This window comes from Schistocerca nitens, chromosome 1 (genome assembly GCF_023898315.1).
Source record: "Schistocerca nitens isolate TAMUIC-IGC-003100 chromosome 1, iqSchNite1.1, whole genome shotgun sequence".
In the NCBI taxonomy this organism is placed as follows: Eukaryota; Metazoa; Arthropoda; class Insecta; order Orthoptera; family Acrididae; genus Schistocerca; species Schistocerca nitens.
This window is the reverse complement of record NC_064614.1, coordinates 138,577,891-138,649,979: the sequence shown is the minus strand read 5'-3', so window position 1 is coordinate 138,649,979 and position 72,089 is coordinate 138,577,891.

Sequence of the window (72,089 nt, the reverse complement as noted above, 5' to 3'; positions counted from 1 at the left end):
CTAACGCTTGACACGACGTGGCTGCCGCCGAGCGGCGGCCCGCCGAGAGGCCCCAGGGCGGCCACGCCAACTCCGAACTTCCAGGGGAGGCCGCCAATTGTGAAATTCAGATTCGATTCATACTGCGCATAATAAAAGCTCATGGCCAGAGGTATAATGTGGCAAAGCACCAAGATGCACTTCTCAGCCGTTGCGAGAAAATCGACAGTTAAAAGAAACCGTTGCGGTGAAATACTCTCTACGATTAATACACTCCTGGAAATTGAAATAAGAACACCGTGAATTCATTGTCCCAGGAAGGGGAAACTTTATTGACACATTCCTGGGGTCAGATACATCACATGATCACACTGACAGAACCACAGGCACATAGACACAGGCAACAGAGCATGCACAATGTCGGCACTAGTACAGTGTATATCCACCTTTCGCAGCAATGCAGGCTGCTATTCTCCCATGGAGACGATCGTAGAGATGCTGGATGTAGTCCTGTGGAACGGCTTGCCATGCCATTTCCACCTGGCGCCTCAGTTGGACCAGCGTTCGTGCTGGACGTTCAGACCGCGTGAGACGACGCTTCATTCAGTCCCAAACATGCTCAATGGGGGACAGATCAGGAGATCTTGCTCGCCAGGGTAGTTGACTTACACCTTCTAGAGCACGTTGGGTGGCACGGGATACATGCGGACGTGCATTGTCCTGTTGGAACAGCAAGTTCCCTTGCCGGTCTAGGAATGGTAGAACGATGGGTTCGATGACGGTTTGGATGTACCGTGCACTATTCAGTGTCCCCTCGACGATCACCAGTGGTGTACGGCCAGTGTAGGAGATCGCTCCCCACACCATGATGCCGGGTGTTGGCCCTGTGTGCCTCGGTCGTATGCAGTCCTGATTGTGGCGCTCACCTGCACGGCGCCAAACACGCATACGACCATCATTAGCACCAAGGCAGAAGCGACTCTCATCGCTGAAGACGACACGTCTCCATTCGTCCCTCCATTCACGCCTGTCGCGACACCACTGGAGGCGGGCTGCACGATGTTGGGGCGTGAGCGGAAGACGGCCTAACGGTGTGCGGGACCGTAGCCCAGCTTCATGGAGACGGTTGCGAATGGTCCTCGCCGATACCCCAGGAGCAACAGTGTCCCTAATTTGCTGGGAAGTGGCGGTGCGGTCCCCTACGGCACTGCATAGGATCCTACGGTCTTGGCGTGCATCCGTGCGTCGCTGCGGTCCGGTCCCAGGTCGACGGGCACGTGCACCTTCCGCCGACCACTGGCGACAACATCGATGTACTGTGGAGACCTCACGCCCCACGTGTTGAGCAATTCGGCGGTACGTCCACCCGGCCTCCCGCATGCCCACTATACGCCCTCGCTCAAAGTCCGTCAACTGCACATACGGTTCACGTCCACGCTGTCGCGGCATGCTACCAGTGTTAAAGACTGCGATGGAGCTCCGTATGCCACGGCAAACTGGCTGACACTGACGGCGGCGGCGCACAAATGCTGCGCAGCTAGCGCCATTCGACGGCCAACACCGCGGTTCCTGGTGTGTCCGCTGTGCCGTGCGTGTGATCATTGCTTGTACAGCCCTCTCGCAGTGTCCGGAGCAAGTATGGAGGGTCTGACACACCGGTGTCAATGTGTTCTTTTTTCCATTTCCAGGAGTGTATTTTCCACAGCGACGTGGCGCGGCGGTAAGCGCTCGGGTTTGTAATCCGAAGGTCACCGGATCGAATCTCGCACCATGCAACTTTTTTTTTTAGTATTTGTTTTTTGTAATTCAAATGTGTATACACACACACACACACACACACACACACACACACACACATATATATATATATATACATATATATATATATATATATAATTCCCGGCAATCAGTTGCAACAATTATGCATATAATAAATTGTTGAAAGTCGTTTGTCGTGGAAAAACTGGCGACTTCGAACATCATTATGTTTTCCGCAAACAAAGTTGTATTTCACAAATGTTACTAATTGTCTTCATAATGTTAACACCTATAGTTAACGGAAGGCGTAGAAACGATATTCCGAAACGAATACGTATAGCGTAAGTCAAACGTTCGAATTAGAATAGAGACCCCACGAACAGAAATTCGCAGTGGCAGGTATGAAATATAAACTCCGTTACTCGCTCGTTACACTTGAAGGACAGATGTTGAATGAGCCGAAACGAGCCGCCGCATAACAGCGTAGTTGACTGCTAACTTCGAAAGAAGGTAGATGCGGTCCCTAGCGCAACTTATAACATCGTCGAAAATCAGTGCGGACGGGAGAGCTTTGGTACACCCTGTTAAAAAAACGGAAAAATGGAGGCGGTACAATTGGAGAGCGATCCGCAAATATATATATATATATATATATTTGAATTACAAAAAACTAATAATAAAATTTGCATTGCGCGAGATTCGATCCGGTGACCTTCGGATTACGAACCCGAGCGCTTACCGCTGCGCCACGACGCTGTGGAAAATTATTAATCGTAGAGAGTATTTCACCGCAACGGTTTCTTTTAACTGTCGATTTTCTGGACAACGGCTGAGAACTACATCTTGGTGCTTTGCCACATTACACTTCTGGCCATGAGCTTTTATTATGCGCAGTATGAATCGAATCTGAATTTCACAATTGGCGGCCTCCCCTTGTTAGTATATTTTCAGGACGCCACGACTCGCCAGTTACCTTAAAGCTGAATACCCACTGTGTCCTAATTTTGGAGAGCCGTCGTTGCCCTTCCAGCGGCAACTCCTAAATAAGCGATCGACTATCACCAATACTTCACATTTGCAGAACGCCCACCAATTTAAAATAATAGTCACAATTCGAAGCGAGCTACTAAGTAATTTGGAGCCGATAAGCAAAGACTCCACACCTTGACGAAGGTAGAGTTCGCTGCCATCGTGGACTCAGGACTAATGTAGTGTTGTTGTAGTATAAAACGGCGCAAGAAAGGGTTGCAGTCTTTTGACACTACTACCTCACACCGAAGAAGGAGAGATGGAGATAAAAGAAAGGTTGAAGAGGGGGAGTAAAATTCAGAGGGAAAGGATATCGAGTATAAGATTCGGTGATGACAGTGTTATCCAAAGTTAAAGTGAGCAAGAGTTACAAGACCTGTTGACTGGACTGGTCTAATCAGTGCACACGATGGATTGAGAGTAAACGGAAGAAAAAGGAAATTAATGAACAGTAGCAAAAAAGTGACTAACGATAAAGTTAGCAAGTAAAGGCAAAGTGAGCATTCCTGGGCCAAACAAGTCTCCTAATATCAAAAGCACGACTTAATTCGGGGGAGAGATTTATGAGACTGTACGTTTGGAGCTCAGCGTCGTGTGGTAGTGAATGTTGCACTGTCGAAAATCTGCGACAGAAGAGAATCGGAGTATTTAAATTGTAGTGGTATAGGAGGATGTTGAAAATTGCGTGGATTGAAAAGATAAGGAATGTGGAGTTAAACAATGAGAATGGAGACTTACTATGCCAATTCGCAGCAAGGAATAATATGATTATTAAAAGCACCTGCTTTCCACATAAAAGGATCCATCTGGGTACTTGGAAGTCTGCAGCTAATGGAGTAGTCAATCAGATTGATCATATTTTAGTGATTGCACGCCACTCCACGTCAGTTACGGATGTACGGAGCTGCAGAGGACCAAACTGTGATTCAGACCACTTTCTGATAAAATCAGTCTTGAGAGAGAAACTGTCACTAACAAATGGCAACAGAATGGGAAAGATGATGAAATGGAATACAGACAAACTGAACATCCCTGATGAAGTAAAAAAATACCAAGTAACACTAAGCAGAAAGTTGAGCAATGAAGAGACCACAGTAGGAGTAGATGAAAGGTGGAACAGGTTTGAAAGAGCCATTAAGGATGCTGCAGAGGAAATAATAGGCATAAGAAGGAACAGAAGAACCCAGGAGTGGTTTGATGAAGATTGCAGGCCAGCAATAGCGGAAAAGAACAGGGCAAGAACAAAAATGCTACAGAGAGAAACCAGAAATAATGTGGAACAATATAGAGAATTAAGGAGAAGAGCTAACAGACTGTGCAAGAGAAAGAAAAGAGAGTGGAATAAGAAGAAATTTCAAGAACTAGAAGAACTAAAGGAACAGAGTGAAATAAGAAAGTTCTATCATGCCATAGGCAAAATGAAGAATAGATTCCAACCAAAAACAATGGCCTGTTCCAGTAAAGATGGGAAAATGATAAGGGAGGAAGAACAGATAGTGGGAAGATGGGCAGAATATTTCAAAGATACACTAAGCACCAGCCTAGAAGATGAAGAGACAGCTGCACATGAGGGAAGAGTGGAGCTGGAAGTAGACAATGAAACCAATGAGGCAAGAAAACCAACACTACAATAGGTCTCCCAGGCTGTGCACAAGTCAAAAAACAATCGAGCCCCTGGGGAAGACAGCATAATTGCTGAATTAAAAAAAAAAACTGTCGGTGAGGCTGTAATAAAGGAACTGCACACATTAATATCAGATATATGGGAAACAGAAACTATGCCAGATAATTGGAAAATTGTAATAATAGTCCCCATTTATAAGAAAGGGGACAGAACAGCATGTGAAAACTATAGAGGTGTAACACTCCTAAGTACATCTCATAAGATCTTCACAAGTATATTAAACGAAAGGATACGGAAGTGTGCAGAAGGCATACTAGGGGAATATCATTGTGGCTTTCGACCGGGCAGAGGAACTACTGATCAAATATTTGTGATAAGGCAAATGATGGAAAAGTTCTGTGAATATGATATAGATCTGCATTTCTTATTCATCGATTTCAAACAAGCCTTTGACAGCATAAATCGGCAAGAACTATACAGAGTACTGAAAGAAGTTGGGATATGTGCTAAATTAATAAGACTAATCAGAATGACAATGACAGAGACAAGAGCAAAAGTAAAGGTCCTTAGCAGAACAAGTGAAAGCTTTGACTTTAATAAAGGTGTGAAGCAAGGGGATAGTCTCTCCACTGTCCTATTCAACATTGCCCTGCATAGTGCAGTAAATAAAATCAACAAAAGAGGCACCATATTTATGAAAACTAGCCAGATATGTGCATACGCTGATGACATTGCTATAGTAGGAAGAAATACCAATACACTCCTAGAAACATACCGGGCAATGGAAACAGAAGCCTTAAAAATTGGCCTCATAGTAAATGTAAACAAAACAAAATATATGGTAATGTCACAATCTGAGGCCAGAAGAACCCCTAAAAACCTAAACATCAATGGGAAATGCTTCAATGGAGTGTCCTCTTTTAACTACTTGGGAGCCCTAATAACAAATGATAACAGTATTGGAAAGGCTATAAGGGAAAGAATACAAGCAGGAAACAGAGCTTACTTTGCAAATACGCAACTTTTCAAAAGTAGCCTTGTTACAAGAAAAACTAAATTGCTAATATATAATTCCCTAGTCCGCCTAGTTATCACATACGGCTCAGAGGTATGGACGTTGACAGAACACGATAAAAATGCTCTAAGAAGCATTGAGCGGAAAATACTACGCAAAATCTATGGGCCAATAAGGGAGGAAGAAGGCTGGAGAATACGCTACAATGCTGAATTACAGGAGTTAATACAAGGCAGGGACATAGTAAAATTTGTTAAATCACAGCGAATACGATGGCTAGGACACTTGGAGAGAATGGCAGAGGATAGAATTCCAAAGAAAATGATGAAAGGTATGATCCATTCAGTTAGGCGAAAAGGGAGACCTAGAAGAAGATGGATCGATGAGGTAATAATGGATATCAGCAATATGGGAGTCCGGGGGTGGAAAAAAGCAGCAAATAACCGAGAAGTGTGGAGGAAGATTGTTGAAGAAGCCAAGGCTCACGAAGGGCTGTAGAGCTACTGAAGAAGAATGTGGAGTTTCTCCGCAGAACCGGCGAAGAAAGGAATATACTGTGAAGAAGGGACAGGATGATAAGACATCTGTTAAGACGTCACGTAAAAACCTCTACGGTACTAGAGGGAGCTGCAAAGGGCAAAAACTGTAGAGGAGGACAGAGACTGAAATACATCCATCAAATAATCCATAACGCAGGGTGCAAGTGTTACGCTGAGACGATGAGGTTACCGCAGGTGAGGGACTTCTCGCGAGCCTCACCAGAGCAGTAAGGGTTTAACGTCGCTTGAACATCTTGGCGGTGTGAGACGGAACACAAGATCAGATTGTGTCAGGAATGGGGAAGGAAATCGGCCGTGCGCTTTCAAAGGAACACTCTAAGAATTTGCCTCTAGAGATTTAGGGAAAACATGGAAAACTTAAACCTGGGTCGCCAGACGCGGACTTGAACCGTCGTTTTCCTGAATGAGAGTGTATTGTGCTAAACACTCCGCCGGATTTGTTGGTTATAAAAGGAGGGACAGTTTTTAAAATTAATTTTTAGGTTGTCATATGGCAGCGAGACAAATACATATCAGAATGAGATTTTCACTCTGCAGCGGAGTGTGCGCTGATATGAAACTTCCTGGCAGATTAAAACTGTGTGCCCGACCGAGACTCGAACTCGGGACCTTTGCCTTTCGCGGGCAAATGCTCTACCAACTGAGCTACCGAAGCACGACTCACGCCTGGTACTCACTGCTTTACTTCTGCCAGTATCTCGTCTCCTACCTTCCAAACTTTACAGAAGCGCTCCTGCGAACCTTGCAGAACTAGCACTCCTGAAAGAAAGGATATAGCGGAGACATGGCTTAGCCACAGCCTGGGGTATGTTTCCAGAATGAGATTTTCACTCTGCAGCGGAGTGTGCGCTGATATGAAACTTCCTGGCAGATTAAAACTGTGTGCCCGACCGAGACTCGAACTCGGGACCTTTGCCTTTCGCGGGCAAATGCTCTACCAACTGAGCTACCGAAGCACGACTCACGCCTGGTACTCACAGCTTTACTTCTGCCAGTATCTCGTCTCCTACCTTCCAAACTTTACAGAAGCTCTCCTGCGAACCTTGCAGAACTAGCACTCCTGAAAGAAAGGATATAGCGGAGACATGGCTTAGCCACAGCCTGGGGTATGTTTCCAGAATGAGATTTTCACTCTGCAGCGGAGTGTGCGCTGATATGAAACTTCCTGGCAGATTAAAACTGTGTGCCCGACCGAGACTCGAACTCGGGACCTTTGCCTTTCGCGGGCAAATGCTCTACCAACTGAGCTACCGAAGCACGACTCACGCCTGGTACTCACAGCTTTACTTCTGCCAGTATCTCGTCTCCTACCTTCCAAACTTTACAGAAGCTCTCCTGCGAACCTTGCAGAACTAGCACTCCTGAAAGAAGGGATATAGCGGAGACATGGCTTAGCCACAGCCTGGGGGATGTTTCCAGAATGAGATTTTCACTCTGCAGCGGAGTGTGCGCAAAGGTCCCGAGTTCGAGTCTCGGTCGGGCACACAGTTTTAATCTGCCAGGAAGTTTCAAATACATATCAGTTTAAACTTTTGGCTCTAAGCAAGCTGAAGCTTCGTTATTCTCTCGATAGTCACGCTGACGTTTTTAAAACCCGCTTAAAATGCATTCACTGCCCACGACTTGGCGTTAGTGGAGTACGGGAGGCAGTGAGAACGTAAATAAGCTGACTGGACAAGATTTTAGTCACTGATACATTGCGGCTCGGTGGACGTGCTATAAGCTTCCTGCCCAGTCAAACATTGTACACGTTTATTAAATATTGAAGAACACAAGTCTCCTTCGTGGATTTGTAAGTAACATACAAATGAAAGTTCGTTTGGTAGCCTGAGTGCAAACAAGGAAGATAAATAATGATTAAGTGACCGAATGCCAAAGTGAGCAGCAAGAAGATCTAAGTTCAAATCAACTAGGAATGGTCTGGAGTTAATGACACAAGTAGTCATGGAGAGCACTTCAACTTTGTTTCAAGGTGTGCCACCCGTTTCGTGCTGTTACTTCTTAACACAGCATTACTAAATTTACACACGAATTACACTAGTTAACAAATTTAATTTTTTTTCTGCGTCTGGTTTGTATATGGATGGATTTACCTAGGCTTGGGGTGCTGAATACACTGGTAAAATAAATTTTCCTCCGTGACGTCACGTTTCCTAGTTACACAGTAGAATAAAAAACGGTAATAGCGAAAATTGAAACAATTAAGTCAAACAAAATTACACATTCACAACGTTTGAAATCAATACTATTGTTTATGTATAAATGGGGATGATGCCAATAAAAGGTCAAAATTAGTTAAGAAGATATTTTCACCTTCAATCGTCTTTGCTTTTAGAAAAATGCGACGACGGAGTTCTTCTTTTGTTTGCCGTTTCCTCACTCTCCCTAACAAGACCCCAGCATTAGTCAGCCAACATCGAAAGGTTCCAATGGCCTTGGTAACGGTGTTATATGTTAAGAATTTCTTGGTGAAAGCGTTCACCATGCTCACCGCTTACGGCTTCCAAATTTTCCCGGAAGAAATCAAGGTGAGAATGTAAAAAGGGAATTTTGAGCGACTTCTGCACCCCCATGTTCTTACAATTGTCCAACAGATCATTCAAAATGGTAACATAGTTTTTATCTTTTCTGTTACCCAAAAAGCCCTTCACAATTGCTTTAAAAGAAGACCAAGCAGCTAATTGGATATCTGTGAGTTTCGTATCAAAGGTTGGGTCTTTCAGCACTTTTCTTATTTGTTGTCCAGAAACATATCCTCTTTCAGATTTGCCTCACTTAATTTGGGAAAGTTTTCTTCTAAGTTATTGAAGGCCTCACCTTCTTTATCCAGAACATTTACAAAGCTCTTGATAAGGCCCAACTTGATATGAAGGTGAGGCAAAAGAATTTTATGGGGCTCAACCAATGGTGATTGTTCACATTTATGTTTCCAGGAACATATGACTTCCTTAGAGGCCATTCCTTGACTGTATAGTGGTTCTTGGTGTCACGGCTGTCCCAAAGGCACAAAAAGCAGCAGTATTTCGTAAATCCAGCCTGTAAGCTTCTAAGGAGTGCAACGACTTTTAAATCACAGCAAAGCTGCCATTCAAGATCCTTATATTTGATTGCCTCTAGCAGCAAAACCATGGTTTCATAAGTTTCTTTCATGTCTACTGCATAAGCAAAAGGTACCGATGGAAATGCATTGCCATTATGTAGTAGTACTACTTTCAAGCTGGTTTTACTGCAGTCAGTAAACAGTTGCCACTCCTGTGGATTATGTTGTTCACCTAGCTGCATCATCAGATCATTGACACCTCTACATATACACATTGAATTTTGCGTATCGAAATACTGAGCGAGGAAATGTTTGTCTCTGGAGCTAGAAGGTTCCGTAGTTGCAGTTTCGACCCAAGAGTTCAGATTGCTGTTTCGAAAGTTTTAGATCGCGAACCAAATCGTTCAGTTCCTTTTGATTTAAGGGCTGAGGCGAAGTGTCATGATGTTGAGGGCAGTACTCTTCTATATGTTCAATACTTTCTGATTCACTTGACATGGTGTCTGGTCCAGTGGCTTTCAAGTTACAGACAGGAACGGGCAGCCCCTCATCATGTGGCATAGGCAAATGCACTGAATATCCATTTTGATACTTTATTTTATGTCTAGTTTTGTTTGAATGTCCCGAAATATTTGGAAGACGTAAGTAACAGTCTGAATAGCCGGTCGCGGTGGTCTAGCGGTTCTAGGCGCTCAGTCCGGAACCGTGCGGCTGCTACGGTCGCAGGTTCGAATCCTGCCTCGGGCATGGATGTGTGTGATGTCCTTAGGTTAGTTAGGTTTAAGTAGTTCTAAGTTCTAGGGGACTGATGGCCACAGATGTCAAGCCCCATAGTGCTCAGAGCCATTTGAACCATTTTGAACAGTCTGAATAATGGTCATTAGGCTCACACCACACCATCGAAACAACGAATGGCATGTCTCGACGTTTTCCTTTCAACCTCTCGGTTAAGGTTGTAGTACAGGTTATGCAGGCAATATGAGGTGCAAAATTTTTATCTTGATCACCAACAGGACAATCAAAATAAAATTTATTTGCCTTCTTAACCAAATCAGTGATTGGTTTTCGTTGGGCTTTTGGAGTGAATTTCCCACGTACGTAACAAGAGTTGTCGGGGTGGTTTAGACAGCAACGAGAATTATTAGTTGCCATTTTTCTTAGTGTAAGTTTTAAACACAAAAGGTTTGCACTATCTTTCACAGGAAACACTCGCTGAGGATCTCTTCCAGACCACTGGATTATCGCACCAACCATTTACTGACGATTTTTAGATCTTTTAGCTCTACTCTACAAATCAGAAACAAACAATTAAACATCAAAACAAAAGAACAGTAAAAAGCGAGATACTGAATACGAAAAATAAAAAACCTTTAAAAACTCAAAAATGGTACGTTGTAGAACGTCTTGAAAGGTACATTCTTACTCTACACACCAAAATACATACTAGTTGATGTATCACATCCCAGATGCAAAATGGCTGTTGACTAGTGTTATTATACAACACGCAGTACGTGACATTTGTGTATTATATGTGTTTGTGTGTCAGAAAAAGAGAGGGATTAGAGATAACGTTTTTTCAGTAACGTGTATTTGAAAATTTACGAGACGCATCGAGCTGTAAATTGTTTTAGACATGTGTATTAGTCTTGTGTATAAGACACTTTACATCTGATAACGGGTATTGCATGTACGTGCTATTTAAGTTGCGACTAACTAGCTAAGTAGATGATCTGTTATGCAGGTGCATACAAATGTGATGCTCGTCTTATTGCGTAAATTACTATGTACCATATCTGAAAAAAGTTTTACACTTCCTGAAATCCTTGAAAGCGGTAGAGAAATGAGGGAACACGTATTACTAAAGTAAGGCACGCCCCCGTCAAGATCGTAGCGTGCAGTACTGTACCCAGAGGGACAATGGGGGACACTTACGGTGTAGGCTGACTCAGGATACAGAGTGCACTGTACGTAAGGACGTCGTGCGTTTACATAACTAACCATGTGGACCCCATCTGAAGAAGTTGCACGTTAGTCAGTAGAGCGTATCGATACCACAACTTTATAGGACAATCGAACGCGAGCTTTTAAATATATTGTATAACTTGAGAAGCGGGACAATTTTACGTGCGCTCAAAACTGAGTACCCTCTCCGGGATGTATTACTGTGAAATTGGGAGGAAGCAAGACATATTATATAACGGAAGAGCCAATATGTTTCATGCAGGAAGTTTTGTATTACCGTATAGGATGTATGACTCTCAGTGTTTCTGATCATCCTAGTTTGAGGAGTTACGTCGATCTTACGTCATCCCAGCTAGCTCTTCGACGTTTACGTAAAAGTGGACGAAAGAGAAATTATCAAAGGATTCGGGGAAGGCAGAAATCAAAGTAAGAGAAAGTATTATCGAAAGAAATTAAGTTAAAAGCATCATCAAATAAAAGCTATTGGCAACTAACAGCAGCTTCCAATTTCAAGACTCGGAATATTGCTAAGACACTAAAGGAAACTCAGTTCATTTGCAAATATCACGTATTCCGTGGTAGAAAACTTCCTTCCGTTTCAAGGTACAAGATGGTGAACGACTGACGCAGTATGGCGTAGCCGCCGTTACGTTGTGACGAAGCTGTGTAAGTCGATGTTTCCTTAGCCGCGTGGCACGGATCCTCGCCTGTTGCCCCTCACTCAGCGAATGCGTGCCCTTGCACGATGTGTAATTAATATTAAAAATATAGCAGTATTTTACTCACCATAAAACACTATAGCTGAAGAATTAGTAACGTCCTATAAATAGCTCTAATGTATTATACAGCACTTAAATATGCGGAACTCGTAATATCTACAAACTGTGCACGGAGCACAACCTCATGTCTCACAACAACAAAAGTAGTAGAAAAAGTCCAGAAACTGCTTATGGCAGTTTCTAGTGCGCATTCCTCCATGTGATTCTAAAATCAGTCATTATATTGAATGAAACACCGTCCAAAAGAGATCGGGTGTTCGTAGGTGCACTATCCTCCAGGTAAAGACTTTCCCTCACTGAGCAAAATGGTTTCTGGATGTGAGTGTATGTACTGAACCCTCCTGATTATCTCGATCCATCGCTCTCAGGGTGTCACGTGAGAAAGGGAAGAGATGGACTCCCTGTATCCTACAATACAGAGTGAAAGCTTGAAAATTACACGTTACCTCCAGCTTAGGCAAATGGAGCAAATTGGTTGCTTCTTTTTGCGTTTGATGTGTAGTACGGTGCGCCCTAAGGGGCTTATGGGCGTTCCAGAGAAAAACCGAAAAAGCGATTTCCGCCGTCAGCAGCGGATGTCTAAATATATAACGGCAGCAAACTGGTCAAATTTTAACGGTGTATTCTTTAGGCCTTTGTCCAGATGTTCCATCTCGCCGTTTTCAAAAATCTTTATGCATTGTCGAGAAACACACCAAACACATGGTTTTTAGGTACCAAAACCGAACCGTGGATTCCAAGAGAGCTCAGCAAATGGCTTAAATATTTATGACATATTAATAACATCCCGATCGCAAACAACAATGAAAGTTTTCTAGATATCTTCGTACGTTTCCGAGATACAGAGGTTCAAATGGTTCAAATGGCTCTAAGCACTATGGGACTTAACATCTGAGGTCATCAGTCCCCTATACTTAGAACTACTTAAATCTTACTAACCTAAGGACATCACACACATCCATGCCCGAGGCAGGATTCAAACCTGCGACCAAAGAAGCAGCACGGTTCCGGATCGAGGCGCCTAGAACCGCTCGGCGACAGCGGCCGGCTACAGAGGTTCAAAGTTACCACACTTCTATACTTAAAATACGCACTTAAAAGCCGGTATGAAGCGAAAACAGTTTATAAAGTGACGTAGCACTGAGAAATACGCTGTGAAGTGTCTCCGTTATGATCTGGAGGGTTCTGGGAACCCCTTGTAGTACTGAAATACATGCAAAATTTTTGTGCACGTAAAATACGATCTGAGGTGTAAAATTACTTTTGCCTTATCTCAGTTTCACGGAAATAAATTATCAAAATTTTACTGACTCAAAAGGTGCTTTTCATAAGAGTAACATGCCCTTATGTGGCAGGGAAAAGAAGGGAACTAGCGGAAAAATGCTTGGATCGGAGGACGAAAAGGACTGATATGCTAATGTTTAAAAGACTCTGATGAAAATTGGGCTATTAGCTGCCTCTTCCTACCATCCTCAGCATCTTTAAAAAAAGATTCCAAAATATTTGGTGTGATAAAATATTCACGCTTTAATATGCTAAGAGAGAAGGGGGCGGTAGCTTTGGGAAAGGAAGAGGAAAGTAATAAATACTGGAAGATAGTAGACAGTGGTTGTGATATAGAAAGAGAGAAGGAGACAATGGCAGTGTGAGAAAATGAGAGGGACGCAATTGCAGTGGAACGTACTTGATAGTGACAGAGCAGAGACAGAAAAAAAGTGGAGAGTAATGAAGAGAAGGAGAAAGTGGAAGTGGGCGATAATGAGAGACAGAATCTATGGCGAAGAGAACGAGTAAGATAGAGATGGTAACAGTGAGAAGAGATAGCAGCAGTAGAAAGGGATGAATGAGGCAGTAACAGTAAGACAGAGCAAGAGGAAATGACAGCAAGAGGAGGCAATAGTACTAGGAGAGTAAAAAGGAGACTGTGTTTGTGAGACTGAAGACAGTGACAGTTAGAGAGACACAAAGCGACAATGGCGACGAGTTGTTCTGAATGATTGACTAGGAATGGGCGGATGGTATTGGATGGGTTTGAGCGACTTATAGCGATGGACTAGTGGGTGTGACCGAGTTACAGCTGAGGGAGCTTGTAAGATTGAGAGACCAGCTGCGTGTTAAAAAGAGCACGAAATGTTCACATGCCGAAATTTTTGGGAAGATTTTTAAAGGTTCTGAGGAAAATATTATGAGGGAGCTAGTATCGCACTTAATAGTCAGGGAGTTTTGTTAAGACGAGTATGTACATCCTATACCTGCAGTGTTAAATTTGCAGTGTTGATGACCCATTATCTCAGAACCTTTGGCAGATAGAGGTCTGAAATTTTTTAGAAGTATAGTTTTACTCCTTTTCTGATCATTAAACCAGAATCATGATACACACACAAGTAATTAGTTGGTTATGATTTAAAATAATTATGGTCAACTTTTTTAAAAATCCACTTTTGTTTCTGTAAGTAAAAAAGCCTTAGGCCTATAGGTATACATGTTTTGGTGGTTCAGCAGCTGCAGTATACTAAGAGGTAACATTGTGTAAAATTAGATATACGTATCTGTAATAGTTCCTGAGATAATGGGTCAAATATTAAACAAAAGTCATTTTGAGGAACTACAGTTTAAATGTTTCATTTGATATTAACTCACATATGGAGGTATGCCACCTCTTAGAAACAGCCAGGCCCATAATCAGCATTATCTGGATCCTGTTCCTCATCATCCCGCAAGCCTAAAAGCTTCTTTCTTTTCCTGCCTCTTGCTAATTTAGTCGTTTTCTCTATTGCACGCTGGGCTTTCACGATCCTAAGTCGATCCATTCACTGCAGTGCACTTGCAGAGTGATACCAAGTTGCTCTTGAACCCTAATTTTTCCCTTATTACCACCATTAAACGTTATCACAGCATCACAAACACCCAAGCATGGAGTTTTCATTCCTACAAAGACATTTTTGGTATGTGGGTCCAAATGACATTATTGAAAGACTCATTCGGATTTTGCGTTCGATCATGGAGAGATTTGGAAAGGTCAGGATGAGCTAACTCTCTACACATTGGTTTAATAGCTTCCATCACTGCGGATGGTTTGCTATTTTTACGCCTAAATTCTTCATCTGTACCCCGTGCCTGAGATTTACGGTACTTGCACTATGATCCAGCACCAGGTGGGCAAAGACCTTGTATAGTTGTATCATCAGTGAACAATTTGTGGATGAATGTAGCCCGCTCTGCTCTTTTCATCCCTTGTAGGTAATGTGTATTGTTTCTTATTGCCATTCCATAATACTGCTGGAGTTCATCAATGTTTTTGTCTGTAAGTCTTCCTTTACCATTTAGAGTCTCCACAAAATTCATGTGCAATACCGCCGATTTCCGTTTTCACACTGCATCCAACCTCTTAACATGAACATTGACATGATTTCAAGAAATAAATAACAGCCTTCTAGACTGAATAGTTCCAGAGATAGAGATACTTACGGAAGTCAGTGCAGAATGACTTGATTTTTTTACTCTTGCACCATTAAGATTGAAAAAATAAAAACTACATGCCAGGATTGGAAATCGAACAGAAGGGTATGAAAAGGTTATGGGTAAATTTGGAGAGGATATGGAGGCCAACAGGAACGGGAAACAACTCTTGGATTTCTTTGCCAGTATGGGCTTAGTAATCACAAACTCCTTTTTTAAACATATGAACATTCACCGGTATACTTGGGAAGGCAGGGGAACCAGATTTGTCATTGACTATATAATAACAGATCAGGAATTCAGGAAGGCTGTGAGGGACACACGTGTATTCAGGGGATTCTTTGATTACACTGATCACTATTTAATCTGCAGTGAGATCGGTATTGTGAGGCCGAAAATGCAGGAGGTCAGGTCCATGTATAGGAGGATAAGAGTCGAGAAACTTCAGGATAAGGAAATCAGACACAGGTACATAACAGTGATCTCAGAAAGGTACCAGTTAGTTGAATGTAGTCAATTGCAGTCACTGGAAAAGGAATGGACAAGGTACAGGGACACAGTACTAGAAGTGGCCAAAGAATGTCTTGGAACAGTAGTGTGTAAAGGTAGGATGAAGCAAACAGCTTGGTGGAATGACACAGTCAAGGCAGCCTGTAAAAGGAAAAAGAAGGCATATCAAAAAAGGCCACAGACTAGAACTCAGGTAGACAGAGAAACTTATGTTGAAGAAAGAAACAAAGCAAACAGATAATTACAGCATCCAAGAAGAAAACTTGGGAAGACTTAGGAAACAGGTTGGAGACCTTGGGTCAAGCTGCTGGAAAACCATTCTGTAGTGTTATTAGCAGTCTTCGAAAGGGAGGTAAGAAGGAAATGACAAGTATTTTGGACAGGTCAGGAAAACTGCTGGTGAATCCTGTGGATTCCTTGGGCAGATGGAGGGAATATTTTGAAGAGTTGCTCAATGTAGGTGAAAATACGATCAGTAATGTTTCAGATTTCGATGTACAATGGGACAGGAATGATGATGGAAATAGGATCACATTGGAGGAAGTGTAGAAAATGGTCAATAGATTGCAGTGCAATAAAGCGGCTGGGGTGAATGAAATTAAGTCGGAACTCATCAAATACAGTGGAATGTCAGGTCTTAAATGGCTACAAGGATAATTGAAATGGCGTGGGAGTCGGGACAGGTTCCATCAGACTGGACTAAAGCAGTAATCACACCAATATTTAAACATGGAAACAGAAAAGATTGTAACAACTACAGAGGTATCTCTCTGATCAGCGTTGTGGGTAAAATCTTCTCAGGTATTGTTGAAAGGAAAGTGCGAGTATTAGTTGAGGACAAATTGGATGAAAATCAGTGTGGGTTTAGGCCTCTTAGAGGTTGTCAGGACCAGATCTCTAGCCTACGGCAAATAATGGAGAAGTGTTACGAGTGGAATAGGGAATTGTGTCTATGTTTTATAGATCTAGAAAAGGCATATGACCGGGTTCCTAGGAGGAAGTTATTATCTGTTCTACGTGATTATGGAATAGGAGGCAAACTTTTGCAAGCAATTAAAGGTCTTTACATGGATAGTCAGGCAGCAGTTAGAGTTGACGGTAAATTGAGTCCATGGTTCAGAGTAGTTTCAGGGGTAAGACAAGGCTGCAACCTGTCTCCACTATTGTTCATATTATTTATGGATCATATGTTGAAAACAATAGACTGGCTGGGTGAGATTAAGATAGGTGAACACAAAATAAGCAGTCTCGCATATGCGGATGACTTAGTTGTAATGGCAGATTCGATTGAAAGTTTGCAAAGTAATATTTCAGAGCTAGATCAGAAATGTAAGGACTATGGTATGAAGATTAGCATCTCCAAAACAAAAGTAATGTCAGTTGGAAAGAGATATAAACGGATTGAGTGCCAAATAGGAGGAACAAAGTTAGAACAGGTGGACAGTTTCAAGTACTTAGGATGCATGTTCTCACAGGATGGCAACATAGTGAAAGAACTGGAAGCGAGGTGTAGCAAAGCTAATGCAGTGAGCGCTCAGCTACGATCTACTCTCTTCTGCAAGAAGGAAGTCAGTACCAATACTAAGTTATCTGTGCACCGTTCAATCTTTCGACCAACTTTGTTGTATGGGAGCGAAAGCTGGGTGGATTCAGGTTACCTTATGAATAAGGTTGAGGTTACGGATATGAAAGTAGCTAGGATGATTGCAGGTACTAGTAGATGGGAACAATGGCAGGAGGGTGTGCACAATGAGGAAATCAAAGAAAAACTGGGAATGAACTCTATAGATGTAGCATGGGGTCATGTTACACGCATGGGAGAAACAATGTTACCCAAGAGACTCATGGGTTCAACAGTAGAGGGTAGGAGGAGTCGGGGTAGACTAAGGAGAAGGTACCTGGATTCGGTTAAGAATGATGTGGAAGTAATAGGCTTAACATCAGAAGAAGCACCAATGTTAGCACTGAATAGGGGATCATGGAGGAATTTTATAAGGGGGACTATGCTCCAAACTGAACGCTGAAAGGCATAATCAGTCTTAAATGATGATGATGAGTAATCGTTATATATATATATATATATATATATATATATATATATATATATATATATATGCTCACCGGCCATTTGACCATCTTCTTCTGTGCGGATGCACAAACAGTGCCCGAACTCTTACGGGAATCGGCGGTAAAGCCGCGAGTAATGAATATCATGGGCAGGGGCACTATGAATATAGTGCGGGACAATAAGTTGCCAATGTGAGTCTCACGGGAGACGTGCCAGAGATAAGTCCCTGCAGTCGAATTATCCTCTGTGTCCTCGGTGACTCAGATGGGTTGGCTTATACGAGTATCAACGCCTGTGCCGGCACGGTAGCTCAGTGTGTTCGGTCAAAGGCTTATCTACTCTTTGTAACAAAGAAACTGAGAGAATCGATCAACGAAGAACCTTAACGGGTGTCATCGGACGTCCGCCCCGAATAAATTCAACGAACAATATATAGAACAAAATGAGACAAAGAAAAGATGGATAGAGCGTCTGCCATGTAAACAGGAGCTCTCGGGTTCGAGTCCCGGTCGGGGTACACATTTTCAACTGTCCCCGTTGACTTATAACAACGTTTGTATGCAGCTAAGGGTATTCATTTCATTGTAATGTCACTTTTTGACCAATTTCACCATACGTACTTCCCTTAAACAGGAGCACATTCGTTTTTTTTTGTACTCCGATAGGAGCATTTTCCCGCCAGCTGCGTTGTAAGCTGTTTTCAGAGTGATGTTTAAGCGAGTAGAGAACCATTTCGCGTCATCACTGCAACAGCGTTGCTGTACAAGGCTGCCTGTATCGGCCGCTATTACGCAGGGCGGCTCGCTGCCCTACCTATCCCCGTAGGGCCTCAGGGGACTATTTGGAGCGGGCGCTGTTAAGGTCGTACCGCAGGGAGGCCGCTATTTGCTGGCTGGCCGCTTGTATAAGCAATAAACTACCACCCCGCAGCTCTGGCTGCCACAAGGGCGACGAGTGTCGGAGGACTTCGTGTTCACCTCGCCAAAATGAAGTGCGACGTCATTTTGACGTGTACACGCTCTACCGAAGACGACGGGGTCCGCGTACCGACTTTCGCGGTCATCCGAGACGGTAGACTGCTGTAGCCATTTTAGCAGACGAATTAAAGGAACAGCTCGAATCTTCAGTGTGCATACTCCCTGCAGTTTTAGAAGGTATTGCAGTCCTTTCTTTCTTTGAAAAAGAGAATCTGCTAACTTTACGGAAAGGACCTAAGAATATGCTGGTAATTTAGCAAGTTCGACTGTTATGTCATCGTGGATCAGTCGGTAAAATGCTGTTGCGTGATGGTAGACGTTCTTTGTTCGAATGCAGTGCGAGTCTGACTTTTCATTCTTTATTCATAAAATTTCACCACCTTGCTCTGCGGTGTGGACTCCACATTAAATTCGACGAGGACGAACTATAGATACTATGGAGCGGGTTTTTGTACTAGCGTATTTTTACTTGTTGGACATCTGAAAACAACACAGTTGTGCGGTATGTCTGCTTTTCGTGCAAAGTAGAACTAAAAGGAGCTGCATATTAATGCTTGGTTCAAATGGCTCTGAGCACTATGGGACTTAACTGCTGTGGTCATCAGTCCCCCAGAACTTAGAACTACTTAAACCTAACTAACCTAAGGACATCACACACATCCATGCCCGAGGCAGGATTCGAACCTGCGACCGCAGCGGTCGCGCGGTTCCAGACTGTAGCGCCCAGAACCGCTCGGCATATTAATGCTAATATTCGTTCCACTGCCCATGTAAACAGCACTGCACTGCTTAAAATGTCAGAAATTTTGACTTCCTTTTGACTGTAAGGTGAAGAAAAATATTGATACAGGGTGAGAGTTATTGAACTACTTGAAAAAGAACGTAAATTAGTTACAAGCTACGGCATGCACACACTGTATTCAACATGTAAACGTCACTACAGATGTTCCGGTTGAGGTTATGACGTTTTCGATATGCCTGCCATCGTTTCAGATGGTGTGGCACAGACGAGTAGCGAAATTCTGCATGGTCCGATCAAGTGTCGGAACATCGATGCTGTCGAAGACCTCGTGAATGGCTGTTTTCAGCTCAGAAATGGATTTTGGGTAACTGCTCTATGCGTTGTCTTTCATTCAGACCCTGGAAAAGTAGTCGCATGTGTTCACATCCGGAGAATATGGCGGCCAATCGAGGCCCATGCCAGCGGCCTTGGATGCCTCAGAGCCAGAATGCGGTCCCCAAACTGCTCCTCCAGGACATCAAAAACTTTCCTGCTTCGACGGGGTCAAGCTTCATCTTGCATGAACCACATCTTGGCGAAATCAGAGTGACTTTGGATAATGGGGATGAAATCATCTTCCAAAACCTTCACGTACCGTTCTATAGTCACCATGACTGGACATTGCACACCACACAGCTACCCGTTGAGGGTGGAGAGACTTCTCGACCGCGAAATACGGATTCTCAGTTCCAAATGCGCAATTGCTGCTTATTGACGAGCCCATCCAAGTGAAAGTTGACTTCGTCCCCAAACCAAACCATCCTGTTCGTCAATTCTGCGGGCAATAGTGTTGGTGAAACACATCCACTGTTCCACGGCCCTAGGGCTGGTGGGTTTGAAGTCTGTATGGGAAGAGATGCAATTCTTCAACAACAATTTGTAGCAGTGTCTCCCGGTTGATTACCATCCGTTGTGCAGCCTCGCCTGATCGATTTCCTGGGACTGGTTTGAAACACAGCGAGTTTCTTGTCGACGTTTTCAGGCGTTAAACAGTTTTTGGACGACCGACATTGCCAACACTGTCACCACGAACACTACCCGTTCTCTCAAACTTCCGAATCAAATTCTTGATTGTTGGCATACTTGGACCTGTCGCAGTTGGACTGTTATTGCTTGCATAGTAGGCCTTCACAAGCGCTATACTCTTAGGCACTTTGTACCGTGATATTTTCACGTGCAGATAGCCATACTGATGCGCATAATAATTCCCTTGATGCCCCGCGGCCAACCGTCTCATCGTAAACCGTTCAGGAGTTATGACTATTTTAATTCATATAGTTCAATAGTTGTCACCGTGTAGGGTTGGGTTGGATTCTTGGGGAAGAAGACCAGACATTGAGGTCATCGGTCTCAATGGATGAGGGAAGGAGGGGGAAGGAAATCGGCCGTGCCCTTTCAAAGGAAACATCCCGGCATTTGCCTAGAGCGATTTAGGGAAATCACGGAAAACCTAAATCAGGATGGCCGGACGCGGGATTGAACCGTCGTCCTACCGAATGCGAGTCCAGTGTCTAACCACTGCGCCACCTCGCTCGGTGTCACCGTGTACCTATTTTAAAAATAACACAGTACATAAATCGGGACAAACAACACATTTTCAGTGAAAAGAACTTGGTTACTACACTAACCTAATCCCGTTGGCAAATAAGTCACAGTTTTACGAGAAGTGTGTTCCGTGGTGATTACAAATGGGAACGTCAGAACTAGTACTTACCATTCCGAATGCTGGCCGAACTGACCGTTATCTGACACTTCCTCCGTTTTTTTCCATTGTTCTGTATATTATTCTTGTCAGCAACATGGATGATTAGGTGTCTTCGGGATTCTACGGACCTACCTACTCCGCTAATCCGACTTGCCGAGGGTCATAGAATCTTAAGCAATACTAAAGAATCGACAGAACAATTGATTTCAGAGCCACTTCTTTTCTGTAAGAGTTGCATTTGCTTAAGTATCTCTCCGTTCTAAATCTGTTTTTCCTAATTTTTTTCTGATGTTGTCGTTCCATACAGTTGGAAGCTGGCAGGCGCGATTATGTGAGATGATTCTGGGACACGTGGATTCGATTTTCCATTGCAGCCTCAACCGAGCCACGCCACCCTCTGCCCAAAAAGTCTAGCTTGTGGTCACCACCACTTTTAACATGTCACAGATGGCTAAGAGTGTATCACTAAAAACAATAAAAAATGTAAACTATGTTAATACAAGATAAATTTGTTTACATCAGCAAGTACACCGCTTTACCATAACTTCCAAGAAACTCCAGCTCAGAGAAGTCCAGCATTTGCAAAAAAAGTCCAAAAATTTGAGGAGTGCATGTTTCCCACAATTGATAGAAAAACTGTAATAGCTTCTAACTCTCACAATTACGACGAGATCAAAATTTACACAATATAAAATCGACGTGTCCAGCCACCATTATCAGTACTACAGAGTTTTCGGAAATTCCCGTTACAAACTTCTAGCCGCGTGGGGTAGCCGCGCGGTCTAGGCGTCTTGTCACGGTCCGGTCGGCTCCCTCCGTCGGGGGTTCGAATCCTGCCTGTGGCATGGGTGTGTGTGTCGTCCTTAGCGTAAGTTAGTTTAATTTAGATTAAGTAGTGTGTAAGCTTAGGGACCGATGACCTCAGCCGTTTGGTCCCATAAGATCCTACCACAAATTTCCTATTTTACAAACTTCTAGGACTTGTAGAGTGGAGTGAGTACATAATATTTTGATTAGGGACTCATATCCGGAAACGTACGGTTCCCGTGCTTCCACAATTTCAATTGAGGTGTTTAACTCATCCACGCTGCATGAGGAATTGAATTAGGCGTGATGCAGTACGATTATTAGGTACAATTCGAAATAAACAAAACGGAACATCCATTCATCACTTAAGCGCATTTGTTTGTATTAACATTGAAAGGTTACGTGTTTACATTATTCCAAAACAAAAAAGAACCCAGTATGCTGTACGTATAGAACAGTACTGAAGCATTACAACAGTTTACTTCCAATCACAGAGAATGAAGTCAACAAAACTGTTCAAAAACTAAAAAATAAAAAGTCAGTAGGCTTAAATGAAGTACCAATGTGTGTACTGAAACAGTTCACAGAGATTATACAAGGCCCCTTAACAAATATAATATACGAATCCTTCACATCAGAGACATTTCCAGAGCAGTTAAAACAGGGAAGAGTTGTACCTTTACTTAAGAAGGGTAATGCAGAAGACATAGAAAATTACCGGCCCACTTCCCTGCTGTCAGCATTCTCAAAAATAATAGAAGCAATTATGAAAGTCAGGTTAATGAATTACGTGAATAAATACAATCTTTTAAGCGAATCACAGTTTGGTTTCCGAAGTGACAAAAATTCGAAGTCAGCCGTAGTAGAATTCACAAAAGTTGTACTTGATGCTCTTGATGAAGATGAGTGTGTCACAGGCATATTTTTGGATCTTTCTAAGACGTTTGATACAGTCGACCACAGTATCCTATTAAATAAATTAGAAGCATTAGGAATAAGAGGGGTAGCTGATGACTGGTTTCGATCACACCTTGCTGATAGGGTACAAAGTGCAGAGTTGACACACACTTAAAATAGATCTAAATATTTAGTAAAACACTTATCAGAATCAAAATACATTAATAAAGGGTTTCCGCAAGGTAGCGTACTAGGACCAAGACTATTCCTGATATACATCAATGACTTTCCCACTAGTGTTACTCATGGCGAAAAAATTCTGTTCGCTGATGACAGCAATATTATAGTCACTGAGAAAACAAGAGAACCCCTTGCTGAGAAAGCAAATGTAACTCTCAAGGAGGTTTACGATTGGTCAATAAGCAATAAAGTGACATTGAACATAAAGAAAGCTAATGCCACGAACTTCAATTTGAAGAAGAAAAATGACAATGTTAAATTAAATGTAGATGGCACCTCTATAGACTGTGTAACAAATGCAAGATTCCTAGGAATGAATATTGATTCTCAGTTGAAGTGCTGTGAACACACAAAGGTACTTGCAAACAGAATGTCATCAGCACGTTATGCCCTTAGCATCCTATCATCAGTGTGTAACATGCAGTGTCTTTTAGTTACATACTATTAATATGTGCACTCAATTCTTTTTTGGGGTACAAACGCACAAAATATGAACACAGTTTTCAAACTCCAGAAAAGAGCCATAAGAATAATAACCAAAAATACTAGACGACCTCATAGTAAAGATCTGTTCAAAATACTGGGGATTTTAACTGCTCCATGTGAATACATTTACCAATCAGTCATACACATCAAAAATAACATTGCTAATTACTGCACAAAAAGCTCTGCCCATGACCAACAACGAGAGATAGAGTCAACTTACCTTTACCAAGAAAAACTAAACATAAGACTCAAAACAGCATTTTCTACCGAGGAATAAAACCGTACAATAAATTACCAAAAGAGATTAAAGAAATTGCAAAAATACACTTATTTAAAAAGGCAGCTAAAAAAGTACCTGTTATGCTATACATTTTATACATTGAAGGATTAATTATACAAAACAGAGTAGGGATTTGATTAAAAAATGTTATACAAATTAATAATAATAATAATAATGATTGTAAAACATCCAACATTCCACATAACACCTTCACTTTGTGTTTTTTCCTTCTTTTTTCCTTTCTAGAAATACTTACCCCAAGCTACGCATAGCAAATACTAACACCTCTTCTTCTTTTTGAGCTCAACATCTCACTCATTATTGAGGGATGCTGACTCAGTTTTTCAGGATATCAAATGGGAAGTTGCGGTGCAGAAAACGGCTCAGAGATCATGACTGTGTGTGTGTGTGTGTGTGTGTGAGAGAGAGAGAGAGAGAGAGAGAGAGTATGTGTGTGTGTGTGTGTGTGTGTGTGTGTGTGTAGTGAGTGAAGTGTTATGAAACAATGTGTGAATAGTGTGTGCAGTGACTGATAGTGAGATATGGCATTTTGTTATTTAATATGTTGAAAAAAGTATTGTGTACAAGGAGTAACTCTAATGATTGTGTCTAACTAGAAGTTTGTAAATATATATGTATACGAATTAACTTATTTTAAATTGGTCTAAACTTGTAAATACTGTGACATGTCCTATATCCTTGTAAAAAGAGATGTACGTATGAATAAAGCTGCTACTACTACTACTACAGCGGCTCGATGTGGCGACCACCACGTTGTTAAAAAGGATGTTCATACGAAGTGCCGGCCGCTGTGGCAGGTTCGATTCCTGCCTCGGGCATGGATGTGTGTGATGTCCTTAGGTTACTTAGGGTTAAGTAGTTCTAACTCTAGGGGACTGATGACCTCAGATGTTAAGTCGCATAGTGGCTCTGAGCACTATGGGAACATCTGTGGTCATCAGTCCCCTAGAACTTAGAACTACTTAAACCTAACTAACCTAAGGACAGCACACAACACCCAGCCATCACGAGGCAGAGAAAATCCCTGACCCCGCCGGGAGTCGAACCCGGGAACCCGAACGTGGGAAGCGAGAACGCTACCGCACAACCACGAGATGCGGGCTAAGTCCCATAGTGCTTACAAGGGGAGGCCGCCAATTGTGAAATTCAGATTCGATTCATACTGCGCATAATAAAAGGTCATGGCCAGAGGTGTAATGTGGCAAAGCACCAAGATGCACTTCCCAGCCGTTGTCGAGAAAATCGACAGTTAAAAGAAACCGTTGGGGTGAAATACTCTCTACGATTAATAATTTTCTACAGCGTCGTGGCGCAGCGGTAAGCGCTCGGGTTCGTAATCCGAAGGTGGCCGGATCGAATCTCGCGCCATGCAACTTTTTTTTTAGTATTTGTTTTTTTGTAATTCAAATATATATATATATATATATATATATATATATATATATATATATATATATATATAATTCCCTGCAATCAGTTGCAACAATTATGCATATAATAAGTTGTTGAAAGTCGTTTGTCGTGGAAAAACTGGCGACTTCGAACATCATTATGTTTTCCGCAAACAAAGTTGTATTTCACAAATGTTATTAATTGTCTTCATAATGTTAACCACGTATAGTTAACGGAAGAAGTAGAAACGATATTCCGAAACGAATACGTATAGCGTAAGTCAAACGTTCGAATTAGAATAGACCCCACGAACACAAATTTGCTGTGGCAGGTATGAAATATAAACTCCGTTACTCGCTCGATACACTTGAAGGGCAGATGTTGAATGGGTCGAAACGAGCCGCCGCATAACAGCGTAGTTGCCTGCTAACTTCGAAAGAAGGTAGATGCGGACGGGAGAGCTTTGGTACACCCTGTTAAAAAACGGAAAAATGGAGGCGGTACAATTGGAGAGCGATCCGCCTTCACCAACATGCATAAGCAATTCATTAATAGTTTATATATATATTTGAATTACAAAAAACTAATAATAAAAAATATTGCATGGCGCGACATTCGATCCGGCGACCTTCGGCTTACGAACCCGAGCGCTTACCGCTGCGCCACGACGCTGTAGGAAATCAAAAATCGTAGAGAGTATTTCACCGCAACGGTTTCTTTTAACTGTCGATTTTCTCGAGAACGGCTGAGAAGTGCATCTTGGTGCTTTGCCACATTACACCTCTGGCCATGAGCTTTTATTATGCGCAGTATGAATCGAATCTGAATTTCACAATTGGCGGCCTCCCCTTGTTAGAGCCATTTGAAACATTTTTGCTCCTGCGGAGCGTGTTCTGGTACACGCTCGTCATCTCACCTGGTGTTTTTAATTTCTAGTGCATTGGCTAGAACTCGAACGAGCAGATCTTCCTCTGTCTCTACAGGGGTCTCGTAAATTAAACTTTGCATACGATCCCACAAGACGTAGTCCACAGGAGTTAAATCCGGCGATCACAGCGGCCCAGCTGTTGAACCTCCTCCTCCGATCCACCGGTCACCGTATCGTCTGTTGGAACGTCTCCGAACCGCACATGAGTAATGAGGTGGTGCACCATTATGCTGAAACCACGTCTCCCGGCGAACAGCTTCTAAGAACGGGTGCAATATGTTTTGTAGGAAGATCAAGCATTCAGGACCAGTTAGCTTCAGTAGAAGGAGGTACGGTCCAATCAACATGACATTGTGGAATAACTGCCCTCACATTAATACCAAACTGGTGCTGAAGTCCCTGAAATATGCATAGCACAAGGATTTTCTTCTGCCCAGACATAGCTGTTTAAGTGAACTATTTTATGATTCTGAAGAAGGTTAGATTGCTCTAGCTGAAACCTAGGTAAAGACCAGTAACGTTTTGCAACTGAGGCGGATTTTTGACATAAGTCATCACAGTTGCTGACAGGGCTGCAACGTGTTAAAAATTCCAAAAACACGAGCCCTGGTGAACTTACATTCCTCTGTGAACAGATCTCGACGTGGAAACAGCGGGTGTCGGTGCAGCGGAACAGGAACCACGTGCAGAAGGCAACGTGTTATGTGGGTGGTACGCATTTGCTGTCGACTCAGAACGTCCCGAACGATGCTGTGACTAACACCCACTGCGCGTGGAATTGTTAGAGTACTCGTTGAAGGGTTCTTTTCAACGTGATGCGGTACAACTTCTTCAAATTCGGGCGTGCGGTGTTGCTGTGGACACCACAGTCCTGTCTCCTCACGGTGTAGGTAGCTACGTCTCGGAGTCCGCTGCGTAACTAGGGCAAGAACTTTGTGTGATGGCGTTCTACGTTGCAGAAAAAGTTCTTGATACGGCCGCCTAGCAGCTCTTCCGTTACCTCGAGCTTCGCCATACACAAGGAGCATGTCTGTGCATTCCGAAAACGTGTACTCAACCATGTTCACTGTACCGGAGACGCACAGGCATTGAATAGGTTTCGAAGCAGGGCAGACGTTAAATTGAAATCGGGTAACCGTCTGACCTAGTACACGTCATCCTTTCCGCCCTGTCAAATACCAGGAAAAGCAACTCTGACACTTTTCTCTTTCCTTCAGCAGACGCGGATGCGTTACACATTTGAATCGAAACGGTCCTAGGACGGAAACAGTACGTTTCTGGGCATGGGTTTCTATTTAAAATCCTATGTACTCACTTCCCCCCCCCCCCCCCCCCTTCCCACTCTGAGTCCTTAGAGTCTGTAATTTACGAACACACTGTAGTATCGACGGCAATGACAGAAATATACAAAATAAATTAACAAGTGATGGTACTGTTACACCAGGTACACAAAAAAGGTCAGAACATCGTTGTGGAAGCAACGAAGATAGCGCGCCAAGCTTAAAAGAGAGCAAAATCTCCAAGTTTGGTGATGTTTTACTGAAGTCCGAAATTTAGCGCGAATCCAGTGCAAGATGCTTTTAGTAGTTTCTGTCTCGAAATCCGGCCTTAAAACTGAAAGAGAATCTGGCCGTGTGTATAGTACAACAGTGGAGAGACACAATCAATATTTTCACTGCACGATACCAAAGGTAATCCTAACAATGGTAGTGCCACTAAAGCAAAGTTGCTAAACATCGTTTTTCGAAATTCCTTCACCAATGAAGTCGAAGTAAATATTCCAGAATTCGTGTGAAGAATATTTACTAACGCAAGTAACTTAGAAGTACATATCCTCAGTGCACCGAAGCAATTTCAGTGAAGCTAAGTCTTTCGGTTCAAATGGCTCTGAGCACTATGGGACTCAACTGCAGAGGTCATTAGTCCCCTAGAACTTAGAACTAGTTAAACCTAACTAACCTAATGACATCACAAACATCCACGCCCGAGGCAGGATTCGAACCTGCGACCGTAGCGGTCTTGCGGTTCCAGACTGCAGCGCCTTTAACCGCACGGCCACTTCGGCCGGCTAAGTCTTTTGGTGCAAACCGTATGAAACTAGATTTCTTTCGGTTTATGCTGATACAATAGCATCATACTTAGCAGTCATATGCAACCGCTCACTTGCCGAAGACTTACAGACTGGAAAGTTGCACAGGTCACACTAAGCAGGAGTAATCTGATGAATCACAGACTCTTATCACTAATTCCAACGTGCAGAAGAATTTGGGAACATATAATTGTATGTCTACGAACATTACGATTTACGTAGAAGATAACGAGCTATTGGCCCATAGCACGGATGCAATAAATGTGATTCTTGTGGAACACTAATGGCTCATAATTCGCAATAAGTAATGAGTTCTATAGGTAGGGGATCTATAGGTAGAGGATCTCAAACTGGTTCCATGTTTTTAGATTTCCAGAGGCTTTTGACACCGTTTCTCACAAGGGACGTTTATCAGACTGCATACCTAGCCGCTCGGGGTAGCCGCGAGGTCTTGGGCACCTTGCCATGGTTCGAGCGGCTCCCTCCGACGCAGGTTCGAGTCGTCCCTCGCGCATGGGTGTGTGTGTTGTGCTTAGCGTAAGTTAGTTTAAGTTAGATTAAGCAGTGTGTAAGCCTAGGGACCGATGACCTCAGCAGTTTGGTCCCATAGGAACTTACCGCCCCAAACTTCATGCCTATGGAGTATTGTAATTTTGTGCGACTAGATTCGTGATTTCCTGTCATAAAGGTCACACTACGCAGTAATAGATGGGAAATCATCGAGTAAAACGGAAGGGATCTCTGGTGTTCCTCAAGGAAATGTTACAGGACCTCTGCTCTTCCTAACCTACATAAACGAATTAGGAGACAATCTGAGCAACCGTCGTAGGTTGTTTGCAGACGGTGTTGTCATTTACTGTGTCCTATAAACATCAGCTAATTAAATCCAATTGAAAAATGATTTAGACACCGTATCTGTATGGGGTGAAAACTGGCAATTGACTCTAAATAATGAAAAATGTGACGTAATTCGCATGAGTTTTTAAAGGAATTTCCGTTACACGATAGCTCACACAAACGCTGTCAATTCAAGTAAATACCTATGAATTACAATTACGAACAAATTAAATTGGAACGGCCACACAGATAATGTCGCGGAGAAGGCAAACCGGAGACTGCGTCTTATTGGCAGAACACTTAGAAAATTCAACAGGTCTGCTAAACAGTCTGGCTACACTACGCTTGTCCGCCCTCTTCTGGAGTGTTGTTATGGAATTCTTATTAGGTTGGGCTGACCGAGGCCATTGAAAAGACCAGAGACCGGTAGCTCGTTTTGTATTATCGCAAAATAGGGTAGAGAATGCCACGGATTTGATTGGCACGTTAGGCTGGGAATCATTAAAACAAAGGCGTATTTCGTTGTGATGAGATCTTTTCACGAAATTTCGATCAATAACTTTTTTCTCTGAATATGAAAATATTTTATTGTCACCAACCTAATTACGGGGAGATCATGGGAGATGATCATCGTAGTAAAATAAAGGAAATCAGAGCTCGTACGGAAATACTTAAGCGTCTTTTTGCCATGCGCTGTTCGAGAGTGGAACGGCAGAGAAATAGTCTGAAAGTGTTTCGAAGAACCCTCTGCCAGGCATTTAAGTGTGAACTCCAGGGTATTCGTGTAGTTGTCGATGTACATGTAGATGTAAATTCCATTCTTCCCTTGTTAAAGCCGTCCCATAACATTAAATTGATAAAGACTTGATCGTGGCCGGCCGCGGTGGCCATGCGGTTCTAGGCGCTTCAGTCCGGAACCACGCGACTGCTACGGTCGCAGGTTCGAATCCTGCCTCGGGCATGGATGTGTGTGATGTCATTGGGTTAGTTAGATTTAAGTAGTTCTAAGTTCTAGGGGACTGATGACCTCAGATGTTAAGTCCCATAGTGCTCAGAGCCATTTGAACCATTTTGAACTTGATCGTGTGTTTTAAGGTGAACCTTGGTTTACGCTACACAATCAACATTCAGGGTGGGGAGGGGGGGGGGTCCAGTACCACACTCTAGGTAAACATATCAGTGCTGTTACCAGATAAAACACAGAGTGTTAATTTCTTCTAGGGTAGTTAGGTTATACGAGGGTTGGAACTTTAATAATGGCAACTATTTTATTTACAGCTCTTACAAAGTAGATACATGTTTCAAAGTTTTACTGACATTCAAACTAGTCACCAGCGTTGTGTATAACCCGTTGCCAGCGATGTGAAAGTCGTAGGATGCTTTTAGCAGTGCCAATTGTCTTGACAGTTCGAGGGGCGCGGTCTATTGACCGACGAATTTGTAGCAGTTCTGAAGCGAATGCCGTGAAGTGTTCCCTTCAGTTTAGAAATCGAGTTGAACTCACGAGGATTTAAGTCAGGGGAGTACAGTAAGTGATACAGCACTTAGCACCCCCATCAGTCAAACAAATCAATAACAGCTTGCACAGTACGTGCTTGAGCATTGTCCTGCAAAATGATGGCCAGGTTCTGCAGAACGTGTGATCACTTCTGTCTCTAAGCTGGTCGTAGGTTGTGTTCCAAAAATGAACAGCATAGGGACAGAAGTGATGACACTTTCTGCAGGACCTGACCATCATTTTACAGGACAATGCTCAAGCACGTACTGTGCAAGCTGTTACTGATTTGTTTGACTGATGGGGCTGCTAAGTGCTATACCACCTACTGCACTCCCCTCAATTAAGTCTTCGTGAGTTCAACTCGATCTCTAAACTGAAGGAAACACTTCATGGCATTCGCTTCACAACTGCTATAAATTCGTCGGGTAATAGACCGCGCTGCTCGAACTCTCAACACAACTGGCACTGCCAAGAGTATCCTACGACTTCCACATCGCAGGCAACGGGTTATACACAATGCTGGTGACTACTTTGAAGGTCAGTAAAACTTGGAAACACGTATTTATTTTTACGAGCTGTAAATAAATAGTTGCCACTATTAAAGTTCCAACCCTCGTACATTTGTAGAGTGCGATGAGGTTTTTAGAACGAATTACGATTTTTAGTCTACTGATGGCACACGGTATTGAATGTTAATTGCTATTTTTAGTTTCCAGTTATAACTTCCAATTGTGATTTGGTCTCTGAAATCGCATGCAGATTCGATAGCACGACGAAGTTTTCTTAGAACGAAGTACGAACTTCTGCAGACAGATGGCACACGGCACTGAATGTTAAATGCAGCTTTTAGTTGACACTTGCAAGTTATTGGTGTGACTGACATCGCAGGTAGTCATTGTGAAGCTGTCATTCTCAGAACTGCGACACCACAATCACTGCGATGTGTGACAGGTCGTGATTTCTTGTCCACCTCTATAGCCTAGTGCGAGCATCCGAAGGTGAAGATTCCCCTGGGGAGTTGTAAATTGACTGCTGGAGGCGGCTGGTGCGCGCTAAACGGAGAGCAGTTGTAGTGCATGCAAAGTGGACGGCGCGGTGGTGCGAGTTTTTTTGACTGTACCTGGTGAACGGCGTTTGTTTTCCTCTGCTCTGGAGGCCGCTGTAGCGCGTTGCGCTCAGCACGTTTGAAACATTCTCATCTTTGACCTTGGCGCGTCTGTTTGACTGTAGCCGAATTTGGAGGATGTAGTACGTGATGAGTAGCTTGAAAGGTGTCTGTTGGATTCCTTTCATGTTAATTTCTTAAATATGTTGTCATTTTCGGCATAAATTCCTCTTCTAAATTTACTGTGGTATTTCTGACTATCTGGGAGGAGACTGAGCAGTGAAACGTGTTACTTTTACACATAAACAAGATCGATCTGTCACACTACTACACTTTAAAACACAGTTTATATGTAATTCATGTCACACAGTCTCATACGGAACCTACATCCGCTTTCTTTTATAGACTGTATATGATAAGATACTGTCATCCCCCTTCCCTTCTGTGTGAGAGGATGAATGAGCAAATGTGTTTCTAGTTGCATGCTTGAGGGTAGCAGACAAGCCTGTCTGCTAGAGAACAGTAGTACCAACGTCGGAACAGGTAGCTACGCTTTCTAAAAGCACAGAGGTTTCCATTCTTAGCATGTTTCTGTCCGTCCTTTGTCATGTTGGCATAGGAAGCTGTCTCTCTGGTCACTTCCGTTTGTATCTGGGAAGCACGCTCGGTAGGAGCGCAGGTCAGTCTGTCTGTGGCGAGCGTCTGAAGTGGTAAGATCTCCGGCTAAGCGCGTGTCTGCTAAGTCCGTAGGACAATGGATTTCTTAAGTTCAGCCTAGTTGAAAATTTAATCACCTTTATTTCAGGTTTAGCTCTAAAATATCTAATGTTATCTTAAATTGCAACGCAGTGTATTTCGAGTGTGAAGTTCAGAATATCTTCCAGTAGTTGCTTTGTCACTACTTTGTGAGTAAAGTGGAACCACGTGTTGATCAGTAACTCTAACTAGCATCATCAATCTTCAATGCGAATGTGCGTGAGATTATAAAGTCTCGTCTTGACAATATTTTTCAATCTAGCAACTTTTCTTTATGTTCAACGCACGTGGGGTGTACTTTGTGAGACCAGTACCACGTGCTTATACAATTGTTTGACCCATCAGGTTAATAGTAAGACGATAGTAACCAGTTCGAGGTTTTTCTTTTGTAAATTGCTTTTCGATCTAATTTATTTTAATTATCAAAATTATTGTGGAGTTACACGCTTTGTGTAAACCAAGTTGACCACGTGTAGCATGTGGTGTAATCATCAAAGTAGCCCTCAGCTATTCTTTTCGGGAAGATTTCACAGAGAGTTAGTATGAATTTAGTATACCAGTGTGTGTTAATTACATGACGGACAGGATTGCGCTACAAACGTAACTTCTTTGGGTGAAAATTGAATCGGTTGGTTGTGGTTAATTTCCTCTTGCATATGTTTCAACGTTCTTTGTGTGTTATTTTATGAATGCAGTGTTGTATGCAGTCTCCCAATCTTGGCTCCCTATTTGATGTGTTCTGTAAGATTACAAACTCACATGTCCACAATCCTAAATAAGGCACAGCTTAGTTATGATTCAAGTTTAATGTGCTGAAATTTCAATGATCAATGTTAAAATAAATTTCCAAATGTAAACTGATTTATTTCTTTTTTTTTTTAAATTCTCTTTTATGTATATATATATATATATATATATATATATATATATATATATATATATATATATATCACCGGTTGTCATATGACTATTAAAAGATTATAATTAATATTAGTCTGGTTGGGAATTTGGTAAGCTAGACTGGATACCTGGTGAAATAGTTGCTCAGTAATGCAACGTTAACTTCCCCAGACAGCTCACAGCTTTTAAACCGCTTTTATTGTCTATCAGCACCGCTTTCATAGCAAATTAAAGTAACAACGTTACACATGGCGACCCTGTTCTGTGTTTCCGCTAGACTCTGGAATTTCTGAAACGTTAGATTGCGAGCGTTGTATAATCTTAATTTTTTTTCCCTGCAGCGCTCAAACATCTGCGTTGTTTTTGAGCAGACTTTCAAAAGTTTCACGGCGTTGTTGAGCGGCGTTGTTGTTTGTCTTGTTTTGTTTTCTATATTTGTGTGTTTTATATGTATGTGTTTTTCTTCTCGCTTGTAAATTGCACTGACTTCGATCAAAGATATAAATTTGGTTTGCGTGTGAAAAAGTGCGTACTAGGTTGGGTACCTTTCGTGTGACTGTCGTAATTTTTGGGGGATACATTTATTCTGATTAGTGTGTTGCGTACCGGTTATAAATTGAACTAATGCAGACACGTAACCAAGCTAGAAGTAGGCGGTCCAATAACTTAAGCATCATGGACCAAGGGGATAATTTGATTTCGAATATTAACGCATCGGACGGTTCCGAAAATGCATTGGGGAATACTTCAGAGGAAATGCAAAACAGGACGAACGGGCTCACATCAGAGCGAGAAATTAATTTGCCTCCAACTAACCAAATTGATTTGGCAGAACTCATGATAGCCTTATTGCAACAAAATAAAGAAAACGCAGAGAAATATGAAAAATCGATCCGCGAGCTAGGGGAACAAATGACGCAGAAATCAGAAAAATCGTTCCGAGAACAAAAAGAATCATCCGAAAAATCGATCCGCGAGCTAGGCTAACAAATAGACGATAAACTAATCCAGCAGACAAATAAAGTCGACAAGTCGATGCAGAGAGTGTCCGATGATATCTCACAAAGAATAAAAAACCTGGCAAGTGAAATAAAAAGTGATATTATGAAAGAATTAGGCCGTACATTTGAACAAATCGATGACCGTCTGCAAGCCTTAGAACAGGGCAAGCGGAGTCCCGATGCGGAATCGAAAGAGAGCGAAGAACAGCTACTTAGGAATTTCCAAGTGCTGAGAGAAGAATGCCAAAGAGAACACCAGCAGGTACTCTCGAGGGTCCAGGAGGCGGAAACGCATTGTCCAGCGTCCATTAGCAACACAGTAGCGGACAACAGTCAAGCGATTCACGCTCTCGAACAGCAAGTAGAACAATTGAAGCAGACTGGGGCGGAGGACAACAGACAAATACATGATAAGATTGCAGCATTAGCGGACATCATAGGCACGATGAAGATGACGGAAAGCGAGAACAATACTACACCGGTAGCGGTCACAGAGACCGAAGAAGTGCGTTCGATTCTTAGATTTCAGAAGGGACAGTTCGAAGTGAACAGGCGGCACAAAGCTGTAACATGCGAATTACAAGAACGCGTGGCGCATCTGGAAAACCGCATGGCGTGTGATTCCGAACTCGCCAATAGCACTAAAAATAGCCGTACGAACAGTACAGAGAGGGACTCCGGCCACGAGGGAGATTTTGACGACAGGGAAGAATGTATTTTGAGGGGCAGACATGAGAAAAATAGAAACATTCAAGTGCCTCACCGGGAGGAAATGCGGGGATTTGATTTCAAACATTTCCTTAGGGTGAGAAAGTTTGAGATATTTCGAAATTCGCAAAAAGGAATACACCCAAGAGCATTGCTCGAGCAATTTGAGTTCTGTCTTCCCCCCCGACTGGGCAAGTTCACATAAGATAGAATATATGTGTGGCTATTTGGAAGGCGAACCGGCGATTCGCATGAGGTCGGCAGCGCGTCACTGCAACTCCACTCGGGAGTTTCGACAAGCCTTTCTGTCCGCCTATTGGTCGGAAGCGGCACAAGATAGGGTCAAACATGGCATAATTATGCTGCCAAATTTGAACCAGTCTGGTTTCGGCAGCCCAGCACTCCTATTCGACCACATGCTGCAGGCAAATCAATTTTTATACGACCCATACGGGCCTGCGGAACTAATTAGGATATGCATCACCAAATTGCCGATGCACTTGTGCCACGTCATTCTTGCGGGACGATGCAAAGAGGATGTGGAAACGTTTAAGACACTTCTCCAAGAGTTGGAATACAATACAGGAGAATGCCCGCCTAATCAGGCACAAAGTTATTACGGGGCACAGCGGCGCGATCGCAGTCGTGGCCGTAGTACTAATCAACGGCGTGACTGGTCGTCGCGACGCGAACGGAACAATAATCGGGACCGGCCGTATAGAAACTGGGGTAACAGTCGCGAACACAGGTGGAACAACGGAAATGATCGAGGATGGGGACAAGATCGTGAACGCAACAGGTACAGCAACCAGAATCGATACTACGATGAACACGGTGGAAATAGGATTGTAGGCGGAGCACCACATGATGTTGAAATTCGGCCGGCCAACCCTAGACATAATCCAGCATGAACGAAACCGGCAATGACAAATGATCAGCCCAGAAGACGCCCAATCGGAACAAATGAGCGACATGGCAAATGAGTAGAAAGGACAGTGAGGAGTAGAGAGGACGGTGAAGAGAAACAATTGATTAGTTTACATTTGTGATAAATGCATTTTGAATAATATGTTGGTAAAAATAATGATAAAGATGTTTCTATGTGATTGATTGAAGTGATGTTGTTTATTTTTTTCTTTCCTTGTGCAATTAGGATTTAGGTTGGTTAAAATGTGAAGATAAAGGGTTTCTTTGTGAACGAGTGAAATGCTGTTTATGGTTTTTTTGTGTAAATTGAAAAGAGTCGCTCCTGAGGGAAGCAAGATCTGTGTTGAATTAATGCAAAACTCAGGGGAATATCCGATCTGTGGGTATTATGGGTCTGGCAAACCCAGGTCCCCAGCTGTTAGTAGCCTTGTTTCCGATTTTCTGCTTTCAGTGCTACTATCTATTACTATTCTATATCTGTCAGTATAAATGAGGATCTCTTACTGTAATATGCGTGCTGTATGAATATTTTAAGATAGGAGAACTCTGAAAAAGGAATGAGTAAGTTTGGAATCTTGAAAACAGGATGCGATAATACGATTGTTTAACCAATGGCCTCCCAATATGAGCTAATATGTTAATATTGATGATATATGTCCTTTTTGTTCTTTATAGCTGAGTATGTGCTGTCTGTGGATTTCGTCAGTATATTGATTCCCTTCAAGGTGAAAGAAGAATTGTGGTTTGTGTAATTTACGTGGCCCTGAAATATTATTGTGGTAGTCAAATACGAGCAGTTTTTCAGCAAATGGAGAATGGAACAGAAATATGGATCCTTTCTGTAGTCTTGATTGATGTTGAGCCAAAGCCTGAAAAATTATTCTGCGTTAATACTTGTCCTAGAAAAGCGACGTTTATGTGTTTTGCTGATGCTGTAAGCATTACAGCTTACTGTTTTCGCTGGTGCGGGATGCACTGCAGCCTATATGATTTGTACTGAGGAAATTTCCCTCTTGAAGGTAGAGGAAGATTAAATAATTTTGATTATGGGACCGAAGGAGAGCTTGGTTTAAGGTAATAAGGATGAAGCAAAACATTTGTCATTTAAACTACAGGAGGATTTGAATATTTTGTGTCTGTTATAAGTTCAATATGTTAAGATGAAACTGTTTTACAGAATAGAAGAGACCACAATTTTGCCATTCATGCGAAATGAATCCAGAATAACCACCACAGGCGAAATAACTGATTTAGAAGCAAGAGGTAACTTAAAGAAGGAACGAAATTGGAGCAAAATGGGTAAGAAAATGTAATATAACCTGTAGGATAAAAAAAAAATTACCCTTCTCAGAGTCATCTATGTGATTAATTCTTGTGATAACGTAGTTTTAGATAAAATTTTCCTACTGTTTTGTGTGTAAACATATGAGTATGGTAAATGTATAATTGCGAGTCTCTTTTCAGGTGTGTGAACTGGTATAAATGTTTTGACATGCAAATGACCATTGTTCTTTCTACTGTGTATGTTTAAGGAAAGTTCTCCATATTTATCATGTGTCAAGACATATGCGGCAAGCGTCAGGAAGAGGACGAATTAGAACAATGTTGTAGTGGTATAAACACTGTGTTGACGTAGCATTGAAGTAGCTTGTTGGATTAACTAGTAGTGGATTGAAGTAGAATTTTGAGTAATACATGTTTACAGGTAATTAGTTTGTAGTATAGACAACAGGTGTGCATGTGTGTGTGTGTGTAAATAACATGTGAATCCTATGCTGCCCTGACCTATTGACCTATACTTGCACAAGGCATAATGCTATTCATTTTAGTGAATTAATAAGTAGCATTTGTTTTATTAAAACGCAAGTGAACCACATTAGTGATGTGGATTTAGGTATTATATTGTCAGTTCATTTAATTTTTATTTTTATACTGTCAATTCATTTCACTTTTATTTTTTATATTGTCAAGTCATTTAACTTTTATTTTTATATTGTCGATTCATCTAACTTTTTAATTAAAAAAAACGTAAGTCTCACTTCTGTTCTTAAAAATTGTGAAAGACAGTACTAAGTGGTATTATGTATGACATTTTGTAATCACATAACTATGATGAACAATTTCTGTGAATGCAGTTGAGAACATGAAAGCGAACCGGTTAAACTCTTACGAGACAGCGGGAGCAGCGAGGAGGAGGGCTAGTTGTAAACTGGCGGGTTTCCCAGCAGGACACACAGTCAACCGGGCCACTTCGGGAGCGCGGTCGACAACAAAAGAAGGGTCGCCACAAACACTTTCCCTTGCGCCCGGAGATAATAGCCGGCCGCACCAGTGCGACCCTCCGTGGAGGCGATGACCTCAGATGGCCGAGCAGTCCACCGCGCGGAAATCCATCTGCTGGCAACGCACCACACGCACGCGACCGTGACGAGACGGCAGCGGTGAAACGACAAAAGACAGGGGATAAAGGGGCGTGGAGCCTTTTGACAGGTACTGTCCAGAGAAACTTGCAGACATCAACGACGCCTATCGACATTTCCTGACGAATGCCTACTGTCAAGCGACAGTAAATCATGGTTCGATGTTCTCTGGTCGCTAAGGGTGGCACAAAGAAGAGCCATTAAGTGTCATCCTTGCCCAGGAATATCAAACCGGCGAGCCAGTTGAGGATAACTCAAGAATGTAACAGCACAAGGGGCGTGGAGCCTTTTGACACATACTGTCCAGAGAAACTGGCAGACTTCAACGACGCCTATCAACATTTCCCGGCGGATGACCACTGTCAAGCGACAGTAAATCATAGTTCGATGTTCTCTGGTAGCTAAGGGTGGCACAAAGAAGAGCCATTAAGTGTCATCCTTGCCCAGGAATATCATCAACCTGGCGTGTCAAACGAGGATACCGCACGAGTTTGACAACACAAACATAGAACCAAATCGAGATGTACGTGACACAGGCCACCAAGAGAAACGTCATGAGAGGGCAGAGACGGCGGGATTGCACGCAACAGATGGACAAAAATCCCTACTGACAGCTGCAGCGACGAACCCCCCCCCTCCCCGTACATTGTGCCTCGGAACAGTGGAACTACTGAGTGTGTCAGTGAACAGTGATTATACGGTTTTTAGTTCAATGCATATACGTGTGTTTCTGACTCGTGTGTTTTGCAGAGGTTCGATTTATTGGTGTTTTTTTTATTAGACTGACTCTTGTATTTTGCAGGTGTTTTATTTATAGGTGTTTTTTTTGACGCGACTATTGAACTTTCAGAGCTGTTTTATTTATAATGTTTGTTTTTGTGTGATGCATTAGATTTGTGATATTTTGTTTCATAAATTCATTCCTGTGGCATTGCCTCGTTTATCAGTCAGATAGCTATTCATTCTCATTGGACTGTGATCGATTAGCCTTTGCATGGGGCATATTTATAGTGAGGAACCCCATAAGGGTAACAATCACATAATTAATTGTATTTTCAGTATAATGACACAGTGCTCATTGTTTGCTAACTAACTGAAATATAGTAGAGTGATTAAATTAGTGCCATAAAGTTATTTTAATTCTACAAATTATTAGTTTTATAAGATATACAATTTTTTTGCGATAACCACTTTGTAAAACATGTTTTTTTTCTCTTGTCATTTTTTGCTTTTGCGTATTGTGCATTGTAATGTTCTGCTTTATAATACTCATGTTATTTTCATGCTTTTTTTAATTGCTGTGGCACCTTTGCTATTTTCATAAATTTTACTTATCAATAAACAGTCATAAATTTTCCTGTGATCTGTTGGCTCTTGCAATGAGCAAATACTGGTGAACTCCATAAGGGTAACAACCAGAAATTTTTTTCATATTAATGACACAGGAACCATTGTTTTTACTTGCTGACCGAATTAGGTCTACACTATCTTTTAAATAGGTGTCACAGATTGTTTTTTCTCTTTGAAATTGGTAGATTCTAAAGATGTGTTCAAATTATTGTGTTTTAGCAAGTAGCTGGTGACATTTTGCCTTTTCTTTACATTTTTGATTTAAGTAGGGTGTGAGAAGCCTGCTTGGGAATGCCATAGCATGGCCAGAAAATTCCCTGCACAGTCTTTTCCCGGAGCGTTGGGGTTATGAAAGGTCTCTGTTGGATTCCTTTCATGTTAATTTCTTAAATATGTTGTCATTTTCGGCATAAATTCCTCTTCTAAATTTACTGTGGTATTTCTGACTATCTGGGAGGAGACTGAGCAGTGAAACGTGTTACTTTTACACATAAACAAGATCGATCTGTCACACTACTACACTTTAAAACACAGTTTATATGTAATTCATGTCACACAGTCTCATACGGAACCTACATCCGCTTTCTTTTATAGACTGTATATGATAAGATACTGTCATCCCCCTTCCCTTCTGTGTGAGAGGATGAATGAGCAAATGTGTTTCTAGTTGCATGCTTGAGGGTAGCAGACAAGCCTGTCTGCTAGAGAACAGTAGTACCAACGTCGGAACAGGTAGCTACGCTTTCTAAAAGCAGAGAGGTTTCCATTCTTAGCATGTTTCTGTCCGTCCTTTGTCATGTTGGCATAGGAAGCTGTCTCTCTGGTCACTTCCGTTTGTATCTGGGAAGCACGCTCGGTAGGAGCGCAGGTCAGTCTGTCTGTGGCGAGCGTCTGAAGTGGTAAGATCTCCGGCTAAGCGCGTGTCTGCTAAGTCCGTAGGACTATGGATTTCTTAAGTTCAGCCTAACTGAAAATTTAATCACATTTATTTCGGGTTTAGCTCTAAAATATCTAATGTTATCTTAAATTGCAATGCAGTGTATTTCGAGTGTGAAGTTCAGAATATCTTCCAGTAGTTGCTTTGTCACTACTTTGCGAGTAAAGTGGAACCACGTGTTGATCAGTAACTCTAACTAGCATCATCAATCTTCAATGCGAATGTGCGTGAGATTATAAAGTCTCGTCTTGACAATATTTTTCAATCTAGCAACTTTTCTTTATGTTCAACGCACGTGGGGTGTACTTTGTGAGACCAGTACCACGTGCTTATACAATTGTTTGACCCATCAGGTTAATAGTAAGACGATAGTAACCAGTTCGAGGTTTTTCTTTTGTAAATTGCTTTTCGATCTAATTTATTTTAATTATCAAAATTATTGTGGAGTTACACGCTTTGTGTAAACCAAGTTGACCACGTGTAGCATGTGGTGTAATCATCAAAGTAGCCCTCAGCTATTCTTTTCGGGAAGATTTCACAGAGAGTTAGTATGAATTTAGTATACCAGTGTGTGTTAACTACATGACGGACAGGATTGCGCTACAAACGTAACTTCTTTGGGTGAAAATTGAATCGGTTGGTTGTGGTTAATTTCCTCTTGCATATGTTTCAACGTTCTTTGTGTGTTATTTTATGAATGCAGTGTTGTATGCAGTCTCCCAATCTTGGCTCCCTATTTGATGTGTTCTGTAAGATTACAAACTCACATTTCCACAATCCTAAATAAGGCGCAGCTTAGTTATGATTCAAGTTTAATATGCTGAAATTTCAATGATCAAAAGCTAGACTGGATACCTGGTGAAACAGTTGCTCAGTAATGCAAGGTTAACTTCCCCAGACAGCTCACAGCTTTTAACGGCCTTGATACGCCTGGGCATTGATTCAAACAGAACTTGGTTGGCGTGTTCAGGTACAGTTGCACATGCAGCTTCAACATGAAACCACAGTTCATCAAGAGTAATGACTGGCGTATTGTGTCGAGTCAGTTGCTCGGCCACCATTGACCAGACGTCCTCAATTGGTGAGAGATCTGAGAATGTGCTGGCCAGGGCAGCAGTCGAACATTTTCTGTATCCAGAAAGGCCCGTACAGGACCTGCAACATGTGGTTGTGCATTATCCTGTAGGGTTTCGCAGGGATCGAATGAAGGGTAGAGCCACGAGTCGTAACACATCTGAAATGTAACGTCCACTGTTCAAATCGCCGTCAATACGAACAAGAGGTGACCGAGACGTGTAACCAATGGCACCCCATACCATCAAGCCGGGTGATACGCCAGTATGGCGAAGACGAATAAACGGTTCCAATGCTCGTTCACCGCGATATCGCCAAACACGGATGCGACCCTCATGATGCTGGAATCATCCGAAAAAATGGCGTTTGCCTTTCGTGCACCCAGGTTCGTCGTCAAGTACACCATCGCAGACGCTCCTGTCTATGATGCAGCGTCAAGGGTAACCGCAGCCATGGTCTCCGACCTGATAGTCCATGCTGCTGCAAACATCGTCGAATTGTTCGTGCAGATGGTTGTTGTCTTGAAAACGTCCCAATCTGTTGACTCAGGGATCGAGACGTGGCTGCACGATCCGTTACAGCCATGCGGATAAGATGCCTGTCATCTCGACTGCTAGTGATACGAGGCCGTTGGGATCCAGCACGGCGTTCCGTATTAGACCTCCTGAATCCACCGATTTCTTATTCTGGATCTCGACAACGCGAGCAGTAATGTCGCGATACGATGAACCACAATTGCGATAGATTACAATCCGACCTTTATCAAAGTCGGAAACGTGATGGTACGCATTTCTCCTCCTTACACGAGGCATCACAACAACGTTTCACCAGGCAACACCGGTCAACTGCTGTTTGTGTATGAGAACTCGGTTGGAAACTTTCCTCATGTCAGCACGTTGTAGGTGCCGCCACCGGCGCCAACCTTGTGTGAATGCTTTGAAAAGCTAATCATTTGTATATCATAGCTTGTTTTTCCTGTCGTTTAAATTTCGCGTCTGTAGCACGTCATCTTCGTGGTGTAGCAATTTTAATGGCCAGTAGTGTAGATCAGTACTAGCAGGTGGCACGACTCGGGACTGATTACTGTGATTACGAACAGCACCAACGCCAGCCATGTAAGTAAACAATTCTCCTCGTGAAAATGATGGTGTGAACCATCGAAACGCTTGGTGGTAAAATAAACAAGTGACTGACGCGGAAGCTGTTTTATTTGTGTTGATCAACAGTTACAGCCCTCATAATAACCGTCCCTTATGGACGAAATATTCGATGATGATTTACAAAGAAAATTAAACTACTTGAAGGAAACAGACTATATGAAAGGATAAATGTTACTAAATTACGAGAAACAAAGTAGAAACATAATAAAGGAAATATCTGCAGCTTTTCTTTTACTGCCGAAAAGAAAGTGTAACGTATGAAGTATGGTCTGTGTTGCTGCTTTTCTAGGTGGGGGGCCCTCGGCAGAACACTGGTCTGTGTCATTTGAAGTAGCATACAAAATTATACCGTCTTACATTACTAAATGTAAATCATCATGAATGATTCTCTGTGTAGTACTGATTGTTACGTGTTTTAAGTGCTTATGTAGGGCATACCCGTTATACTGTTGGTGTTTCTATACCCAGACTTAGCTCCACATATATACAGGAAAGAAAAATCTATCTGGAATGAATTTTATCGTCATACCGACAACGTTATTTGTGTCTCGCCAGTGCACCGTTTTACTTGTTTTTAACTGCTGCGGAGTAAAGTAATTACAGCAGCAGTGTCAGTTTAAACTTCGCAGTGCGCGACGTTTTGCCAGGCAAGCTCCCCACTGAGGACTGTCACCTCCTCCGGAGATGAAATTCCAGCTCTAATTGGAATCCGGCACTAAGTCTGAATATGTTAGCACCTGCGGCTGTGGTAAGGAATCCCAGAAACTGTCTTTGGCACTGGCTGCGGCCTAGTGTTACCATACAGGTTGTAATATTCCATCCTAGTTAGTATGCAACAAAGTCAAATATGAAAGAAGGCAAGTACGTTTTAGGTATAAAGATCCACTATTGTAGCACTACTAAACTATCATTGGGAAGAAATAATTACAAACAAAATACGTCGTACTTATCTTTCTATATTTTCTTCTCGTTATCTACGCTCGGGTTTGTTACGTGATGATGGAAACACATTGCTTTCCTTTAACATCAGATTAGCTGTTCAGGACACAATTTCTGCAGAGAAGAGAGACAAAATTTTTGCCAATAAAGCCGTCTAGATTGTTTTATTTGTAACGTCGTTTCGCCCAACGCCATCATCAGATAAAAACGTTTTTTTCTGAGTCATCAGTCTCCTGCGCCAACCTCTTCATCCCAGATTAGCACTTGCAACCTACGTCCCCAATTATTTGCTGAATGTATTCCAATCTCCGTCTTCGCCTACAGTTTTTGCTCTCTAAAGCTTCCTATAGTAAGATGGAAGTCATTCTCTGATGTCTTAGCAGATGTCCTATCATCCTGTCCCTTCTCCTTGTCAGTGTTTTCGACATATTCCTTCCCTCTCTGATTGTGTGCTGAACCTCCTCATTCCGTACCCTGTCAGTTCACTTAATTTTCAGCATTCGTATGTAGAAGCACATCTAAAATGCTTAGATTCTCTTCTGCCCCGGTTTTCCCACAATCCACGTTTCACTAGCATACAGTGCTGAAAAACAGAATTTGGTAAATAACATTCAAAGTTAGTATCAATAAAAACTATGGCCACATGGGGCAAAGTATTCACAATGATCGTGGCCTCAAGAAGAAAATTTATTTTCTTTATTAATTAGTGATACAAAAGACAGACATCTTCAGAAGAGGAGCATAGTGTCCTTTAAATAGGAAGTTAGTCACAGACACGGTCAGATTTCGCAACGGAACGTGTTCTCTCTGTTCAATATTCCTCATCCAAGTCTGGCAGGCTAAATCCCATATGCAGTAATCAAAAAGATGCTTATGCACTTTGTTCTGTACTGAACTTTTCTGACTGCGAGAATGTAAATTTTTTTTATCTGCGAGAAAGTAAACTGTCAAGAACTTTAAAGCAAACCAAAACTGCATGAATTGACGTAACACAAAAACTGAATCGGGTACAACACTGTTGATTTGAAATTGGCCTTGGTGGTAAAATAAAACTTGATCAATTTGATACTAATGAACCCTGTGCTTAATGAACGCTATCATTGAAATAATAAAATTTCTTACCTTCATCTGCGCAATGGTAATGCTCTTCGCACTGTTCTCTTTAGTACTTAAAATTGTATAGTTAGAAAACTATAGTGCACGGTTGTTGCTTAGCATATATTTTAATTAAATCGAGTATGACAGAAACAACAACTTCTTAAGAAAAATAGTTAATCAAAAACGACATGTATCTGGCAACTGGTATTGACTTGAGGTAAGTAACAATATGGCACTAACTTTAAAACTTGTATTTTGACTCTTCGAAAAGTAATAATGCTCACAATTAAAACACCCAATAAACTGATTATACATTAACAATTAGCTTTAAAAATCATTGGATATGATTACTGTACATAGTCTCAATCATCACTTATGAATATGTGCATTGCATTAGGAACAAAACAACTTCCTTTACCTTAATTGTTTCCAACTTTTGTTGAGAGTCCTTTTACAGTTAGCAAACATCATAGTATCTTGCAAAATAAAAAAAAAAGACATTACTGCCCGTAGCGAGTAAGTAAATATCCAGCACACATCAGATACAACACGTCTTTACACTCGAGAACCCTCCATACGACTCTCCATCTAAAGTTACTCTAACACATCATCCATAAAGCTCTTGAGCAGCGATGCTACTACACTATCGATACTCTGGTTGTTGTTAAGTTGGCCATACACCGCTTTGATTACTCCAGGGGGCTGTTTCTGCACATGGGCTATCGGCTGTATTTGTCACCCTTACAGCACGGATAGTTTGAAAATGGACACAGGTGACGGAAACTAGTCAAATAAAAAACAGATACTTCTCAGTGCACTTAAGACGAAGTTAAAACCATTAATTTCAATTACAAGACGAGTTGCAGACCTGTTCTCCACCTGTAGCATGCTGCAAGTTCGCAAACAAAACTTTTGAAACGTAGCATGAGCGCCTTACTCTTTCTGGAAAAGGTATGTCCATCTAAGCCCATATGGTAGAACTTTCCCAGTGTCCTGACCAGAGATTCCACGAGGAAGATCGCACTTCTTACGTTATTGCACGACACAACTCTGAATGATGTTCTCTGTTAAGGGCGAAGAAAATTCTTTCCCGCACGTTCCTCTCTCTTGGCGCTTTTGGGTTATTGTCTTTAATTAATTTTCATACTACTTCTCTCACTTATTATAAAACCAATCAAATGTTTTGTTTAACAAAAATAACTCCTTCATCTAGCCTTCAAAACTCGTCCCTTGTTTTCCAGTTAGGATAAAAGTTGAAGATGTTCTGTGGAGTACGGAATGCTGCAGGACCACGAAGATTCCTCGTAAGCACAACTCATAACCACCAATGACTTATAGTCATTAAAATGTTTTTGCCTATTATGATGTGAGCGAGTGAATTTCTTAGAGAAACCCGAACTTTCGTCCCTATCTGAGTACCATATGCGGTATACTTTGATGACACCGCCACCAGCCATACAGCTGTGTATTGCGGGTTGCCGCAGATAGTGACACTTCCTCTGGAGCTCATAAGGGGAGGGTATGGAAAGTGGGTCAGCGATTTTGATCAATTTTTGCAGAGACCCTCTATACTGAAAATAAAGAGACACGTGTTTCGGCTTTTTGCTTGACACTCCCTAGTTTTTAAAAAGTAGAGGACAGTGATATACATCGAAAGATCGTCTAAAATAAACAGGTCTGAAGTTAATAATTTTCGAGCTTTAACGTTTTTGTTTTTTCATGTTGTAGCTCAGGTTCCTATCTTTCAACGTGTCTAGCAGAGCGAAGTCGGCTGTCGAGCATTAGAATACCGAACTGCTGGTCTGTATTCGATTCTTGGTCGCGGCTTTTTTTCCATTCGATATTTTTTCGACGTATCTCATAATATTCTGATAATCTAAATACCTTACTTTCCTTTTTGGTAATAAAACATCATTGGGTGTGAATAATAAGCAAGTAAGTAAATTTTGGAAAGTAAGTACATCTAATGCACTGACAGTCATTTTCATCATGACACATCGTACAAATACACACCTAGAGTATATTATTGCGTAATCCTAACTGATCGTCTGTTCGTGATCGTTTTCCTGATCTCTGGGGTAAAACTTACCAACACAAGAAGGAAATCTCGTCGCGTTGACATCTATTCCAGTACAGTGTTCGTGGAAAGCAATCTGATTCGCGTTGCTAAAAGCAGATCTATCAGATAGCAATTTGGATGCTTACCTAGCGTATAAACATCTTGAAAGACAGGCATGGACAACTGGTTACGGACCAACGCTCTGTCTTGTAAGTCTCTGTTCTGCTGTAATGTCGCATAATTTTGAAGTAATGTGATGAAATTCTTTACCTGTCCGAAAAAGTGAACGTCACACGATTGACAGAGACAGGTACATTTTGGTGGTGTAACTTCCATGGGGCAGGTCGGCGGAGCATTACCATCTACGACAGTCCTAACGTAGCACGTCATGTATCACGATGAAAATATCGAATGAAAAAAGACCACGACCAAGGAACAACGAAAGGCCAGCAGTTTGGCAGTCTAATGTGTTGACTGCCGACCTCACTCTAGTAGACATGTAGAATGACGGGAAACCAAGCTACAAAATAAACACACAAACTGTTGTGACTTGGCAAGACAGCCAAGCCACTATGAGGTGAAGCCGAAAGGCACGCGTTAAAGCTCACGCAGGCTGGCGTGAGGTCTGGAAAATGACAAGGTCTTTTCGTAGCTTCTGGAATACTTAAATTCAATCCATAATTGGTGAACATCTGTCTGACGTTACATGCATCACAAGATAAATAGCAAATGATAATGGCGCCTTGCTAGGTCGTAGCAAATGACGTAGCTGAAGGCTATGCTAACTATCGTCTCGGCAAATGAGAGCGTAATTTGTCAGTGAACCATCGCTAGCAAAGTCGGCTGTACAACTGGGGCGAGTGCTAGGAAGTCTCTCTAGACCTGCCGTGTGGCGGCGCTCGGTCTGCAATCACTGATAGTGGCGACACGCGGGTCCGACGTATACTAGCGGACCGCGGGCGATTTAAAGGCTACCACCTAGCAAGTGTGGTGTCTGGCGGTGACACCACACAAACAAAGTTAATAAATCGAATAGTTATTAACTATGGATTCCATGTTATATTAATAAAAATATTCTGTTTTAGACGATCTTTCGATGTATAGGATTGAAAATACGATTTCATATCATCAACTCTGACCTCGATTTTTTTTAAAAGCTAGTGAGTGTCAAGAAAAAAAAAACACGTGTGTCTTTATTTGTGTATAACATCCTTGCAAAACTTGCTCAAAATTGGTTACCCACTTGTCAGATTCTCCCCTTGACAGACGAAAACTATCATCAGCAACACAAAAATATGCCGGGTTGTTTACATCAGAACCTCCAGAAGCTGCCACGGTACTGTGCGACGCCAGCCGGCATCACCACAAACAGTGCTGCCACCACCACACTACCTCGCTTTCGCACGTGCATCTGCCGGTATCCTTCCGCCAGATGAGTATCTGAGTCTCCACTCGACCGTTCTGCAGTCAGTTCACACTCCAGGCTTCATGCCGACCGTGCCTCGATCCTTCTTCTACTTAGCACACTCTACTCCCTGTAGTCTACACTGGCTGCGCTTAGCGTTCCACCCACTGTCTGACACCCCACTCCTTTTCACGTTTGTCACACATCAGCAAAAACACCCTGTGAGTGCGTTAGTGTCGCTGGAATCAGTGACTGGTGTTAGGAGTGGACCCTTATTCTAGGACAGAGTACATTGGTGTTTAGCTGTAAAATTGGTGTATTCCTATTTTGTTGTTGAAGAAGCACACGAGTTTACGTAGATTGTGACATGACAATTTCAGGACAGTTGTCAATATAGTGCATTACGTCCTGTTCAGCAAAAATAACACTGAACACAACAATATCAAATTTAAATAGAAGGTTCTCTAAAAGATTTTTCTTACATCTACACAGTGAAGTTGGCAAATATTACGACAAATCATCCGATTCCGGTTCTAAGCTCGGTACTACGTAGGATGCCTATCAAGTCTATGGAGAATGGTTAGTTTTTGAGACAAGGCGAGCAAAAGATTAGTCAAGGTTGCTCGAGTTCGCAGTGGACGCAAACTGGTGAACCAACAAATTAACGCCTCTGCCAGCGGCATTTACCTATAGCTGTGATGTGATGTCGGCTGCATGGCTGCTCTCGCCCCATAAAAAGCTAATGAAAATCTTTACTGATTTTATCAACTGAAACTGTCCTATGTTTCTCATTAGGTGAGAAAAAATGCACTCATCCCAAGTCTGGAAAATATGGCGATATACGCGTGCATAGATGGAGCAGCGTGTATGCTTCAATGCCCTCATAGTTCTGACAAGAACAGTAAACTACGTGGCTGTTTCGTTTCTCCACTATCGGAGCTCAATCACTCTTCAGCTCATTTGTAGCTGAATGTCAGCCAAAGTGAACGCAGTAATCACACAAAATCCCTCTTTTGTCGTCGTACCGAGCTGGTTGAGAGGAGAGTCCCCGAAGTTTTCGGACTTGTGTCTTTCGTAGCAAACTGTCCCCCACCTGTTTCCTTTCGTGCTTCACGTCACGGCTTTTTGAGACCAATGGGAGCGTTCCTTTCATCTTGTGGAAACTAACCCTGCCGATAGCAAAGGGCCTACCTTTAAAGTGAGTCGAAATATCTCCTCTTTTTAGTCCTTCCAAGTTTATTTCAGACAATCGGACATTTTTTGTCCGTTCCTGACGCCTGAAAGTTACACGCATACATCACAAGTGCACCACGGGCATTTCACGTGATCAACTGAATCGCTTGTCTGTTTGTAGCCATCTGGAAATTCCCCAACGCAGTTTTCTAAGGAATTTCTCTGTCGCAAGCAGCACTGCGCCGCTACCTGCTCCCCTCAATGTATCGCCCGGTGCGTTCGTTGTCCCTCTTGCCGCGAGTCACCACCCCCTGTTAGAAGCCTTCCGTTGTACGCGGGACAAGACGGCGCAAGTCGCGTCTGCCCCGAACTAAAACGTTTGTTCCAGCAGTTTTCTTCACCTTTTGCTCATTGACATGCAGGATTTTGGTTCGGTGTGTTAATACCATCGAATCGAGTGTCATCCCTTTGCATTACAGACTGTACATTGTGATACTCAAATCTGTTCATTATCGCCGAAGTATGTCAGGTGACATATCCTTCTACTTGTTACGCTATATAAAATCTCATGTAAGGTGCGAAATTGACATTCATTTAAGCTCCTACTTTACAACTGGAACCCACCTCCCACACACCGTTCCACAGTAATTCACCTCTTGAGTTTCCTCCGAACTCACTGCACTCCAGGACACTATCACGATGAGTTTCGTCCAGCCACTAACATTTTCATGCAATGTCAGTGATTACCTGCTAGGCCATTCCAGTGCAACGACAGTGCTTACCTGCTAGGACATTCCAAGGGTTCAGTGACTGATTATACTTACCAGTGTTGTGCCGACTCCCTTTCCAGGAAACTGTTTTTGTATTACCGTTATTATTGGCTGCCTGGCCACATAAATAGGGATGGCGATTATCGCTGAAACAATCCGTTTTCGGTTGTATCGTTCTTTTCCACGCCAGTCTAACTTGACTCTTTAAACCGCTCTGAATAACCGGTTTTGGAAATAACCAATTTTCGGTTTTTTTCTTATTATTTCCTGTAATAAAGATAGAAATCGAAGAAAGATTTAAAGATTTTGAATCTTGTACTTTCAAGATACAGGGAATCAAACTATCGAATTAAATGAGCAAGTAAAAGAAAAAATTCCGTTCACCGTTCGCTACTTTTCTCGAACGCGATTAATGGTTAAATGCAACAAAAAATGAACTGTATTCTCCTATTGATTCTGATCTTTTAAAAACGCTGCCCAAAAATCATGTTATAATACGGGCCGATACCACTATTTGAGCATTACGAATGGTCAGTGTTAAAGGGTGAAATCTGATGTTGACGAACTTTGTTTTTCGTGTTTATTTATCCGTTGCCAAGGGATGCAAGCAGATAAAGGCATATTATGTAGACACAAGCAGGAGATCAGCTACTTTCTATTTTTATTGTGTACTATGAATGAATTGTTGTTAAGTTTTTAATTCTTTACTGTTACCATAATCTCCTTCCTCTTTTGTTATTTCACAGAAGTGGCAGACAGATCTTTAATCTTTAAAGCAAATAAACCATTGTACTTCATTGCTACGTTGCTTCGTAAAAATATTTCCAGGCTTGGTTTGGTGCCATTCTGTAATCCAACGGGTGTCAGACACCGGAAACTACCGTATAGACCAGGCAGGGGCGATTCCTGCGCACTGTACGTACACGCGTACCTTAAGCCAAGACACACGGGAACAGGGACGCTATTGTCTCAGTAATGCTGTACCAATTCTTATGCAATTTGTTTGTTGCTTGTTTCTGTTACCTTTGTTATCAAAATACCACTGATTGATTTTCCCATTTCCTATAATAACGCAATATTTCAAACCAATGCAAATTTTACAAATAAAAGTAAATCCCTTCTTTTTTAAAAGTAACACTGCTGCTATGGCTACTTTATCCTTCGATTTTGTGCTCTGTTGTTAGCAAAAAGGAAAACATACCGGTCATTCAGAATTGAAATACCGGTATCGGTGTTAATGGATAAGTCCTTCCCATCCCTAGGTACAAGTTGCAGCTTGTTGTTCCCCTCACTTATGAAGACTACGCTACATACACGTCACTACTGCAAAAACAACGATAGGAAAACGACTGGAAGAACATAAGGGGAACTGTGGAAGGTGAGAATCGCATACGACCGTTAGATTCGATTTGTTTGCGTGCCTATCTGCCACGAGCGTGTAAGGGGAATACATAGACGGGTAGTGGAGATTACTAAACGCGCCAAAATCTCCGAAGTATGGAAAACCGGCGTGAAAGGAAATGGTATCTGGATTCAGGTCCTGAAGAAGATGTATACCGGTTTTCCAACGGGGGGCGACAGCGGTAGAGGATGACAGCAACCAGCAACGGCCAGTTGACCTCAATTTCTGAAAACTTGTCACGTCACTCCTCTGCGCGAGAACACGCGGAAACGAACTTTTACTGCAGTCAGATGAAAGCCAGCATCGGAAACGGACATCCATAGAAGCTACAACACCCTCGAAGATGTCTTCCGCAGATGGGGACGAAATGTCTTAAGTAATAGAACCCAGTATGTTGTCCTCGATGGTGAGTGTTCATCGGAGGTGAGGGTATCATCTGGATTGCCCCAGGGAAGTGTGGTAGGTCCGCTGTTGTTTTCTATCTACATAAACGACCTTGTGGATAGGGTGGATAGCAATGTGCGGCTATTTGCTGATGATGCTATGGTGTACGGGAAGGTGGCGTCGTTGAGTGACTGTAGGAGGATACAAGATGACTTGGACAGGATTTGTGATTGGTGTAAAGAATGGCAGCTAACTCTAAATATAGATAAATTTCATTTAATGCAGGTGAATAGGAAAAAGAATCCCGTAAAGTTTGAATACTCCATTAGTAGTGTAGCGCTTGACACAGTCACGTCGATTAAATATTTGGGCGTAACACTGCAGAGCGACATGAAGTGGGACAAGCATGTAATGACAGTTGTGGGGAAGGCGATTAGTCGTCTTCGGTTCATTGGCAGAATTTTGGGAAGATGTGGTTCATCTGTAAAGGAGACCGCTTATAAAACACTAATACGACCTATTCTTGGGTACTGCTCGAGCGTTTGCGTTCCCTATCACGTCGGATTGAGGGAGGACATAGAAGCAATTCAGAGGCGGGCTGCTAGATTTGTTACTGGTAGGTTTGATCATCACGCGAGTGTTACGGAAATGCTTCAGGAACTCGGGTGGGAGTCTCTAGAGGAAAGGAGGCGCTCTTTTCGTGAATCGCTACTGAGGAAATTTAGAGAACCAGCATTTGAGGCTGACTGCAGTACAGTTTGCTGCCGCCAACTTATACTTCGCGGAAAGAGCACAAAGCTAAGAAAAGAGAGATTAGGGCTCGTACAGAGGCATATAGGCAGTCATTTTTCCCTCGTTCTGTTTGGGAGTGGAACAGGGAGAGAAGATGCTAGTTGTGGTACGAGGTACCCTCCACCACGCACCGTATGGTGGATTGCGGAGTACGTGTATAGATGTAGATGTAGACCAGGGAGTAATAGCTCAAAATATTTTAACAAGTGTGAGTCTTCCGGCTGTTGATGTTAACGTTTTACACAATCGAGCTGCCCCGCTTCATGCACTGGCCTTCGTTATCGGATCCCAGAACGGAAGATCTGACATGCCGCGGTCTCCTCCGGAACTATGTGGGACACAGCTCCAATTACTGAGCCGTGTTAACATGCGACGTATTTGTCGTCGTGGGACACGTCAGACGGGGTTTTCGTGTTAGTTGGTGCACGCTCAGACCGAGCTGGCACACCACACGACATGTGCTCGTCACCGTGATTTGCGACCGCGGCATGTGTCTGCTGCATCTGTTGCGCAAGCCAGACAGTCTGTTTGTGAAAATGGATGCGCATTAAATTACTATGTTAGCTGTAACGAAATGCAGATTTTTCTCCCTCTGCAAATGCCAGCCATGTTATTCTGCGTTTAGTACACTTAAATAAAAAAGTTAAATATTCATGAACATGACACAAGGACAAGAGATAAGTTCCGTGTCTAGTCATTAAGGACATCAACTTTTAAAAAGGCCTTTACAAGTAGTGAGGTACATATTTACAATAACCTTCCGTATAAGATAAAAAATTATTTGGTCATTCTCACTTTCTGGTAAAACACTAACGATATGGTTATTAGATCGCTGCTTCTTTCAGTAGTAGAAGTTTCAAAGTATGTGAAATACGAGAAGTGTGCGATAAGTGATGCAACACTTTTTTTTCTCTCGGTCAATTTAGGTCGAAAAACATGTTGTGGGATATCTTGAATTACTCCCGCTTCAGTCCCTATAGTTTCATAAAATTCCGATTGGTGGCGGCTTTGTACGTAGCCTTCAAAATAGTGTCTGTAACGGAGTTGCGGTCTAAGCAGAAAGCTGTCATTGAGTTTATTTTGGCGGACAACCAGAGCATCACAGATATTCATAGGCGCTTGCAGGATGCCCACGGAGACCTGGCAGAGAACAAAGGGACGGTGAATCGTTGGGCGAGGCGTCTGCTATCATCGCAACATGGTCGCGGAAATCTGTCCGATCTCCCGCTTGCCGGCCGGCCGCATAAAGCTGTGAATCCTGCAATGTTGGAACGTGCGGACACTCTCATTCGAGGTGATCAATGGATCACAATAAACACCTGACTGCTCAACTGGACGTCCCTTTTGGTAGTACTGACACACTCCGTCCATAAAACTTCATTGGACTGTTCTTCCTCATCCAACCTACAGCCCAGTTCTCTAGCCTTGCGTCTTCCATCTGTTCGGCACAACGAAGGATGCACTACACGAGAAGCAGTAAGTGGATGATGGGGAGGTTTTTGATGCAGCAAGACGGTGGCTCCGATGTCGACCAGTAGAGTGATAACTTGCGGGCGTAGTGAATTACCAGTAAGATGGCATATAGCCCGCCCGGTTAGTCATGTAGTCTAACACACTGCTTTCCGGGTGGGAAGGCGTGCGATTCCGCGGCACGAATCCGCGCGGCGGATTAGTGTAAGGCGCTTTTCCATCTGCCTCGGCGAATGCGGACTCCTTCCCCTTATTCCGTCTCAGTCACACTATGTCGGCGATTGCTGCGGAAACATTTTCTGCACATATGTGTACACCGTAATTATTCTACCACGCAAACATTGGGGTTATACTCGTCCATTGGCTACGGCGGGGATGAAGCCTCTCCTTTTTTTCTAGGTCGCCAGTTCCATACAATACAATACAAGGAGGCATAAGGCCGTCGCACTGAACGGAGATTTTGTTGAAAAATAGGGTGTTGTAGCCAAAAGAGTAGGGAACAATATGGCGTATTGGAATCCTGAATGCTTTTAGAAAAAAAAATTGCTGAATCATTTATTGAACGCCGTTCTACAAGAGGCTTGAAAACAGAAAGTGAAAAATGCTGTACTGGAAGTATTGTAACCTCTGTTGCAGATTAAAAAAATATTTACAGCAAGATTACTGCTAAATTTTCTCTACCTCACGCAAGACTAACTGTGTGTGTGTGTGTTTGTACTTACATTCCTGTTAATGTGAGTACGATCGCACACAATAATCGTAAAGGAAAGAAGTATCCCCCAGTCTGGGAACATTTTTGGAAGAATAAATAGATAGATAAATATTGAACTGCGATTGAAACAGACAGTGATTTAAACAGCAGTCTTGCAGTTAAATGGTCCATGTTCCAAGACACCTCCTTAAATCCGAACAATCTGACTCATGAACAGTGAGTGCTTTTATTAATTTATAAAGTGGAACATCAGAGAAAACACTTTTATGAGATACACACCATCTCATCATAAGTAGTCAGATCCCTATTACTCAACACCCGTCACCTTTATGACCACTTGAAGTCTGGTGGGACTCTTTCAGTGAGGTATCTCAATGAGTATCGTGACATGGCAGCGCGCATTCTTCGTCAAGAGCCGACACCAGGAGGAAGTCGTGATGTCGGACGCTGGGGTCTGGGGACACGTCGACGTTCTAACTCACTCCACTGGGCTGAGATGTGGACTCTCGGCAGGCCAGTCCATTTCAGGTATAACATAGTCCACAAACCGTTCGTTCAAAGATCCCCAGCTTCATGGCAGGGTTCACTCTAATGCTGATACAACCGCGGTCTCCCAACTGTTTGTCTATCGCACACAGTACATAATGTCGTAAGATGGGTCCATGTCTCTCCACATTTAGCATTTTTCTTAAATATAGGAAAAGGATCACCGCCATACCATAAGACCACGTCCTCCGTACTTCAGCGTTGCCACTATACCCGCCAAACGCAGACCATTCCATAGGATCGTCACAGGTTATAATGTGTCATTCGTCACTTTTTTTCCATACCATTTTTAGGGCCTATATCTTACTTGGTTCAGTAACTCCTCCAAAACAAATCCGGCTGTAAAGTAGCATTTCCTGTTGACAATAGTTTGAAACATAATGTTATTCATAATTTGAAATTAGTGCATTCTCCCTTACAAAACTCACGTGTCCAAAAGATTAGCTGTGACACATGCCCAGCCTATTACATACGACAGACAGGAGGAGAAATTTCTGTTTCATTTAAAGAACATCCCTTAGGAAATAAAGGTACAAATATACACTCCTGGAAATTGAAATAAGAACACCGTGAATTCATTGTCCCAGGAAGGGGAAACTTTATTGACACATTCCTGGGGTCAGATACATCACATGATCACACTGACAGAACCACAGGCACATAGACACAGGCAACAGAGCATGCACAATGTCGGCACTAGTACAGTGTATATCCACCTTTCGCAGCAATGCAGGCTGCTATTCTCCCATGGAGACGATCGTAGAGATGCTGGATGTAGTCCTGTGGAACGGCTTGCCATGCCATTTCCACCTGGCGCCTCAGTTGGACCAGCGTTCGTGCTGGACGTGCAGACCGTGTGAGACGACGCTTCATCCAGTCCCAAACATGCTCAATGGGGGACAGATCCGGAGATCTTGCTGGCCAGGGTAGTTGACTTACACCTTCTAGAGCACGTTGGGTGGCACGGGATACATGCGGACGTGCATTGTCCTGTTGGAACAGCAAGTTCCCTTGCCAGTCTAGGAATGGTAGAACGATGGGTTCGATGACGGTTTGGATGTACCGTGCACTATTCAGTGTCCCCTCGACGATCACCAGTGGTGTACGGCCAGTGTAGGAGATCGCTCCCCACACCATGATGCCGGGTGTTGGCCCTGTGTGCCTCGGTCGTATGCAGTCCTGATTGTGGCACTCACCTGCACGGCGCCAAACACGCATACGACCATCATTGGCACCAAGGCAGAAGCGACTCTCATCGCTGAAGACGACACGTCTCCATTCGTCCCTCCATTCACGCCTGTCGCGACACCACTGGAGGCGGGCTGCACGATGTTGGGGCGTGAGCGGAAGACGGCCTAACGGTGTGCGGGACCGTAGCCCAGCTTCATGGAGACGGTTGCGAATGGTCCTCGCCGATACCCCAGGAGCAACAGTGTCCCTAGTTTGCTGGGAAGAGGCGGTGCGGTCCCCTACGGCACTGAGTAGGATCCTACGGTCTTGGCGTGAATCCGTGCGTCGCTGCGGTCCGGTCCCAGGTCGACGGGCACGTGCACCTTCCGCCGACCACTGGCGACAACATCGATGTACTGTGGAGACCTCACGCCCCACGTGTTGAGCAATTCGGCGGTACGTCCACCCGGCCTCCCGCATGCCCACCATACGCCCTCGCTCAAAGTCCGTCAACTGCACATACGGTTCACGTCCACGCTGTCGCGGCATGCTACCAGTGTTAAAGACTGCGATGGAGCTCCGTATGCCACGGCAAACTGGCTGACACTGACGGCGGCGGTGCACAAATGCTGCGCAGCTAGCGCCATTCGACGGCCAACACCGCGGTTCCTGGTGTGTCCGCTGTGCCGTGCGTGTGATCATTGCTTGTACAGCCCTCTCGCAGTGTCCGGAGCAAGTATGGTGGGTCTGACACACCGGTGTCAATGTGTTCTTTTTTCCATTTCCAGAAGTGTATATAACTCGTTCTTTGCTGACCATTTATTAATTACATGCCATAAATCTAAAGAAGTTCATGACATCAGTATCCTGTACACAGAAAGGAAAGGCTTCAAGAGAAATAAAGATTTTCAAACTATCTTAATGTCGGTTTCATTTTGAATGAACAGTTGCAGCCACGTAATAAAAAATTTCTTTAATGGCATAAAAAGCCGCTGCCTAGAAACGCCTAAAACTGACTCCTCATTTTCCCCAGAGTAGTCGCTAAAATATCATCTTCCTCTCTCCTTTTCATGTATTATATTTTAATTCGTTTTCTCATAAAAGCTAGAGAATATTTGCTGTTGCATGTCCTGTATACATTTTTATTTTGTATAATACTGACTGTTACCTTGCGAAATGAACACTTATATGCTATTTACAAAGATTTTATTAATGTAAGCAACTGATTTCTTCGATTCTTAATAGATGGCACGGCGTGTTTCGTGTTTCGTGTTTCCATTGTGGCAACTCCACCCTGTGGGCCTCATGGTCTGAAGCCACATCCAGTGCCTCTTTCCTCTTACAGCTCTTATCCGTGTACAGTGTGGCACTACAATTGTTTGCTGACAAGTACTATTGTTATATGAGGTCCAATACCTATGATTTTTATATAGTTTTAAATATGATTGCAAGAAGTTATTTTATATGACGAGAGCATTTCGCTTGTAAATCTGTTTTCATCTGTCACTACATGTGAATGTAGTCACCTCATAATTTGTTCGGTATAGTAACCGTATATTCTTGGTTTTCCTCTATATTAATACTTTTGCGATCTTTCATAAGCAACTGTTTTGATGAATACACCTATAGTCGGTCTTGAAACCGACAAATAATTAATAAACTTGCAGACCATTCTCAGATATTATTAAACTTAACAGAAATAAGTATCGTCCACTTGCGATCAACATTTAACTTTTATTCATTTTGTGCAACAACGGCATCACAATCAATTACTGATCCAATTCGTCCAGCTGAAGACAATAAATTATACAATTAAATTTTTCGTAATAATCACTCAACAGAGATTACAAGCACAATATGTGAGCGCTTTTCTAACGAATTATGACCTCCGACGAACTGCAGCTGTCGGGAAGACCGTCTGCTCGGATTGGTCTTTTGAGGTATCACACATTCTGCCGGTGACTGGCTGTTACTTGAAACAAAAAAAAAAAAAAAAAACAAAGAAAGGTTCTTAACAGACGGGTAGACAGACAGACGAACAAAAATGGCAAAGAAACATTTTTTCTGCGATTTAAACTATGTGATCAAAAGTATCCGGACACCTGGCTGAAAATGGCTTACAAGTTCGTGGAGCCCTCCGTCGGTAATGCTGGAATTCAATATGATCGTGCCCCACCCTTAGCCTTGATGACAGCTTCCACTCTCGCAGGCATACGTTCAGTCAGGTGCTGGAAGGTTTCTTGGGGAATTGCAGCCCATTCTTCACGGAGTGCTGCACTGAGGAGAGGCATCGATGTCGGTCGGTCAGGCCTGGCACGAAGTCGGCGTTCCAAAACATCCCAAAAGTGTTCTGTAGGATTCAGGTCAGGACCCTGTGCAGGCCAATCCATTACAGGGATGTTATTGTCATGTGACCATTCCGCCACAGGTCGTGCTTTATCAACATGTGCTCGATCGTGTTGAAAGATGCACTCGCCGTCCCCAAGTTGCTCTTCAACAGCGGGAAGCAAGATGGTGCTTAAAACATTAATGTAGGCTTGTGCTGTGATGGTGCCACGCAACCAAGGGGTTGCTCCCTCCATGAAAAACATGACCACACCATAACACCACCGCCTCCGAATTTTATTGTTGGCACTACACACGCTGGCAGATGAAGTTTACCGGGCATTCGCCATACCCACACCCTGCCGTCGGATCGCCACATTGTGTACTGTGACTCGTCAGTCCACACAACGTTTTTCCACTGTTCAATCGTCCTATGTTTACGCTCCTTACACCAAGCGAGTAGTCGTTTGGCATTTACCGGCGTGATGTGTGGCTTATGAGCAGACACTGGAGCATGAAATCAAAGTTTTCTCAACTCCCGCCTAACTGTTGTAGTACTTGCAGTGAATCCTGATGTAATTTGGAATTCCTATGTGATGGCCTGGACAGATGTTTGCCTTTTACACATTATGACCCTCTTCAACTGTCGGCGGTCTCTGTCAGTCAACAGACGAGGTCGGCCTGTACGCTTTTGTCCTTAACGTGTCCCTTCACGTTCCCACTTCACTATCACATCGGAAACAGTGGACCTAGGCTGTTTAGGAGTGTGGAAATCTCGCGTACAGACGTATGACACAAGTGACACCCAATCACCTGACTACGTTCGAAGTCCGTGAGTTCTGCGGTGCGCCCCATTCTGCTCGCTCAATATGTCTAATGACTATTGAGGTCGCTGGTATGGAGTACCTGGCAGTAGGTGGCAGAACAATGCATCTAATATGAAAAAGTATGTTTTTGGGGGTGTCCGGGTACTTTTGATCATATAGTGTAGCAGCAGTGCGAACACTCTGTCACGTGGTGCTGCACTAAGCCCGCCAGGGCAAACCATGTGAATTTACATACGCTGTAGACACGCTAGCACTCCAGATTATGAAGCAGCCTCTGGATGCGGCACGTCAACAGCTGCGTCTCTAGAGCCCGGTACCAGATAGGCAACAGCTCGTCTCTCAATGAATGATGACACAAGCTCCTAGCGTCAAGAGCGTAAAATCAGCATCTATATACTGTGCATACTCCGCAAGCTACCGTATGCTTTACGGCGGAGGATACCCTATAACACCACTACTACTACTACTACTACTACTACTACTACTACTACTACTACTACTGAAACGTCCCCTTAGAAAAATTGTAGATGACTGTGCTTAAACTGACACACAATATTTTTAGCGCAACGCAATCTGACTTTCAAAAATCCCTACAAAAGAATGGCCCTGACTAACATTAACCTATACCTTTCACAAATCACTTACCTCACAAAAATCTTCGTTACTCTAACTACTGCAATACAGCGAGCGCCACTAACGCCAGCTAAATAAAAGATTCAAACTACGGAAGGCACTAACTACTGATAGGCATAGTTAGCAAATGAAAGATTTTAATAGAGAACAAACAATGTATTTACCTTAATAGTCATCAAAAGTCATAATATACATATAGCAGTTCATGACATCCAGTCTTACAAATTTCAAAACTCCGCCATTTCTCTCCCCACATCCGACACTGCTGGCGGCTCACCTCCAACTGCGCAACGCTACGCGCTGTTCACATCCAGCTGCCCAACACTACAATGGCAGACAACAATGCAAACTAGCCACAGACTGCACACAGCACAGCCAGTGATTTTTCATACAGAGCGCTACGTGGCGTTACCAATAAGAAAACCTAAACAGCCTACTTACATAGCCCCCATGCTCCCCACAAAAAATTTTACAAATTGTTTTGGGCATTGGCCAATACAGATTTGAAAAATTTTTTCATAATTACAGTAAGAAAGATATCAAATGCACACACTTATTAATACAATGTTGGTCAAAAGCTAAAATTTTCTCACAGTCCATAAAAACAGTCCTGATCATTCATCACAGTAAAACTGCCGTTTCTTTTCTCAAAGTCTGAGCAGTAAAAGACAATGCACACGGAAGTAGTGGATTTCCATGCAGTCTTGAAGAAGTAGTGTTGTCTTTCCAACAGAAAGACAATGCTGACTCTTGACATGCAGACAGGTAATGGGTCACAACAGAGCAAACCCACAGCGGAGTCAGTCGAAGTTTTCAAGAATATTGGTAGGTAGGTCATCACAGAGTAGACCCACTGCAGCCCTGGTAGAGATTATGGTATTGGTGGGCCACCAGAGGTGCAGACCCACTGCAGTCCTTGTAGAAATAATGGTACTGGTGAGTCAGCAAAGGTGTAGACCCACTGTAGTCCTTGTAGAAATAATGGTATTGGTGGGTCATCAAAGACGCAGACCCACTGTAGTCGTTGTAGAGATGGCCAGCAGCCATCTGTTGCGACTGTGCAGGTGCACAATCACCATCGAAGAGTCTTGCGGACAATATAGCAAGTCCATAAACCGCCACTTATGCACTCACAAAGTTTTTTTTTCTAATTGTCCTTAGAACCAGCAGTGCTGTTAACCAGTCCCTTGCTGAATTATTAACACACGTACAAACACTATCAGTCCCTACTTCTCACATATTGTCTGTATACTATGACCAACAGAAACGTGTGCAGTGAAATGTAACTTAAAAGTTACTTAATTTGATGAACTGGTGTCAATTACAATTTTATAACATAAGAATACAATAATAATGGTACAAAATACATCATTAAAAACATAACAGTACAGATAACATTTGCAGTAACACAGCCTTTACAAAAGAATAGAAATAAACATATACATTAGTGTTACAAGAATTATGACATAAGTAAATAAATAAAATAATGAGAATAGCTTTCGAAACATTAATTTCACACATGAGAATTGAAACCGAACAGAATTAATAATTTGTAAACATCTTTACAAAGAAAATGACATATTATAAATGCAAATTATATTTGAGGATAACAGTATTCCTCGTCATAGTGAATGTAGCTTAGACCAGAAAAATTCTACAACATAAATCATATTAGCTAAACACATAAAGACAGTAAAAACACAAATACACAAGAGTACACAAACACATAGCAGAATAACACAGGAGGAAAGGACAGGGTTTGTTTTCAGTGTGAAATTTGATACTGCAGTCCAACCCAAAACTTCATTCCATAGATCTTTCATCTTATTTCAACATTTGTTTCTACCAAAAAAATCCTATCCAAGCATGCTTTATATATTTATATGTTCACATATTTTTTACCTCATTATTTATTTTCCATTATCTTACCTCATCATTTATTTCCAAGAAAATCCTACCTAAACCTGTTGTCACTAAACCCTACTTCTTTGTTCTTATCCTCTTTCAAAAATAGTTTTTCTCCACTGTACACTACTTTTTTGGCCAAACCATTTTCTTATAGCTTCTCAATGCATTTATTCCAATTCATCATAACTCATTCTCTTATATAGTCTATCCCCTCTTAAGCTAACTTAAATCTACTGAGCTCAGATGCTAAACTAAGGGACAAGGCAATGCAGCAGCACAAAACATAACACAAACAGCAATGAAAAAATGGAAATTGTCAAAGCAAGCTACAGTAAATCTAAATTACCAAGCAAATGCAACATTACAACTAATATGAGCCAATGTGCAGCAACAAGAAAAATAAATCAGTAGTAAAACTGGCTTAACAGAGTAATACAAAGTGACATTTAGTAGAACTATGCCTGGCAAACGGCAGCAGCAAATGCAATAACTTATATCTAAACATGACAAAGCTCAAGCAGAAAGAATGTTACAGTAAAAATGGCCATTTTTAATACCTATGTCACATATTAATACTAGAGTCATGCATCACAAAAACTTACTCTGCAAGAAAGTTATGAAGTCATTAAAAAATTATTTATGCAATTCCTGTGAAGGGAAACGTCTATTTGTGCTCTTTTCTAAGAAAGTACATCATAAACGTATTCTTTACTGGGTCTGTAGACAGAAAATAGTGATATTATTACATCTATTAAATTTTATAATAACCAATGCTGCAGTGCAGCTAGAAACTAGATATTAAAGATAATGAGCAAATATGTACAAAGGAAGGCATGAAACATTCATTAGCCATATGGCATTTCATAAGGTAGTAAAAAAAATCTCTCAACTAGAAAGACAATAGTCATAATCAGGTGTATAGACATAAAAATATTTCTCGTCATTTCATTAGGCATTTCAGTAAATATCATAAATTAAGAGCTCCACAGTGTTATCATATGTTTTCAAGTTTGAGCGTGTCGTATTTGCGATGCTGTCTACAAAGGAATGTCAATAGCGAGGATAATGGCCTCTTTCTTTTTCCTCCACCTGTGCCTCTGAAAGGCACACACTAACGACTTTTTTCCAGGCGACTCGCGCAGCTGGGTGCCCACGACGCATTACGTGAAGGGCACTTAACTTTCTTACCGAAATATTTACAACACCAGTTTGCACTACAATGACAGTCTCATATTAAAAATTTCACAGGTCGAGAATTTGCGTTGCAAATGTGTAGAAACAAAATCCTGTGAATATCACAGTGTTCAAAAAGTTTTCGTCGACATTGTGATACATTCACGCATTTACACACATTTCATTACTCTTAAAGTACGATTCTTGGTTTCCAACATCCTTTTCCACAAATCAGAGTCCATAACCACTACTCATTATTCATATACGTATTCTTGACACTTCTTCAATATTTCATCATAATAAATACGTAGCATAATCAAATTCCTCATATACGGTAACATCATCTTATTGATGATAAACATACCTCAACAGCATAATACACATAGTCATCATAATAATATCACAACATCTCAGTCAATTCTCAAGATCATCATAGCTTCCTCCAATAATTTCAAAACCTAAAAAAAATTCTCTGCTCATTTCAATAGTGTCATCTACCTCAAATGTACTTTAAAATCATGCTCCCTTACCAAATACACCATTCAAAGCTCTCATAATATCACAATGGTTCCGAAAAAATATGAATAGTTCACACAGTACAGACAAAATACAATTTCATAAGTGTGAAGTTACCCAAGTGTGTAATTGCATAAACATGTGTCACTGATGTAGTAAAAAAATGTTTATCTCTCAGTTAAATGATCAGATAGCTGTGTAATTTGTGTGTTAGAGAAATATGGTACCGTTGTGTAAAGTTGTATACGCAAATACCATATTAGCTAGGGCTCCTTGTGCTTGCCAAACACATGGTACACAAAGTAGGCGTGTACCCCCCTGTTCATGACATCCAGTCTTACGAATTTCAAAACTCCGCCATTTCTCTCCCCACATCCACCACTGCTGGCGGCTCACCTCCAACTGCGCAACGCTACGTGCTGTTCACATCCAGCTGCTCAACACTACAATGGCAGACAACAATGCAAACTAGCCACAGACTGCACACAGCACAGCCAGTGATTTTTCATACAGAGCGCTACGTGGCGTTACCAATAAGAAAACCTAAACAGCCTACTTACACTATTACTAGTCATTTGTTTCCATGTTAACACTCGCAAATATAGCGAGTGACAAACGACTGTCTACACTCCTCCGTATGAGTCCAGATTTCTCTTACCTTGTCTTCGCAGTCCTCACGCGAAATGAACTTCGGAAAAAATGGAATCGTTCTGCAGTCAGCGGCAAATACCGGTTCTCTAAATTTTCTCAGCAGTATTTTGCGAATATAACCTCTTCTCCACTCCAGGAATTCCCGTTTGAGTTGTGTGTTGGCTGAACATACCAGAAACGAGTTTAGCTGCCTGCCTCTGAACTGTTTCAATGTCTTCCTTTAATCCGACCTCGTGGGGATCGGAAACTCTCTAGCGGCACTCAGGAATGAGTCGCACTGCTGTCCAAAGCGCGGTCTCTTGTGCAGATGAACCACACTTCCGTAAACTTCTCCCAATAAACCTAAGTCGAGCATTCGCTTCCCTACTACCCCCCTTACCTGTCATTCCATTTCATGTCGCTTTGCAACGCTACGCCTAGATATTTAATAGAAGTAGCTGTGTGAAGCAGCTCATAACTAGTGCTGTATTAGAACATTACGGGATTGTTTTTCCTGCTCGTCTGCATGAACTTACATTTTTCCACATTGGATCCAGCTGCCGTTCATCACACCGAGTAGAAATTCTATCAGTCACCTTTCATCTTCCTCCTTGTCACTCAACGACGACGTCATCAGCAAATAGTGACAGATTGTTGCTCATCTCTCCACCAGATCATTTACGAGGGGCGTTCAATAAATAATTCAATAATTAGGCGACATCTTTGGCAACAACGACGTAGTAACGTTAGTTGTTGTTGTGGTCTTCGGTCCAAAGACTGGTTTGGTGCAGATCTCCATGCTACTGTATCGTGTACCAGCCTCTTCACCACCGAATAATTACTGCAGCCTACATACATCTGAAGGCAGTTACTGTATTCATCCATTGCTCTCCTACATTTTTAACCACACACAGTGCCCTACATCATCGAACTGACGATTGCTCGACGTCTTAGATGTTTACTATCAACCGATCTCTTGTTTTAGTCACGTTTTGCCAAAAATTTCTTTTTTCAGCAACTAGATTTAGTACCTCCTCATTAGTTAATCTATCTAACCATCTAATCTTGAACATTCTCCCATAGTACCAAATTTCAAAAGCTTCTGTTCTCTTTCTATCAGAATTTCTTATCCTCCATGTTTCGCTTCCGCAAGAGGCTACACTCTAGACAAATTCCTTAAGAAAAGACTTCCTAAGACTTAAACTGATATTATATCTTAAAAAATTCGTCTTTTTCAGAATTGATTTTCTTACTATCTCCCGTCTGCATTTTATATCCCCTCTACAACGGCCACAATCAGTTATTTTGCTGCCCAACAGCAAAACTCGTCTGCTACTCTATGTGTCTCATTTCCTGAACGTAACGTGATTTAATTTTAGTATATTCCATTACCCTTCTTTTAATTTTGTTTATGTTCGTCTCATAACCTGTTTTCAAGCCACTATTCATTCCACTGAGCAGCTCTTTCAGGTCCCTTGCCGTCTGTGACAGTTAAAATACCATACGTAAAAATCGAGGTTTTTATTTCATCTGCACTTTAATTCCGTGTGCAAGTTCCTCCTTGTTTCCTTTGCAGTTTGCTCATTTTAGAGTTTGAATAACGTCGGGGAGAGGCTTCAACCCTGCCTCGATGACTTCTCGACCACTGCCTCCCTTCGTGTCCTACTTTTATAACTGCAGTCTGAACAGCACAAAATAGCTGGTAAAATTGTTGTTTATTAGCCTGTTTCGCAGGCTAAAGCCGTCCACAAGTTACTCGTATAACCTACTTCGTAACGAGCGAAGTAGAGTGTCACCACTGTTTGATTGTAGGATTAGGTATCAGTAATAAAATTCTGTATTATTCTGAATTTTAGACCGAGCGCTCTTAGACATGAGTATACGACGTCACACTGTCCACATGAATAGATTCCTTTCCGCCAGCCATTCTCTTTGGCGCTCGTGCAGGCCGCTTTTACTTTGCCAAACACTGGGTTGCCCAGACATTACACTGGTAAGTAAGAGTGATTTCAGGTGTGTCGCAGGGGAGTGTCGTAGGACCGTTGCTATTCACAATATACATAAATGACCTTATGGATAACATTGGAAGTTCACTGAGGCTTTTTGCGGATGATGCTGTGGTATATCGAGAGGTTGTAACAATAGAAAATTGTACTGAAATGCAGGTGGATCTGCAACGAATTGACGCATGGTGCAGGGAATGGCAATTGAATCTCAATGCAGACAAGTGTAATGTGCTGCGAATACATAGAAACAAAGATCCTTTATCATTTAGCTACAATATAGCAGGTCAGCAACTGGAAGCAGTTAATTCCATAAATTATCTGGGAGTACGCATTAGGAGTGATTTAAAATGGAATGATCGTATATAGTTGATCGTCGGTAAAGCAGATGCCAGACTGAGATTCATTGGAAGAATCCTAAGGAAATGGAATCCGAAAACAAAGATTACAGTACACTTGTTCGCCCACTGCTTGAATATTGGTCACTAGTGTGGGATCCACACCAGATACGGTTGATAAAAGAGATAGAGAAGATCCAACGGAGAGCGGCGCGCTTCATTACAGGATCATTTAGTAATCGCGAAAGCGTTACGGAGATGATAGATAAACTCCAGTGGAAGATTTTGCAGGAGAGACGCTCAGTAGCTCGATACGGGCTTTTGTTGAAGTTTCGAGAACACACCTTCACTGAGGAGTCAAGCAGTATATTGCTCCGTCCTACGTATATCTCGGGAAGAGACCATGAGGATAAAATCAGAGAGATTAGAGCCCACACAGAGGCATACCGATAATCTTTCTTTCCACGAACAATACGAGACTGGAATAGAGGGGAGAATCGATAGAGGTAGTCAAAGTACCCTCCGACACACACCGTCAGGTGGCTTGCGGAGTATGGCTGTAGATGTACATGTAAGACGCTGGCACCACAGTGATCTGCATTGTGCTGCGGTTAATTATGTTAACAGTGACCATTTTTTATCGCCAACACGGCTCTTTTTAAAATCTTTAGCGTCGTCTCACTATAATTTTTCTTTTTTTGTTTTTAGATATAGCCAGATTTTAAAACATGGCTCTGTAACCGCAAGTTTCACCTATCAGCAATTTGTCCCAAATGAATGGAGCACGTCTTCGTTACATTTCGTTAGCCATAGTATTGATAATATCCTTGAATAGTAAATTTTGACTAGGGACGATGGTATGGCCATGACCTTTTAACGTTGTGAGTATATTTTAGACATTCCTTTACTAATTTTAATATCCACAAAACATGTGACACTGTACTTCGCTCTTTACCGTGTAGTTTGCACCTGATGATGTGGCTTTAGGCAGCGAAACCGGTTGTGTTTCCGTAAATAACAATTTTACCAGCTATTAGCGGAATTCTTCCCAACAATGCCCAGAATAGAAATTAGACTGCTTAAAATAGTTTTGTACCAGATCGATATCTGCAAACATTTGTGGGCGTTTAGGAAAGCAGGCAACAACAGAAGTAAACAGCTCGCACAGACTAGTAATAGAGCCGTAGGGAAACACAGGTCTTGATGTCCATTGCTGCGTTCCTAAGGAATGCTGCTGTTAGATACAGTTTTAAAGCTAGAAAGTCTTCTTTTAAACAATAACTTCCTTCAGGAGGTGTAGTCCACCTGCAAAGGAGAAGCTTTCAAAAGCTTAGTTCGACCAGTAGTTGAATATTGCTAGAGGGTGTGGGGTCTGTACCAGACAGGATTGATAGAGGAGATAAAGAAGATCCAAAGAAGAGCACCACGTTACGCTATAGGCTTTTTTTTTTGAGTCATCAGTCTTGTGATTGGTTTGATGCGTCCCGCCGCGAATTCCTCTCATGTACCAACTTCTTCATCTCAGAGTACGACCTACGTCCTCAATTATTTCAAGGGTGTATTACAATCTCTGTCTTCCTCTACAGTTTTTGTCCTCTACAGCTACCTCTAGTAGCAAGGAAGTCAGTCCCTGATGTCTTAACAGCTGTCCTGTCGTCCTGTCCCTTTTTCCTTGTCAGTGTTTTCCGCATATCCCTTTCCACTCCGATTCTGCGCAGAACCTGTTCATTCATTACCTTTTAATGTCTCACCTGCGCAACTGCCGTCTGTACCCGTCATCATGCAGCGAAGAAGAGTTGATGCTGTCCACTTCTAATGCCTTGGACGTTGCCCGTTTCCGGGCACTTAAGTGTATTTATGAACGTTCATTTATGTACAATTTCTTCTAACTGTATGCTAACTGTAATGCTTTGAACGTAGCTCACTTTTGGGCAAAAGCAAGTTAATTATAGATATCTTTGTTCTTTTTCGTGTTTGCTGCCCATTGTTCAAAATGGCTCTCACAAGGGAACCTCCCCATCGCACCCCCCTCAGATTTAGTCATAAGTTGGCACAGTGGATAGGCCTTGAAAAACTGAAGACAGAATAATTGAGAAAACAGGAAGAAGTTGTGTGGAACTACGAAAAAAATAAGCAAAATATACAAACTGAGTAGTCCATAGCGAACATAACCAACTTCAAGGATAGCTTTACCATAGGAGCGACGTGGTCCTGTGGTTAGCGTGAGCAGCTACCGAACGAGAGGTCGTTGGTTCAAGTCTGCCCTCGAGTGAAAAATTTAACTTTTTGGGAGTGATTATCACATCCACAAGAAAACCTAAATCGGGCAAGGTAGAAGAATGTTTTTACCCATTCGCCAAGTGTACAAGTTAGGTGGGTCGACAACATATTCCTGTCATTTGACGCACATGCTGTCACCAGTGTCGTATAGAATATATCAGACGTGTTTTTCTGTGGAGGAATCGGTTGACCTATGATCTTGCGATCAAATGTTTTCGGTTCCCATTGGAGAGGCACGTCCTTTCGTCTACTAATCGCACGGTTTTGCGGTGCAGTCGCAAAACACAGACACTAAACTTATAACAATGAACAGAGACGTCAATGAACGAACGGGCAGATCATAAATTTGCGAAAATAAAGAAAGTAAAATTTTCACTCGAGAGAAGACTTGTACCAAGCACCTCTCGTTTCGCAGCTGCTCACGCTAACCACGGGACCACGGCGCACCTGAGCTTACGTTCTCCTTGATGTTGCGTATCTTGCCCATGGACTACTCAGTTTGTATATTTTGCTTATTTTTTTCATAGTTCCATACAACTTCTTCCTGTTTTCTCAATTGATCTGTGTTCAGTTTTTCAAGGTCTATCCACTGTGCCAACTTATAACTAAATCTGAGGGGGGTGCGATGGGGAGGTTCCCTTGTCAGCACTATGGGACTTAACATCTGAGGTCATCGGTCCCCTAGACTTAGAACTACTTAAACCTAACTAATCTAAGGACGTCACACACATCCATGTCCGAGGCAGGATTCGAACCTGTGACCGTACCAGCAGCGCGGCTCCGGACTGAAGCGCCTAGAACCGCTCGGCCACAGCGAACGGGTAATGCCCATTGTCTCTTTACATGTTTTATAACTATTCATTTCTGTTAATTCCCTTGTAATTGATGTCTTTGAAACGAATAAAAAAACCTTATCAGTCCATAATTTTCAACTTTCGTCTGTAGTACCACATCTCAGATGCTTCGATTATCTTCTGTTCCAGCTTTCCCACAGTGGATGTTTCACTAGCATGCAATGCTGCGCTCCTAGCGCACATTCTCGGAAATTTCACCCTCAAATTAAGGCCTACGTTTGATACTATTAGACTTCTCTTGGCGGAGAATTCTCTTTCTGCCAGTGCTAGTCTGCTTTTGATGTCCTCCTTGCTCCGCCCGTCGTTGGCTATTTTGCTGCCTACGTAGCAGAATTCCTTAACTTCATCTACTTCGTGACCATCAATCCTGATGTTAAGTTTCTCACTGTTCTCATTTACGCTACATCTCATTACTTTCGTCTTTCTTCGATTTACTCTCAATTCATATTCTGTACTCATTAGGTTTATTTAGTAAGCACGAAAGTCATTGAGGTTCTCATCCAACTCAAGTAGCAGATGCTATAAGAAAGGCGTTTTGCATCATGACGTGCTTTTCTACTAAATTTCCGAGACCGTACGTTTCTAGTCAAACAACATACAGCTTCCTTCCACATACATCTGATGGAAAGACCATGCAGGTAAATTCAGGGAGATTCGAGTCTGTCAAGAAAGATTACCGTCAGTTGTCCTTCCCCGCGAACCATTCGTGAATGGAACATTCAGAAAGGGAAGTAACAGTGGCAATCTCCTGCAAACACCATAAGTGGCTTATAGAGCGTAGAAGCACATGTGGAGTAAATTTATAGAACCAGTGTTCCAATAAGACTAGCTGAATGCTACCGGTACCATCCATACCTCACACAGGACCCATAAGAATACAAGTCGGCTATAGCAATGCTGATTTTAACCACTTACACAACACGTGAGTAGAACATGGCAGAAGTTAGCTAATTCTTGTAAGAAGTAACGTGCGTCACGCCGTGTAAAGTGGGTGCCGGAGTATGTAGGTCAATACAGATGCTTCTGACGTCTGGTCGTTAGGCGATAATCCTTCGAGCGTTCGTGGAAAGCGTTCTCCATGCGACCACTTGTTTTCCGCGTCGGTGCGTCTTTATACGCGACCAATTAGCGCTGCCCTTTCTGCGTGAGGCCGGCAGGATCTCCAATTAAACGCCGCCAATGAACTGTGCGGATTTTAATCAAGCTGCTCGCGGTCAGTGTTAAATGTGCTGGAGGCGCGTCGCTAAACGCTCTACATGGGTCCTTAGCAACACGAAAATGTGGCCGCTATGCCACAAAGGGAAAGCGTAAAAATTACTAAATCTCTGCGAACGTCTGTCACATTTTACATGAATATGAGATTCTGCAGCAGTAAGAAGTGATTAAGTCATAGGCAAGAGCCGCACTCCTTTCTTTGGCGTACTGCTGGTTAGTAGAACAGCAACTCGAGGAACGATAGAAAATAAAGAAATTTATACCAAAGAAAGCAGATGCTGACAGATGTGAAAATTACCGAACAATCAGTTTAATAAGTCACGAATGCAAAATACTAACGCGAATTCTTAACAGACGAATGGAAAACTGGTAGAAGCCGACCTCGAGGAAGATCAGTTTGGTTTCCGT